Source organism: Pseudoliparis swirei, chromosome 8 (genome assembly GCF_029220125.1).
Source record: "Pseudoliparis swirei isolate HS2019 ecotype Mariana Trench chromosome 8, NWPU_hadal_v1, whole genome shotgun sequence".
In the NCBI taxonomy this organism is placed as follows: Eukaryota; Metazoa; Chordata; class Actinopteri; order Perciformes; family Liparidae; genus Pseudoliparis; species Pseudoliparis swirei.
Window position 1 is genome coordinate 22605507 of NC_079395.1, and position 72089 is coordinate 22677595.

A 72089-nucleotide genomic window follows, 5' to 3' on the forward strand; every position below is an offset into this window, starting at 1 on the left:
CCCTTGATGCATCAGAGAAACAATAATGCATAATTATCATGATTCTGACTGGCCACGTTGTCATTTTGACACAAAAATGCATTTATAGGTCTCTAAATATTATAATGGATAACCAAGCAAAATCTGGTGAGCTCCTGAGATCGATGGAAGATATTGTAATTATTATCCGTGGAATATGTGCATAGTGTAAAGTATTGAAAGTGGGACTTGCTATCAACTGTCACAAAACGGCATCCTGGGTAAAGGACCGGAGGGAGCACAGTGACGAGTGTGGTTGTTTGGAGGGGGCAATAGAAAGTCCCTGAGGTCAGGGGGTTTCTGTGGATAATGTTTCCAATTTGTAAGCTAATGCGAAAGTATCGCAGTCCTTATCTGTCCTCTCCTTATCTGCAAAGGGAAATGTTTACCTTTTCATTTCATTCACGGGGGAAATGTCAGGGAAGTCGTTGGGGCAACACACAAAACCGTGAATAAATACTGACGGGATGAGCAGTAAATAGCTATTTCGATTGTAATTCAATGGCTTTCGTCTCCTCCCTGGAAAATCAATGCACAGATAAGAAGCAGGGAAACCCCTGTTGGGTAGGTCGGTTTCGCAGAGCAGAGACGCAGTGGGACTGCCTTGCCCTCATGGAACAACATATGTGTTTGGGGCATGCATGATGCACTTTACACAGTATCTTATGCAGATTAATTACATACTGCTGTATATTTATGTCATGTTGTGTGAAACACATACATACAGACTTCCTGGGTACTCCTGGTTTAAACAATTTCAAAAACATGTATTCATTCATGACCAACTCATACATGGTATAATAATATGCAGCTGCCACACTGAAGCGTACGATATCGCCATGTACTTTCTGATGGTCCTGCTAGAACCATCATTAAATCATTACTTTGAGGTTATTTTAAGCTATTGACAACATTCACAGTATTGATCCATTTATTGTGTTTTTCACAAATTGCTTCGGAAATAAAGAAAATGTAGACACCATTTCTAATCTGTTGAATATGAAGCTACAGCAAGTTCACGTGCACTTTATAAAGACAGAAAGACAGGTGAATCCTGGAAAATGGCAAACTGACATTTTTAAAGATATGTTATAATTGGTGAGCTTCAGAGTTACTGGGAGGTGGGATTTTAAAATCAGAGCCAGGCCCGCTGTTTCCCCATTTCCAGTCATTGCGTTAGCTTGAGCTAAAGGGAGTTGTGTGGATCTGCTCAACTAATGCTCGGCATGGAGAATAAGCATGCTTCTTAAAACAGGTTGAACCTTTAACCCATATTTTATAATGCGTATGGAAAAACGATGCCCTCTTAAACTTAACTTGAGTCATTGTCATTACTCCTGCATCACTGTCATATGTATATTTTTTTATTATAATACTGTATATTTAAATGTGCAACTTTGTGGCTTTCAGGATGACCTAAAATAAAGATCCTGCTGGTCATTTCTCCTGCTGTGGCCCGCAGTGGGCGGGTATTTAGATTTACATATTGGACAAAAAAAGAAAAGAAATGATCAGGGTCAGATGCAAAGAAAATGTCACCTCCTAATTCTGATGAGGGGGAATTTAGCAATTTATTTGACGTTTCCCAAACTTGTTATGGCAATTCACTCTGATCCCTCCCGTTGAATTGGGACTCTACAAGTACAGAGCGCTCAGTCACTTTGGTTGCCCTTTGCCCATCAATTAGTGTCTGCTGACTCAGCGGAAGCAGCTTTGTTATGATGTAAATGACCTGAGCAGATAGCGCATGCTCTTCATGCGCGGGATTTATGAAGATATGAGAAGTTTGAATGTGGCTGGCCTCATCTACGGATTGATGTAACCTGGCCAAATGTTAAACTGTAACTGGTGCTAAAGTATATGTGTACAACACCGTGCAGTATACCGTGAGTACACTAACACAGGGATATTGTATAGAGGCCTTTTTTAAAAACCTTATTATTATACATCCTACTCTGGAAGTCTTTGGAGTGAAGAGTATTTTTTGGAGTCTCAAATTCTTTCGTGGACTCTGAAGGGTTTCATTCTCATGAAGATCAGAATCAGCGGCTTGGACACGCCTTTAAAGTGCGTTTTGAGTTCAAATATAACAATGACCTGTTGAACCCGTTGGGCCGGTTTCATCCTCCTGGGAACCAGAACCTCCTGTAACCTTTCACTATCACTGCTCCGTATGACAACATGCTTTGTCTGCTTGTTCTCTCATCGAAATGTTCTTTCATTTTGTGTGGATTTGATTTAAAGTGTGCATAAAGTGCTGAAATACATCAGGATATTGTTATGGGGATGACATGTATATGCTACTAGTATCCTATTGATAAACTAATACACATACAAATAGATTTTTTAAAACACACACAAAAGCCAGACTGTTACACTATAGTTAAGCTGTTTTAAATAACTAGGCAGATTTAATTTCCCTTGGGATTGTATTCTCTTCCTCCCCACCTTATAGAGCAATATGCCTCTCCCTACTTCACTCTTTTAGTTTGGGTAGTTTTGGGTGAGCCACGCTCGCCTAGATGTCGGGCCAGGAGAGTTCTGAGCATACTGAATATATCCAGTCATATAATTTGGACAGAGACCGTACAGAATCACGAAAACCATGTGAAGTTTCACCTGCCTTGAAAGTGTGTTCAGGGTTCAAATAAAACAATGACCGGTTTAACCGGTTTCATCATTCTGGTTCCTCTTCTCATCTTTGCAACAAAAAAAAGTGAGATCACAGTTTTTTTTAAATTACGACAACTAGCGGGCATCTGAGTTTGAACTAAGTTTGTGTGGTCGGGAAGTCGATACAGAGCACTGATCAGGACTGGTCTGCTGCGCATAAGGAACACATTCCATCAATCCAAACCCTTCAAGGTGTCATTTACATTGTGACGCCTGGTCTTGCCCATTTCAAACAGTTCCAGGATGCGGGGCGGGCGCATGCGGTTGGTGTTGGTGTTGGCCAGGCGCTCCTCTGTCGACTGCAGCATCTCCTTCATGTATGCAGACGGGGTGACCTGCAACACACAGCAGCTCAGGCTGTGAGCTGAACTTCACTGCCTGTTTCCTATTTCCTAATTCAGCAGCGGTGAGGCACATCAAACGAGACTTCATATCGAGACTGAGAGAGAAAATGGAGAACATTTAAAAAAAAGATAATTAGCATAGGAACTGCTGATTTCCAACATGAAAGCTGTCAGCGATGACACATGTGAGGCCTGTAGTTAATATCCCCTCCACAGTCCTGTGGCACAGGTTCACCATCGGCCCTGAAGCAACGAAACATCGAACTGCACTGAGCCTATATTTCAAGGTTGGATCAGAATGACGTCTGCTCAAAATCCAAATGAATATTGTCGTGCAGTGGCTTATTGTACATGCATTATTAGATAGCTGCCAGTTAGATGTGTATTCATATTAGACCAAGAGAAAACAAAGTTGCCTGAGTAAACACGACTCTTTAAAATGATGAGTTGTGGCTTCTCTTTAGACGGGGATTTCATAAGTTTGTGTCCACCTGGAGGAATGCCGAGAATAATAGCCGACAGAACTTTGAATACAATGCCGTTTCCAAAGGTTGCGCTGCTGTATTGGCAAATGTTACATATCATTGTCATATTATATTTATATTGTTTATTACCAATGTAATGTTGTATTATGCTTCTCTTTAGACACAGAACTACTGACATAAATATTTAAGTCGGATATTGATTGTTGTTCCCATGGAAGAAGCCAAGGTAATTATGAGGCCGATCTGTCATTTGAAGCAGCGTCTTTAAAATAATGGGAAGATGTCCAAAACGGAGGTCATGTGGGAACACCTCCTCCCCCCAGGGAACACACAGTTTCAAGATCTGATTAATTTGAGCTGGGTACTTCTTATTCTGTGTGTAGTTACAAGCAGGCGTGGTCAGATCCTCACCCTTCTTGGCTTGAGAGCCACTTCGGTCTGTCCCTCTCCACTTCTTGAGGGAAGCAGATTGGCTGTCATCTTTTACGTTCTGAGCCTGGAGCATAAAAGAGAGACATTGTCATGGAAGGAAGGGGAAAGGATGAGAGGAGATGTATCATTGGGTACAACATTGTGCTAATTAAGTGCCCATTTTATACTTCACATATATAAAATATTATACTTGTAGCCCTGATAATATATTTGAATAAAATAGATAATATATAATAATATAATATAAACAATAATGTCGCCCGGACTACAAATTAGGATTTAAACCTCAGGAGGTAGCCAGTTTTCTAATTTGTTTTGGTGTATACTAAAAGACAGCGGTTTACCCTGGTGGGGTGTTAACTTAGCTTCGCTAACTAGATGATAATAACTAGTAACTTCCTCCCTCTCTTGCCTGGCTTCTTTAAATCCTTTCCTTTCATCCTTTCTTCTTTTCCTTTCCTTCCTCTGTGTGTATCAGTGGACACAGACACACCCACATTTCTCAAGAAGAAGAAGAAGGATGCCACACTCCACGACCCACACACACACACACACACACAGAGAGACACAGAGAGAGAGACACACACACACACACAGAGAGAGAGAGAGACACAGAGAGAGAGACACACACACACACACAAGTTTAGACACATGCATAGTCACAAGAGCAGTGTGTCAGCCAAGCCAATCAGATCAAAGTACTGTTGACCACCACCTACCTTCCGCACCTGTAACCGCAGCCATCAGTAGTCGTCCTCCTCCTCCCCCCCCTCCCCCCTCCCTTTGCTGACTGGCCTCCTGTGGAGGATGCACTCTTTGAAATGTGGAACAAAAGGAGAAAGAGGAGATGTGTTAAAAGATTAGATCTCACACACATCACACTTTGTAGACACACACACAACAGGCTAATTTTACCCTTGATTGGGCCCTCTTGTCTCTGGCCCGGGCGTTCCTCGTGTCCATCTCCTGGCGCCTCCTCTTGCTGCTGGTGACCCCCCCCTCTTCTCTGTGAGCCACTGCTCCACTGTTCTGCCTTGTGGGTCTGACTTCTGGCAGAACGTCTCCCTGTTCAGTCTGGAGTGTCCAGTGGCTCTGGTCCTCCTCTCCCCACATTTGGGACAGGTCCGGGACTTAGGGGGGGGGAGCGTGCCACTCAGCATCTGTTGCCTTTTTTTTTTAAGGCGCCAAATGGTGGTCCTGGGCACCCCCCTGTCCTTCAGCCAGTCCTCCAGAGTCCCCCCATGCTCACCTGTGACCTCACAATAAACATCATGTTTAAATGCAAAGTGTTCAGGGGTGAGCACAGATGAGCCACAGTGAGGACAGGAGGAGGGCGGCCGATGCAGCACAGGCTGCTCCATGAAGTCCTCCATCTGAGGAGGGGAACAGGTGCTGCCCTGGCTGGACGTCCCGGGCTGGACAGAGTCAGACAAAGTCTGGAGAGGAAGGTCCAAGGAGGAGGGCCGATGCAGCACAGGCTCCACCAAGTCCTCCACCAAGTCCTCCACCTGAGGAGGAGAGCAGGCGCTGCCCTGGCTGGACGTCCCGGGCTGGACAGTCAAAGCTGAGAGTGAGAGGAAGGTCCCTCTCAGAAGCCTGAAATTCCCTGGAAGCAATAAGAAGAAAAAGTGGGACTCAAATATTTTAGTAAAAAGGACCATCTGCTCCTCAAGTCTCTTGTAGTCGATCTACATGGAGTTAAAGAGGAGTGCTTCACCTTTCGTTCTCTTGCTGCTGCTGCTCCATCGTGCTCTTTGACCGACTGACTGAGGCCAACCCTCCTCACTTTACACCCAAAGAGCCCGCCCCCCCTCCCCCCAGCCTTCTGAATCTGTTCAATCTGAAGTGATCTTACCAACTGAAGAGAAGAGTTTGATATTTAAGAAGAAATATTTTATTTCTCACACATTTACAAATTAAATGACACACACACACACAGCTCAGCTACACCTCTCCGCCTCCTCCCTCTTCTTCTCCTGCAGCCAGTCCTCCACACTCCACGACCCACACACACACACACAGTGAATCTTGTTCTTCTTCTGCGGCCCAAAGCTGTGTGAGAGTTGAACTGTTTCTGTCGTTCACAGCTAATCTTCACCAAATGATCACGCAGCATCAGCCGTGTTGTTGTGGCGTATTTACGTCGTCAACACTCAAACACACACACACACACACACACACCTTGTCTCTGTTGACGAGCCGCAGAGGTAACACGTAGGTCCGTGCAGGAGTGAACTTCTGGAAGACCAGCTCAGATGGGTGAGGCTGGAAGAGCGGCTGATCCAAATCCACGGAATTAAACTAAAACAACAACAACAGAACACAACAACAACATTACTCAATACCACCCCTGTCACTGTGTACCAGTGAAGATCACTTATTGGTTGAAGTCTCACACACACACACACACACACACAATGCCTCAGACTTCCTGGGTACTCCTGGTTTAAACAATTTCAAAAACATGTCTTCATTCATTACCAACTCATACATGGTATAATAATATGCAGCCGCCACACTGAAGCGTACGATATTGCCGTTTGGAAATCACAGTGTAAAAAAAACTACGACAACGAGCAGGCATATGAGGAGGGGAAGAGAGGAGGAGAATAGGAGAGGAGGAGAAGAGGAGGAGAATAGGAGAGGAGGAGAAGAGGAGAGGATGAGAGGAGGAGAAGAGAAGGAGGAGGAGAGTATGAGAGAAGGAGAAGAGGAGGAAAGGGGGAGTGGAGGAGAGTAAGAGAGGAGGAGAATATGAGAGGAGGAGAAGAGGATGAGAGGATGAGAGGAGGAGAAGAGGAGAGAAGGAGAGGATGAGAGGAGAGGAGGAGAAGAGGAGAGGATGAGAATATGAGAGTAGGAGGGGAGGAGAATAGGAGAGGAGGAGAGTAGGAGAGGAGGAGAAGAGGAGAGTAAGAGAGGATGAGGAGGAGAGGAGGAGAGGAGGAGAAGAGAAGGAGGAGGAGAGTATGAGAGAAGGAGAAGAGGAGGAAAGGGGGAGTGGAGGAGAAGAGAAGAGAAGGAGGAGAGGATGAGAGGAGGAGTGGAGGAGAGTAAGAGAGGAGGAGAAGAGGAGGAGAATAGGAGAGGAGGAGATGATGAGAGGAGGGGAGGAGAGGAGGAGAATAGGAGAGGATGGGAAGAGAATAGAAGGAGGAGAGGATGAGAGGAGGAGAATAGGAGAGGAGGAGAGGATGAGAGGAGAAGGAGGAGAGGAGGAAGAGAGGAGGAGAATAGGAGAGGAGGAGAGGAGAGGAGGAGGAGGAGAAGAGGAGGAGGATGAGAGGATGAGAAGAGGAGAGGAGGAGGAGGGGAGGAGAGGAGGAGAGGAGGAGAGGATGAGAGGAGGAGAAGAGGAGAGGAGGAGGAGGAGAGGAGAGGAGGAGAGGAGAGGATGAGAGGAGGAGAGAGGAGGAGAATAGGAGGAGGAGAGAGAGGAGGAGAGGAGAGAGGAGGAGAAGAGGAGAGGAGGAGAGAGGAGAGGAGGAGGAGAGCAGTGGAGAGGAGAGAGGAGGAGGAGAGAAGAGGAGGAGAAGAGGAGGAGGAGGAGGAGAGGAGGAGAAGAGGATAGGAGGAGAATAGGAGAGGAGGAGAGGAGGAGGAGGAGGAGGAGAGAGAGGAGGAGAGGAGGAGAGGAGGAGATAGGAGAGGAGAGAGAAGGAGGAGAGGAGGAGGAGAAGGAGAGGAGGAGAAGAGAGAGAGGAGGAGGAGGAGAATAGGAGAGGAGGAGGAGGAGGGGGAGGGAGGAGGAGGAGAGAGAGGAGGAGAGAGGAGGAGGAGGAGAGGAGGAGAGGAGAGAGGAGGAGAGGAGAGGAGGAGAGGAGGAGAGGATGAGAGAGGAGTGGAGGAGTGGAGGAGAGGATGAGAGGAGGAGAGAGGAGAGGAGGAGAGAGGATGAGAGGATGAGAGAGGAGAGGAGGGAGGAGGAGGAGAGAGAGGAGGAGAGAGGGAGAGAGGAGGAGAATAGGAGGAGAGGAGGAGAGGATGAGAAGAGGAAGAGTGGAGGAGAAGAGGAGAATAGGAGGAGAGGAGGGAGAGAGAGAGAGAGAGGAGAGAGAGGAGAGAGAGGAGAGGAGGAGAGGAGGAGATAGGAGAGGAGAGAGATGGAGGAGAGAGGAGAGAAGGAGGAGGAGAGAGAGGAGGAGGAGGATGAGAGGAGGAGAGGAGAGAGAGGAGAGAGGAGAGGAGAAGAGGAGAGGAGGAGAATAGGAGTGGAGGAGAGGGAGGAGAGAGAGGAGAGGTAGGAGAGAGAGGAGAGGAGAGAGCGGAGTAGAGAGAGGAGAGGAGGAGAGTAGGAGAGAGAGGAGAGGAGAGAGCGGAGTAGAGAGAGGAGGAGAGGAGGAGGAGAGGGAGGAGAGAGAGAGGATAGAGAGGAGAGTAGGAGAGAGAGGAGAGGAGGAGGAGGAGGAGGAGGAGAGGATGAGAGAGAGGAGAGAGGAGAGGAGGAGAGGAGGAGGAGGAGACGATGAGAGGAGGAGAGGAGGAGAGGAGAGAGGGAGGAGGAGGAGAGGGGAGGGGAGGAGGAGAGGAGGAGAGGCGGAGAAGAGGGGAGAGAGGAGAGGACGAGAGGAGGAGGAGAGGAGGAGAAGAGGAGAGGAGGGGAGGAGAGGAGGGGAGGAGAGGAGGAGAGGAGAGGATGAGAGGATGAGAGAGGAGTGGAGGAGTGGAGGAGAGAGGAGGAGAGAGAGAGGAGGAGGAGAAGAGAGGAGGAGGAGGAGGAGAATAGGAGAAGAGGAGGAGAGGAGAGAAGAGAGGAGGAGAGGAGAAGAGGAGAAGAGGAGATGAGAGGAGAGGAGGAGGAGAGGAGGAGAGGAGGAGAGGAGAGAAGGAGGAGAGGAGAGGAGGAGAGGAGGAGAGGAGAGGAGGAGAGAGGAGGAGAAGAGAGGAGGAGAGGAGAAGAGAGGAGGAGAAGAGGAGGAGAGAGGAGGAGGAGAAGAGGAGGAGAGAGGAGAGGAGGAGAGAGAGAGGGAGAGAGACAGAGAGAGAGAGGAGAAGAGAAGAGGAGGAGAGGAGAGGAGGAGAATAGGAGAGGAGGAGAGGAGGAGAGGAGAGGAGGAGGAGGAGAGGAGGAGAATAGGAGAGGAGGAGAGAATAGGAGAGGAGGAGAATAGGAGAGGAGGAGATGAGAGGAGGAGAGGAGGAGAATAGGAGAGGAGGAGATGAGAGGAGGAGAGGAGGAGTGGAGGAGAGGAGGAGGGGAGGAGAGGAGATGAGGAGGAGGAGAAGAGAAGAGGAGGAGAATAGGAGAGGAGGAGAGGAGGAGAATAGGAGAGGAGGAGAGGATGAGAGGAGAATAGGAGTGGAGGAGAGGAGGAGAAGAGGAGAAGAGAGGATGATAGGATGAGAGGAGGAGGAGAGAAGGAGAGGAGAAGAATAGGAGAGGAGGAGAATAGGAGAGGAGGAGAAGAGGAGAGGAGGAGAAGAGGAGAGGAGGAGAGGAGGAGAGGAGGAGAGGAGGAGAGGAGGAGGAGGACGAGAGGAGGAGAGGAGGAGGAGGAGAATAGGAGAGGAGGAGAAGAGGAGAGGAGGAGAGGAGGAGAGAGGAGAGGAGGAGAGGATGAGAGGAGGAGGGGAGGAGAGGAGGAGAATAGGAGAGGAGGAGAGGATGAGAGGAGGAGAATAGGAGAGGAGGAGAGGAGGAGAGGATGAGAGGAGGAGGAGAGGATGAGAGGGGCAGAGGAGGAGAAGAGAAGGAGGAGAGGATGAGAGAAGGAGAAGAGGAGGAGAGGGGGAGTGGAGGAGAAGAGAAGCGGATGAGAGGAGGAGAGGAGGAGAAGAGGAGAGGATGAGAGGATGAGAGGAGGAGGAGAGGAGGAGAAGAGGAGAGGATGAGAGAAGGAGAAGAGGAGGAGAGGGGGAGTGGAGGAGAAGAGAAGCGGATTAGAGGAGGAGAGGAGGAGAAGAGGAGAGGATGAGAGGATGAGAGGAGGAGGAGAGGAGGAGAAGAGGAGAGGATGAGAGAAGGAGAAGAGGAGGAGAGGGGGAGTGGAGGAGAAGAGAAGCGGATGAGAGGAGGAGAGGAGGAGAAGAGGAGAGGATGAGAGGAGGAGAGGAGGAGAATAGGAGTCTTAACCCACCTGCCACTAATGAACCTATAACACGAGCGTTAGCTAAACATTACCTCAGCTAACATATGTAAAGTAAGCTAATGTTAGCTCGTTCAACACAGAAACCGACAACCTACGTTACATCGACGATGTTAAAGAAACGTGAAAACACTTAACCATCAGACAGCTAAGTTAACTTACTCTTGACGCCCAAGGCGACACAGAACTGCAGAACACCATGCCTCGAATTCAAAAGTAGCTACCCGCTAGCTCACACGAGGCTAGCTCAACTCCTCACCAGAGAGCCGAGTAGAAACCTCAGTGTCACTAACGTTGCCCGTTCAATACAACGTTACTCTCTGAAATTAAATTAAGTTGGCATTCTTACCTCAAGAAGAGCTGCCATGTCAGGAGGCTGTCGTTCCCTCTGTGGTGTTTCCTGAGTCACTGAAGCCGGAGAGCAGCGCGCCGCTCAAACTGCGGAGAAGAGGCGCGAAACCGGGTTCACCAGTTCAATCTGCTTTGTTTGTGTTGATTGCTGTGATCAGCCTGATCACTGACACCTGGCCTCTCCTTTGAACTCTCTCTCTCTCTCTCTCTGTTGGACGGGCTGTCTGTCTCCGTCTGTGCTGTTTTCTTCTCTAGTAACTAGATTCTTAGAATAATACAATAAAATAGTAGGACAGGATATATTACATTTAAGAAGTTAAATAATAAAGGAAATAAAAAATAATAAAAAAATGAAAGTAAATACAGTGTATCTGAAAGCTACCCTGAACCGGAGCAGGTTTGCCGTTCAGAGTAAGTTACCGGTAACCTAGTTTGCTAAGAATAAATCCAGCTTTATGTACCGGAAAGTAAGGTGTGGCGCAAATTCCTTGGGCGGAAGTGTACGGCGTTTAAAACTGAAGAGATTTATTAATTTTTCGACATTGTTGACTTTACTCATAAAATATGATTAAATTCTACTCAATGATTTTGAGCTGATATTATTCAAACAAAAATGAGTAAAATGCAATTGATAAATAATTCAAATTGTATTAAATCAACATAATAATATGCCAAACTCCACAAACACATATTTTTTATGTAAAGATTACTAGTATTTATTGAGTAAATATTAATTGAGCTCAGTCCCACTTTTTTGAGTGTGGAAGGAAGGGGAAAGGAGGAGAGGAGATGTATCATTGGGTACAACATTGTGCTAATTAAGTGCCCATTTTATACTAAACATATATAAAATATTATACTTGTAGCCCTGATAATATATTTGAATAAAATAGATAATATATAATAATATAATATAAACAATAATGTCGCCCGGACTACAAATTAGGATTTAAACCTCAGGAGGTAGCCAGTTTTCTAATTTGTTTTGGTGTATACTAAAAGACAGCGGTTTACCCTGGTGGGGTGTTAACTTAGCTTCGCTAACTAGATGATAATAACTAGTAACTTCCTCCCTCTCTTGCCTGGCTTCTTTAAATCCTTTCCTTCCATCCTTTCGGCCTTTCTTCTTTTCCTTTCCTTCCTTTCCTCTGTGGACACAGAGACACACCCACACAGCAGAAGAAGAAGAAGAAGAATAATAATAATAATGGCCGGGCGAATCTTTTCCAGACTCAAATGAACACCCGGTCAGGCCGCACGTTATGATTAGAGAAGAAGAAGAAGCAGCCCGCAGGGCAATAGACAGTGCGCTTGCAGTTAACTTAACTCCAGTTACTAGCTAACTGGTTAACGTTATCTAACTTGCTATAGCTAGTTAGTAACCTAACACGGTTAACTGGTTAACGGTAGACTTTACAATATACTAGTTACCTTACTTCAGAAACTTAATTCGTTGTCTAACTGTTAAATATAGTGCAAATAACCGAAAGTAACATTTAGCTTGAAGCACTCCTGCTTCACGTTTAACGGTTCACGGTTAGCTAACCTAACTCTTTAGGTTTCGTATCTGAATACATTTATTACGTTAGCGGGTCAACTTAACAGTTACACCTGTTGTCTTATTGCACTGACACAAAATAACAAGTCATAAACTAAACCAAACTCAGCACTAACCTACCACTCGAGGAATATATAATGCTAAACATACCGTGTTACCGTTGCGTTACGAGCCGTCAGTTGAATACGAAGCCGGTGCGCACTTTTGTGTGTTACCCCTGGCAACTGCTTCCTGATTGGCTGCGACAAACGTGCTCTACACTCACAAAAACGATTCAAGCCCTTCTTCGAGGTGACACATTTAAATATTGTTTGATACATTTAAATAAATCAATTACAAAAATAGATATTTATATTTAATGGGTGTAACACAAAATGTATGAATACTTTCATTTATTAGATCTATTTAGGTTAGATGGTGTGCATATCAACTCAAAATAAATGTGTTTCATTGAGGACTAGCCTTTGCGCATGCGCCAGCTGAAAATCAGTTGTTTACATGAGGTGAACACACTTTCAGGGCTGTACGGCGGTGTAGTGGCGAGCACTGTCGCCTCACAGCCAGAGGCCAGCCGCGTAAACCAGGAGGAGACTTTTCATGCTGGAGAGCCGAGAGGCGCTTCAATTCCCACCTTCACTCATTTAATAAGAGCGTTTTTTATTTTAAAATTATCCAAAATGTGAGAAGACACCTACATTTAATCTCAATCATAAACTTTCTTTATTTGTTTAGCATGCATCACTTACTTAAAATGAAAGAATCGAAATAGAATCATTTATAGCCCTAAAGTAATCATGCAAATAATATTAATCTTTAAATATAATGCTTCAGATGTACTTTTATTAGGGCACAACATGTTTATTTTACACATGTTTATTTTACACATTTATTGTATACATGGTTAAGTGTACAGCTGATCATATCTAAATATTTTATTATTTATTTTTCCATGTATTATTTCCACTAAAGTGAAGACAGTCAAAGGGATGATTTTAATATATTTTATTGAAAATACACAGCTGAATTCTAAAATGAACAAAATTAAAATCCTCTCAAAGAATTAATGTAAAACAAATGAAATGAATAAAAAAGTATAACTAGAACTATATATACAGTGCATCCGGAAAGTATTCAAAGCGCTTCACTTTTTCCACATTTAGTTATGTTACAGCCTTATTCCAAAATGGATTAAATTCATTATTTTCCTCAACATTCTACACGCAACAACCCATAATGACAAAGTGAAAACTGTTTTTTGCACATTTATTAAAAATAAAGAACGAAAACATAACATGTACATAAGTATTCACAGCCTTTGCTCAATACTTTGTTGAAGCACCTTTGGCAGCAATTACAGCCTCAAGTCTTCTTGGGTCTGATTCCACCAGCGTGGCACACCTATTTCTGGGCAGTTTCTCCCATTCTTCTTTGCAGAACCTCTCAAGTTCCATCAGGTTGCATGGGGAGCAGAGATGTTCAATGGGGTTCAAGTCAGGGCTCTGGCTGGGCCACTCCAGGACCTTCACAGAGTCGTCCCGAAGCCACTCCTTTGTTCTCTTGGCTGTGTGCTTCGGGTCGTTGTCCTGTTGGAAGATGAACCGTCGCCCCAGTCTGAGGTCCAGAGCGCTTTGGAGCATGTTTTCATTGAGGATGTCTCTGTACATTGCTGCATTCATCTTTCCCTCAACCCTGACTAGTCTCCCAGTTCCTCCCGCTGAAAAACATCCCCACAGCCATGACTCATTGGATGAACTCAATTAAATTGTTGGCAGGTTTTCCATCCAATAATTATATGCAACTCCAACTCAAATTTAGCACATCAGTGCAATAAAATGTAATTAAGTTAGTCCAACTCATTTGTATCAAATACATCTAAAATAAAATAACGATATTCATTAAATTAAATTAATTTATGTTTGTCCAACTCAAAATATAAACTAACTAACTAACAAAATATGCAAACTCCACACAGAAGGAACGCCCCGACTGGGAATTGAACACGACCCTCTGGCTGTGAGGCGACAGTGCTCGCCACTACACCATCGTACAGCCTTGAAAGTGTGTTCACCTCATGCAAACAACTGATTTTCAGAAGGCGCATGTGCAGTAGTCTTCAATGAAACACATTTATTTTGAGTTGATACGCACACCATCTAACCTAAATAAATCTAATAAATGAAAGTATTCATACATTTTGTGTTACACCCATTAAATATAAATATCTATTTTTGTAATTGATTTATTTAAATGTATCAAACAATATTTAAATTGTTATGATTTGGAGTGTTTCCTCTTTTGTTTTGAAGTCCCTGTCTTGTTTCCTGTTTCCCTGCGCTTCCTTCCCTGTGCTTGTCTGTTTCGTTCCTGATTGTCCCGGCCACGCCCTGATTGTTTCCACCTGTGTCTCCACCTGTGTCTCGTTTCCCCAGTGTATTTAGCCTGTGTCCTTCTGCTTGTTCTGTGTCTGTTCGTTTTTGTTCCTGTCCGGTTCTTGTGCCTGTTCCTGTTTGTTTCTCTCCTGTTGCCAGACTGTGGTTCTGCTCAGGGAACAATTAAAAGAAACCTTTTTATTTTGAAGAAAAAGACTCCTTGTGCTGCTTTTGGGTTCCTGCCTTGCTCACCCCTAACATAAATGTGTCACCTCGAAGAAGGGCTTGAATCGTTTTTGTGAGTGTAAACTAAATAAATCTAATTAATGAAAGTATTCCTACATTTTGTGTTACACCCATTCAATATAAAAATCTTCGTTTTGTAATTTATTTATTTAAATGTGTCACCTCTAAAATGTTCATTGAAGACTGTCAAAAAATACAATTTAGTGTAAAGTATGTTAATTACACGGTTGCTTTCTGCTAATCTAACACGCCTGGATAATCCATGGAGACAGTGGGGAATTAATGTCTAAGATATTACGTCCAATATTATTTGTTCATCAAATAAACATGCCCAACACACACACACACACACCAACAGGCAAGAGGGTCATTATCGGGACAAGTGTGCCCAACAAAGAGATTCGAAAAGCCAGCATGCTGACACCGCAGGAATTTCTAATTGACAACTTTACAAATCCGAGTGTGTATCCCTCTTGGCCGGTGTGGTCATAACACACACTTGGACTGCTATTTTACAGAGGTTACTAATCTGTAACTGTCTTTACCACGAATAAATACCTTTCCCACAGGCACCAATCTGGAATTATTATAATGTCAGTTAAAACGAAAAAGGTGAAATTATAGTTGTACTTCCATATTTACTACAGTTGTGGTTATAATAGGCTACATATTTAAATATTTAATTCGATATGTCATTATAGCATATTGGTTTATAATTTACTTGACTTATATGCTCACAGTCGTATATGACAGATGATGGCACTCAGCTTTTGTGCTTTGTCTGCTATCACTTTCATTCTTTCCTTCTAACCCATGAGTCAGCACTTCGAATTGTTGCGTAGCCAGTGTGCGTGTGTGTGCGTCTGTTTTTGTGAGCGTGTTTTTGTGTGTGTGCTTTTGTGTGTGTCTGTGAGAGAGAAGAATGATCGTTTAGAGGTGTTTAACCAAACCCAGTGACATTTGTATGCAGGTATTTGGTTCCCTAATTTAGTTCGTCTGTTGTTCTTTATTTTGTATTCATATTTTCTCTGTAGAGCACTTTGTAAACCCTGTTTTTAAAGGTGCTATATAAATAAAGTTGTTATATTATTATGTGTTGCTGATTTTATATCATTTCCCTCATCTTTATTTTGTCTTTCCCTCTCTTGCCCCCTCACTGTTTCCCCCTCTGTTCCCAGCCCTGTTGATGTCAGTGAACGCATCAGTGAGCTGCTCAGCCTGGTAGAACATTCAATGGAGTTTTCTTCAAAGGGACCGGTACTTCGGCGTAGGCCCCGCCCCCTTCTCTAGCGCGCAGCACGCTCTCCGCCACTCCGTGCGTCCGCCGCCGAGTCTCCATCCGCCGCTCCAGCTCCAGCTCCACCGCCCGTGAACTCAGCGCGGACAGCGTCCAACAACAACGCCACACCGACAGCGCGCTGTCTCCGGGTTGGTCCCGCTGCCGTCGTCCGATATGGAAGCGGCCGCCTCATCCACCTCCAGCCGGTGCCGGTAAGACAGCTCGGGCTGGATGTCGGTGGACCGGAGACTAATGAGCGTTCGGGTTGTTAAGGCGACCCTGTAGCCTAACTATGTCCACAGGATTATTCTTTATTCCGAGGATTAGACGCCTCTCACTTGGGCGTGTCGTCGTGTGTTACACGCGTCCTCCACATCATATGAACCGGGTTGACACGTCCTCTGGCGCTCACTCCACAGGCCGGGCTCGTGTTTCTCGCTCACTGCCAGTTCCGGAGCTGGGGGACATGTGCTGTGTGCCAGCTCGCCCCGCTCCCTGAATATTTAAACTCGGTTCCTGGTAGCACCACGGACAGCTCCGCGCGCAGCAGGCCGGTCCGCGAGTGCACGAGCACGAGCACGAGCTCGCTTCCTCCTCTGCTGTGACGTAATGCAAAGGCTACAGTGCCCTGGCGAGATCATTAAACCTCATCACTAGATATACCAGCACAAAGAAAGATTATGTTGGAGGTTTACAAGTTGTTCAAACACCTTTTTAGGTTGTTAGCTGTTGGTTTAGCCAGTTTTGTTTGCGATTAGTAAATAATAAACAACATCATGTGTTCAGTTGTCGGCGTACACAACCTGCAGTCGTTCTGTGTATGAATCACACAGAACGGCAGAGGTGTGAAGGTTGTGTGTAAAGCGGCCGCTGACACTTTGAAGAATGATGTGAAGGGCGACCTCTGCAACCGACAGGTCAACAATTGTTTCACAGTCAAATCCATCGGTGATGTGTCTTGATAATTCTTCCACATATTTTAATAGAGAAATAAATTTCCTCTTTGTTTTTTAATTGGAGCATGAGTCACCTTCATCGCTTTGACTTCACCCCGTTTCTGGTGCCAACATACCTACTGATGTGAAATGTTTCCACGCTTCTTTTGGAGCTGAATGTTTTTTGAACTCAGAGTAACAAGGGGTGAATGTGTAAAGATTGAACATCTGTCTCTCTTGGTTCACTGTGTTGTAAGAACAAAGCTCGAGCTGCAGAGGGATGATTGACAACGTTATCGCTTTACAGAAGCAGAATTACAGACCGTTTGAGACTTTGTGTCATGTAGTACCTCAAGGCTTTTTCAATGGAATCAGCATCCCTGATAACTAATTTGGGAGATGCATGGCAAAGTAAAAACCCCATAGTGTGTTGCTCAATGTTGTATTTGTTCTCGTTTTACACAATGTTCCTTTCCGAGCACGTTTACTCCGGTACTTCCAAGTGTCTTCAGGACAATGTGCAGGAGCTCGGTGCGAGCTTGTGGATTTGTCTCCATAAGAAATCCTGCAGTGGATTATTCCAAAAAGAGAACGTGGGATGTTCCACCTTCTGTGACATTCAAAGAATGTCGAAAAGGTTTCACTTGTGAACTGGAAGTGAGACAAAGCCACCAGTAGAACCTGTTATTCATATTTCAAGACAGCCCAGTCTATTGTTTTACGCCTTGTTCTTTTGTATTTCTTCCACGTACAATACATTGTATATTTATGTGCTGCAAATGTCATATCCTCCTGCTGTTCTACCCCCCCCCCCCACACACACACACAATACATTGTAATGGACACTATGTCACTCTTGGAAGAGACAGCGCTGTTTGTGGCCCTTAAAGGGTACCTGTAGTGCAAAACAACAACGTGCTACATCCATTCGGCGCATCAAATAAATCATATTTACCCCGCCGCTATTGTCAACAAGTCACGCATAGCCCGAGGCTTTACATTTCTTTGTCAACATTCCGAGTCCGTGGGCGCTGCCATTTTGCTAGTTATTTACTCCAGCTCAAAGCTAACTATGACGTAGAGTCGTTGAAAGGAATTCAGCCCATCCGGAGCCACTTCTACACGCGTTGCTTCTTGGGATAGATCGGTGGCCTCAAGAATTACACAATCTATATCAGGGGTGCTCAATACGTCGATCGCGGCGACCTGCCAGTCGATCGCGGCGTAGTATTGGTAGATCGCATGACATTAAAAAAAATTGGGCCGCCCCCCTGTCACTTTCTCTATAGCGCCACATTACAGCAGAAGCACGTCATTTCTGTCTCTCGTGTTGCGTTGACAGTCCTCTGCCCGCCGTCTCGTGTGCATGGAGCTCCGACACGGTTTGCGCGCGCATCGGGACGGACGAGCAAAGAAAAGTCACTAGCACCCCGGAACATGTCGGCCGATCATTGCATCAATGAAAGACATCTCCAGCGCTGGCTTATGCGCGATGTAGCTATCAAGCTCACGCTTTTGTGTGAAGCAGATGAGGTCTAATGACACTATATCATCGGACATAAGTTCGTGCTCTTTACAACAAATGCACTCTATGTCTGTTTTCTGTGGCACACATTTCCAACTGCACCAAACGTCCGCCGACTTGCGTGCACGGTCCATACGGTGAAGCATCTGGACCGGCGGTCCTTGACATCAACTTCATCTGAATCATCGCTATCATCGCTGTCACAATTCACTAAATGGGGATAGTCTGCTTTTAAAGGTTCAAACAAGTATCCAGTTGCTGAATCAGACAATCTTTCATCGTCCATATTATCAATCTCTCAGCATTTGTTTGCGAGCGCTCGACGTTGTTTACATTGGTTTCTGAACACATCCGCTGTGGCTGGCTGTCGATCTCTCAACGATCTGACGTCACACCACCCGCGACATATTCAAGCTCCAGTGCAATGTCGCATGTCGGAGTTGAGGACTTTGAACAGCCTAAACTACGTATTGTTATTGAATACTGGACCGTCAGTGCATGAATAACCTTTAGAAACACATTATCTTTTGATCTGGCTACATATTGTTTTGCACTACAGGTACCCTTTAAATGAGCTGTAAGTCAGTTCATGCTCCCTGGAGACAGTGACTTCATTCTAAATTCTAAAACGAGTCTGATGTTAAATTACATTTATTTGATTTATGGTTTGCTGCTATTTAACATGAATCAATGTCCTTCCCATTGTTTCCAGAGACAGTTATGAAGAGTATAAGGTGACTGCAGACTGGCTGTTGGCCCAGACGGAGCAGCGTCCTAAAGTAGCCGTCATCTGCGGCTCGGGCATGCGTCTGTCTGCATGCAAGGCCGATTCCACGTCGACGAGCGCTACGACGTCAACGCGGTACGCCACGGTACATTCGGCCTTTGGTACTTTTTCGGGGGGTTCGGCTAGCAGTGTTATCGCTAAAGGTGAGCTGTAAACAAGCAGAATGCACTGGTTACAACAAGTTTAGGCGCCGCAGTCAGCATGCTCACAGGGGAAATGCTAACACGCTGAGTCATTTAGCATGTTAGCATGGTTTCACAGGTTTCAGGCTTGCCTGTCTTCAGTTAGCATGTTAGCATGCTAACAACATTTAATTAGCCGTACTACAGCTGAGGCCGAAGGGAATGTCGTTCGTGTTGTCGGCTTTTAGTCCAACATTGAAAACATTAAAACAACAACATTGAGAATTTCAACCGACGATGACGCCGGAGGAACATTCCCGGTGTCATCAAATCTTCAGGCAGTCCTTTAAAAGTCGCCGTGATGGACCCAGACGTCTCCATTTGTTACCCTCTAAGTTGCCTTCGAGCACCTTTCTCTCTCAGTTTCTGCCACAAGCCATTTTGGAAACTCAATGATGTCTATGATATTCTAAGATGGCAGTTTGAAGAAACTGATGGCAGTTTGAAGAACTGATGGCAGTTTGAAGATGGCAGTTTGAAGATGGCAGTTTGAAGATGGCAGTTTGAAGAAACTGGTGTCCATATTGGACAACCCGGACCACCCTCTCCACCACCTCCTACAGGGACAGAGGAGTACTTTCTCCAGACGTCTCCTCACGCTCCGCTGCCACAAGGAGAGATACAGGAGAACATTCCTGCCGACGGCTATGAGGCTCTACAACAGTTCATCTCTTGCCAGATCACCCTAACCCTTCTTATATTTTGTGTTTGTTTTTTTTATTCTTGTGTGTTGCTGCTACTGACTCGACAAATTTCCCCTTGGGGATTAATAAAGTATATATCTATCTATCTATCTATCTATCTCAGACTTAGTCAATCATTTTGAGAAAAACCTCCACAGCTTTCGTTCGGTGTCTGATTAAACCACAGATATGGGCAAACACTAACTTTATTGTTTGTGTCGAGAGGCTCTTTAGAAGACACAACATTCATTTTGTGCACCAAGAGTTCTTTGGTTTGAGTTTAGAACATTGACACAGTGATAATTAAAGATACAGGATTTGTAATTGTTACAAGACTTTCTTTAACGATACCCTTTCTAAGAAAACTATTCTCTCAGAGACATTACATCTTGTATCTCATCCTCAATCAGGATTTCGTAATTGTATGATATAAAGTTGTGTAATCTTGATATTATATCTCACAACTGGCTAAAAGTGACTCTGTGTTGAGTGATCAGCTGCAGAATCATGATGACGTGTCACAGTGTGGACACGGGACTGGACTTCTGCCCCGGAGACATCATATCCTGGTTCCATTTCTTATTACCAACTTTGATTTTCCCAGCTGCTCCTGAACGCATCATCTCACTCTTCCGGTAAGCTTTGGTTGCCAGCTCAACAGCGAGCATGACTTCTTCTTCTCTCCCTCCCGCTCCCTCTTGCTCAGTGTGTCTCATGTATAGTTATCCCCCTGCCTCCCTTAATGATAACGATACATGCAACAAGTGTAGTTTATTTGCTAGGTTGGAGGCAGGTCTAAGTGGGTTAGATGCACGGCTCCGCTATCGAGCTCAGACAGCTATGCTAGTTAGCCCGCCCTCTCCCGTAGTCGGGCGGAGCTACAGTCAGCTGTTAGCTGTGCCCGCGGTAACCGTGCAGCCGGATGGTTGGGTAACTGTTCGCAGGAGTCGTAAGTCTACACAGAAGCCGCTGTGCACCAACCACTTCACGTTTGAACCAGTTTTCCTGCTCAGCGACACACCCGCTGAGGAACACACCCTGGTTATCGGGAGCTCTATAGTCAGGAACGTGAAAATAGCGAAGCCACGGACCAGAGTCGTGTGCCTCCCGGGGCCAGAGCGGGCGACGTGGAGTCTTGTTTGAAGCTGCTGGCTAAGGATAAGCGGAGATACAGTCAGATTGTAATACACGCCGGTGGTAATGGCGCGAGCCGCCGCTCGGAACTCACTAAAATTAATGTGGAATCGGCGTGTGCTTATGCCAAGGCGTTGTCGGACACCGTAATTTTCTCTGGCCCTCTCCCAAACTTGCAGACAGACGAATTGTATGGCGAATGTCGTCTTTCAACCGCTGGCTGTCGAGGTGGTGCCCAGCGAATAATGTGGGCTCGTAGACAACTGGAAGACTTTCTGGGAAAACCTGATCTGATGAGGAGAGACGGCATTCATCCCACGTTGGACGGAGCGTCTCATTTCTGCGAATATGACCAAGTTGATCACGGACTTAATCTATGACAACCCAGGGTTCAGATCAGGAACCGGGAGCAGAGTTGTAGTTTAACACCCTTCTCTGCTCTTCCATTCAAGCAGTTACCCACCCTTGACTTTAGAGTAGAGACTGTGTCTGTCCACGGCCACTTCAATTAAATAAATCAAAAGTAAGCAGAAGAGGAGTCGTACACAATAACCTTATACAAGTTAACACAATTATTTCAGCAGTGCAACAAAATAGGTCTATTAAATGTGGTCTCCTAAATATTCGATCTCTGTCATCTAAAGCTGTGTTACTGAATGATTTAATATCAGATAATCACATTGATTTATGTTGCCTAACTGAAACCTGGCTGAGCCATGAAGAATATGTCTGCCTGAATGAATCGACTCCTCCAAGTCATATTAATACTCACATTCCTCGAGGCACCGGTCGAGGAGGTGGAGTAGCAGCCATCTTTGAATCGAGCCTATTAATTAATCCTCAACCAAAATTACACTACACCTCATTTGAAAGCCTTGTTCTTAGTCTTTCACATCCAACCTGGAAAACACTACAGCCAATTCGATTTGTGATTCTGTACCGACCACCAGGTCCATATTCAGAGTTTATATCTGAATTCTCAGAATTTATATCAAGTTTGGTTCTTAAAACCGATAAAGTTATTATTGTTGGAGATTTTAATATCCATGTGGATGTTGATAATGATTGCCTTAGTGCTGCATTCATCTCCTTGTTGGACTCGATTGGCTTCTGTCAGAGAGTACAGAAACCCACTCACAGCTTTGGCCACACGCTTGATCTTGTTCTTACTTATGGCGTTGACATTGAGCATTTGAGCGTCTTCCCACAGAATCCTCTTCTGTCAGACCACAACCTCATAACTTTTGAATTTATACTACCGAGTGTACTCCGTTAGTCAAAAGTTTCTACACTAGATGTCTAACTGATAGTGCTGTATCTAAATTTAAATCTGCGATTCCTTCTGTATTTGATTCGATACCACGTCTCAATATAACAGAGGACTCCTGGTCTAACTTTAGTCCATCCCAGATTGATCATCTTGTTGACAGTGCCATAGGCTCTCTGAGAATGACACTGGACTCGATAGCCCCTCTGAAGAAGAAGACAGTGAGGAAGAGGAGGTTTGCTGCCTGGTATAAGCCTCAGACCCGCAAACTGAAGCAAGCGTCACGAAGCTTGAACGCATATGGCGTTCAACTAATCTCGAAGAATCCCGCTTAGTTTGGCGAGATAGTCTTAAAACATATAAGAAGGCCCTCCGTAATGCCAGAGCAGCCTATTACTCATCAATAATAGAAAAAATAAAACAACCCCAGGTTTCTCTTCAGCACTGTAGCCAGGCTGACAGAGAGTCACAGCTCTGTGGAGCCGAGCATTCCTATAAACCTTAGTGGTAATGACTTTATGAACTTCTTTAATGAAAAGATTTTAACTATTAGGGACAAGATTAATAATCTCTTGCCCATAACCAGTGCCAATCTGTTCTCAAGTGGAATGGCCTTGGAAACCGCTGTATGCCCTGGTGTATATTTGGAGGATTTTCTCCTATCAACCGTGACCAATTATTTTCAACGGTTTCTACTTGAACACGTCTACCTGTCTCTTGGACCCCATCCCGCGAGGCTGCTTAAAGACGTTTTGCCTTTAATTGGCGGCTCTCTATTAGATATTATCAATGTGTCTCTGCTAACAGGCCACGTACCACACTCCTTCAAGGTGGCTGTTATTAAACCTCTCCTGAAGAAGCCCACTCTGGATCCAGAGGTATTGGCTAACTACAGACCGATCTCTAACCTCCCTTCCTCTCCAAGATCCTTGAGAAAGTGGTCGCAAATCAGTTGTCGACTTTCTACATCATAATAGTTTATTTGGGGAATTTCAATCAGGATTTAGAAAACACCACAGCACCGAGGCGGCACTGGTGAAAATTACAAATGACCTCTTAATGGCAGCAGATAAAGGACTCCTCTCTGTCCTGGTCTTGTTAGACCTTAGTGCTGCATTCGACACCATTGACCATGACATCCTGTTACAGAGACTGGAGCAGTCGATTGGCATTTCAGGCACGGCACTAATTTGGTTTAAATCCTATTTATCAGATCGATCTCAGTTTGTATTTGTTAACGATGACGCCTCGATAACCACCAACGTTAATCACGGAGTTCCACAAGGTTCTGTGCTTGGACCAATTTTATTTACCTTATACATGCTTCCTTTGGGCAATATTATCAGGAAACACTCCATAAACTTTCATTGTTATGCAGATGACACTCAACTATATTTATCGATAAAACCAGAGGAGAGCAACCAACTCTGTAAAATTCAAGCATGTCTTAAAGACATAAAAACATGGATGACCTGCAACTTCTTGATGTTAAACTCAGACAAAACCGAAGTAATTTTAATCGGCCCTGAGCACCTCAGAGATCAATTATCTGGTGATGTGGATTCTGTAGACGGCATTGCCCTGGCATCCAACACCACTGTAAAGAATCTTGGCGTTATCTTTGATCGGGACTTGTCCTTTAACTCCCACGTAAAGCAAATCTCAAGGACTGCATTCTTTCATCTACGTAATATTTCAAAATCAGGCACATCTTGTCTCAAAAGATGCAGAAAAATTGGTTCACGCGTTCGTTACTTGAGACTGGATTACTGCAACTCCTTATTAGCAGGCTGCTCTAATAAATCTCTTAGGTCCCTCAGTTGATCCAGAATGCTGCAGCTCGTGTTCTCACTAAAACTAAGAAAGAGATCACATCACTCCTGCACTAGCTGCTCTGCACTGGCTCCCAGTAAAATCAAGAATCACTTTTAAAATTCTTCTCTTAACCTACAAAGCCTTGATTGGTGATGCTCCATCATATCTTAAGGAGCTTGTCGTACCATATTGCCCCACTAGAGAGCTACGCTCACTAAATGCGGGACTACTTGTAGTTCCTAGAGTCTTAAAAAGTAGAATGGGAGCCAGAGCCTTTGGTTATCAAGCTCCTCTTTTATGGAACCAGCTTCCAATTTCAGTCCGGGAGGCAGACACAGTCACCTCGTTTAAGAGTAGACTTAAGACCTTCCTCTTTGACAGAGCTTATAGTTAGGGCTGAATCAGGTTTGCCCTGGTCCAGCCCCTTGATATGCTGCTATAGGCTTATAGCTGCCGGGGACGTTTAGGATGCACTGAGTACCTATCTCCTCTTTTTCTCTCCTTAAGGATGAATTTTCATCTCTCAATCACACGTTACTAACTCTGCTTTCTCCCGGAAGTCCTTTTGACTTTCGTCTCATGGGGTCATCGGACCCTATGAGACGGCATAGATCCTATCTGCCTGATGGATCGTCTGGGTCGTGGAATTCCTGCTCATGACTACGCCACTGTCCTGTTGAGACTCCGCCCTCCTCCTCCCCACCGCCATCTGCCTGATGGATCGTGGAGGTCTCCATCGTGGAATATGCCTACTATGAACTATTCATACACTCTGTCATATTCATTGAATGTATTTTAACTCTAAATCTGTCCTTCTGTACACATTACATCTATTGCATCTGTCCATCCTAGGAGAGGGATGCTCCTCTGTTGCTCTCCTCCAGGTTTCTTCCCTTTTTTTCCCCTGAAGGGTTATTTGGGAGTTTTTCCTGGTCCGATGTGAGGTTTTGGGGCAGGGATGTCTATGTGTACAGATTGTAAAGCACTCCGAGACAAATTTGTAATTTGTGAAATTGGGCTATACAAATAAACTGAATTGAATTGAATTGAATTGATGTGTGTATACAATTATCCATATAACCCCACAGAATCATAAAATCCAGTTCCATGAATACAGTAATAGAAAGCAGGATGCATTATGACCCTCCTGCATCCTGTTGGGACTTTAGTCAGCGGCATAAGGGACGACAATTCTCGAGTTGAATCACCACGTGAGTTGAATTTGTAAAGATTTGTTTCTCACCAGATGATATTACCAATAAACTTTTTTGGCGAGCAAGCAACATCTTAAAGTGAAGAGAAGATCAGATGAGAATAAGTTTTACTCGCAGTGATGTACGATGGTATCACACTTATTATTTCTCTTTTTACAAAACAAACTATAAATAAAGATCTTGGTTAGATAATAATGATATTACATATGAAACAAAGTTTAAACCATACCCTCCAAAGTACAAATAAATCTGGTTTGAAGTGCAATCGAACACCATAATTAAAGCTTGTTTACAAGATATGAAGTTAATGCTGATATAGAGAAAACCACAGAGAGCACTTTCAGACAAACAGGAACAACAACACTGAATGGAAAAGCTATTGACTCTTTCATTCAATGAATAATTCATGACCAGTTACTGATTGGTTTGGGTTACAATTACAATATGTACACCACCGACTGGAGCAACACAACAGGAAGCATAATAACACAAAACAACTAAAAAGACATGAAATAATACTTAAAACACACATCAACACACGTGGCAGGTTTAGCATCGTATTGCAGCTTTTTTTTAAGCGTTAAAACAATTATACTGTTCTGTTTTAAATTCATCACAAACTTCACTTGATGGTGAAACAACCCGCAAAACTAACGACGACCCCATCAGCCTCTCCACTTTGTGATTGTAGCAGCTCTCGCACCGTTAGCCGTGGGTTTCCCCCAAAAGCAAAGTGGGTTTCCCCCAAAAGCAACGTGGGTTTCCCCCAAAAGCAAAGTGGGTTTCCCCCAAAAGCAAAGTGGGTTTCCTCCAAAAGCAAAGTGGGTTTCACCCGGCTGCTGACTGATTGCCAATAACCAGCAGCCGAGGCCAAATTGGAGACAGCTGCCACGGTGATTAGTGCTAATTAGCATATGCTAGCATGCTAACACACTAAACAGGTTGTGGTGAACATTACACCGACATTTAAATGGAGGATTCAAAAGCTCAACATGATGTCATTGTCGGTACTTTGGCATGTTGGCGCTATAGCATGAAGTATGTCACTTCCCAGGGTCCTATGTCCCCCGACTCCATCTCCTCTGACCATTTTCAAAGGGTTTTATGTTTTCAGAAATATTTTTCAAATGTTAAATGTAAGTTTCTCTGGGTCAGTTCTGTTAAGAATGGCCCACCTACAGCTAAAAGCCGACTGACGTCTGACCAACAGTCCAAGAAAGCTACGCCCTCCACATTTTCCACAGTGTCTGAGTAGATTATTACGATTTAAACTACATCTCCCTTCGATCATTTGCAATTTAAACTACGAAGACAGCTCTCCTCCCTAACGAGGACCCACAGGAAGGGGCCTCCGACGATCACCTCCCTGAGTCGTGGCTTAATCGTGTTCTCTTTAAAGTTCTGTTTGATTCTGTGTGACTTTTCTTTTTTCTTTTTTTCTCGTCAGAATCATCAAACCCGTTGACTGAAAATGAGATCACATGGACACATATGTGCATTGCCACTCAAAAGCCTTTATCTGCAGCTTCCTGTTACAATATGCAACAAAGGCAAAACAAAACAGGCCAACAATCCAAAATGACAGCGCTGACCTTATCGAGGAACCCGGGCTACTTGGAAATATATTTGCATTTGTTATAGCAAATCACTTTCAGAGGCAATTCGTGCGGCGGACAAACGTGAAATAGAAACAGCAATTTCAAAATGTGAGCGCGATGAGAAGCGGCGTGAGGAGTTATTAACGGGCCATCAGCTGCTGCCCCGATGGAGCTCAGAACAGAACCACCATTGTTTCAGTCACGCACAGTTCAACAATAATAATAGTCTACGCTCGACTGACATCATGCAGAAGGCGTCCCTTTTAAATTATGGGCTTTCTCTGATGCATTTTCCGAATCACGTCAAAGTAATAAGCGAGCAACAGCAAATGAAGCTCAGAGCGTTTGTGCCTCCAGGTGACGTAGCCGCTCGAGTCTTCTTCCTGCTGGGCGTGGAAACCTAGATCGTGACGAACGCAGCGGGGGGGCTCAACGGCAGCTACGCCGTGGGCGACATCATGATCATCAAGGACCACATCGGGGACGAACCCGCTCTGCGGCCACAATGACCACAGGTACGGCGGAAAAAACACATTATTATTTTACTATATCAACTGTTGCTGTTATTTTTTGTAGTTCATCAAGCCCACCCTCTCAATGTCGCAACGTCATGTACAGGAGGGCAAAGGGCAAATCTGCCCCGAAGAAATATAATGTTGCCTCTGATGTCACGAGGAGAGGGGCACAAAATGCCCCATAATTCTGATCATTTAATAGTGTTTTGCTTTTGTTCTTTGTCTTGTTTGTCCTCTTTTTGCCTGTACTAGGTACACACACAAACATCTACAAATATAATTTTGAATTATAAAAAAACAAAGAAAGAAGTTATAATTGTTAATGGTTGTTTAAACATTTTTATAACAATAAATAAGCATGAAGAAATAAGAATAAAATGTAATATAATTGTCTGATTTATGTTTTCTGTTTGTTTTCTGTTCAACAAATCTAAGAAAACCATTTAAATCTGTAGACTACTGCCTAATAGTCTTATTATTGCCATTTATATGACAATTGCTCATATACTGTAAGCCTAAAGGTTCAATGTTATTTCACAAGTTTAAAAAAGTTACCCCAATTTCTTTTTAAATGCCCCTGGATTTTAGTCAGTGAGGGCAACAATATGTGAATGTGCTCCCCTGACACATGACCTCCAACCGCTCATTTATGATGTCTCCAGGTTCGGGGTGCGCTTCGGCGCCAGATGTGCACCGGCGTGGGACACATGAGCTGAGGGCTCTGGTCATGCAGGTGGCATGAGCAGGCTGCGCGCTTCCTGCAGGAAGGGGTTTACTGCATGGTGGCATGACTTGGGACTTCTGTTTTCGCCACTGGGCTCATGGGCGACCTCTGGTGGCCGAAAGACATTATTTCAGTCTTTCTGTTCCACACCTGTTTTCATTTGGTAATGTTCAATTAACTTTGTTTGACCAGGGTATAAATACCTGGCAGTATGCTAGATACGTCATCGCGACGTTTGTTTAGACTTAGTGATCCTCGTTACCCTCTCGTAACGTTTACTATTCTTCTGTGCTTTGGATTTACCTCTTTGTTTGGATTATACCCTTTTTGGATTTAACGCTTTCGTTTGGATTATACCCTTTTTGGATCTACCTCTTGTGTTTGCGTTATTGCTGCTTCACAGACACTTTTGCATTTTTTTGAAACTCCGTTTTGACGGAGAGAAAATAACGAAAATAAAAAAAATCGATTTGACTTTACTCTCTACATCTGGGTCCTCAATTGCCCACTGGGTAAATCGTAGGTTACCACTCAGCGACCCGACTTTTTTTTTCGTGGGTTACCACTCCAGCGACCAGGGTTCTTCCCCCGACTGTCCTGACACATGGTGGCTGGACCGTCATACGAGACCATCGCAGAGTGCAAACTCCTGCTGACGCCGTGGGTCAGTCCAGCTCTCTGGTCACGTAAAGGCACACTGATGCGTCTCGGGTATTTAAATGAAGATGAATTCATAGTCTGGATGGGAACAGATACAAACAGCATTTTAACTTTGCAGTCCTAACCCCTTCTGGAATAGGAAACATCGGCAACAAGTTTATTTTTTGTTTTTACAATATGACCCAATGAATTATTTGTGCCTCTCATTTAATAGAAGAATCATTCGGTATGGCCCAAAAACAAGCCTGACTTGTATTATCCAACTGTATATAAACTCTTGAAATTAAGTATATAACACTCTTACAAGTCTCAAAGTGCAATACTAACTCACATCGATGATTATCGTATTATTATTCGTATGCCCATGATTACGTAACAGACTCCTCCCCTCTGTCTCGGTATGAGCACGGTGCCGGAGGTGTTGGTGGCTCGTCACTGTGGCCTGCGTGTGCTGGGTCCTCGTCACCAACAAGGTGGTGGTGGACTACGACAGCGGCGAGAAGGCCAACCACGAGGAGGTTCTGAAGACCACCCAGCGCAGAACCGAGGACCTCCAGAGGCTCGTCAGCAACCTCGTCTCCAAGATCTCGTCCCTTCATTTGAAAACTGCAGACAGAAAACATATCCAACCTTATAATGGAGTCGTTGGCGTGGAGCTTTTAACAAAGGGTAACAACAAAAAAAGGTGCAAATGGTGAACTAGTCGGGTGTCTCCTAAATCTCTAGGTGAAAAATGTGTTGGGACGATATTGACATGGTAGTTCTGATTACTGGCTAGCATCCTGTTCTTGTAGATGGAGACTCGGCAACAGTTGTTTTATTTTGCCTCGTCGCCAGATACTTCTCCATAATTAAGGCCCGTAGGATGATAACTCCATTATTTAGCATTACATTTGTTATATGGGTACATGCTGTATGTCTTATTTGCCTTAAGCCAAGTATTCCACTCCCACCTATGTAAGCATCGCTGAAAGCTTAAAGTGAATGCCCCATGTGCACCGTGACATGTGGGTGCCTGGATAGAGAACAAAAACAACCTGTTAGTAGCTTGAATCCTCGTAACAACGGTTGCTAATTAGAAAGAGAATAATTGAGTAATTATTGTGATCAAACAGGATCATTGGGACAAGCTGCAAACTTGCTGCTTGTTATTAACAATGTGTAATATATATATATATATACAATTTTATTAATTTAGCTATAATTTATAGCGAGTTTTTTCACAGATCAAATCAGAGTTGCTTCTTTTGGAAGAAGATAACTCACGTATTTTAAATATGTAATGCATTTATATTCATAGTGTTGACATAGCATGGCAATGCCAATCTTTAAAGGATCTCCATTTAAAAAAAAGGAAATGGAGTTTTAGCTGAAAAGCACGGCGGCTCTGGTCGAGCAGTCTTGGTGTATGAAGGTTGTACTGGGCGGATTGCATTGGGATCCTTTTATTTGTACAACACCACAGCAGTGTAATATCAGGGAGGGCTGTCCTACCTGAATACCTGCGCCTGCAGTGTTCAATCTCCTCCTCCACGATCCGGACCCTCCTGCCAGCTCCCCTCGGCCGACTCATTCATGAGAGCTGCAGCGGCCAGGAGAAACCCTCCAGTCGGAAAGGGGAATTCCAACCAGAGTGAATGTAAAATCAGAATTGCTCCATATACACAATAAACATGATCTTGTTATTTGCACACAATGTTATTCTTTTTAAGATGCACTTTCCACGCTCACTATTTCCCTGCATGGGCACAACTCCACATTTAATTTCCTTGTGAGTTGTTTGTGAAGTCTTCCAGTCACTAGACTACATGTCATTTGTGAATCATATTTACTGTATAGGTCTCAGGTTAGACTCTAATTCACTAACAAACATATGACGATATATATTTTTTAAAGCTTTATTTTAATACCTAATGTTGCTGCTGTCAAATAAAAATGTGCAGATATCATTTGGTGACTGCTAGTATTTTCTGTCATGGGTGAGTGCGAGTGACCGAGTGTGTACCAGGTAAAGTCACCTGGCTGCTTTCAAGGAGAAACCGAGTTCCTTCCAACCATCATGATGACCAGTGCACGGAGCCTCCTCTATATGCTCAGCCTCCTTCCTCCCAATCCTTCACTTCAAACACACCTCGGACCGACCGAGAGGAACCGGAAACGTCTGTTCCGCGCCCGTGTTTCCTTTTTCTGTCCCATAATTCACCTCGCGGAGGTGCGTCTCACCGTGGAGATGAAGTATTCATACGAATGAACGAGGCGGCGCGAACGCAACGCCTTCCGTTGGGGGTGGATTGCACATGCGCACGTTCACACAACTCCAGACGCAAATTCAGCGGGCTGCTTTGAATGGGAAGTGCGTCGACCAGACACACACTGACAAGACGGGGATAAGAGAGGGCAATGGCGCGGGTTTGACTCGCCTGTCATATGTAACGTTGATCCACCTGTTGCTGTTGCAACCATGGGCAGGGGCGTTTGTAGGGTTTAACGGAAAGAGGGGGCTAAGCCCCAACGGGGAGTGGAAACGTTTTTGCACGTCCAATTTCTTTTGTGGCTGTGGGGTTTTCACCTTAAAGATAAAGCCCCGCTAGTTAAATTACCAGACCAACTCCAATGACCACAGATGACAGACTCGGGCGCGTAGTTTTACTTGTCCAAGGAGAATGTCCTGAGCTGTGCCTCCTGCACTCACCCAAAACACTCTGGCTCAGTTCTCCTCCGACAGTCCTTTTATTGAATCAAGTCATTTACACAACACAGCTGGGGTCTCTTCCGTCTGAGCTTTACGACCCGACATTCCTGTGTGAGGTGTCGATGGGTATTGGGTGAGAATTGAAACAAACCTTTGTTCCTGTGTCTGCTCATTAACCCGATGTGACCTGAGAACCTTTTGCTCTCAGTGACCGATATAGAATAAACATCACAGCAATAATATGATTGTAATTATTAATCTTCTTCGAATAATTACAACCCTGTGGAGTAAACAATAATTCATAGGGCTTACATTCTTGAATACAAATTGAAAACACATGATCCAAAACCTAACAGTGGCCCCTGATATCCATTGTTTCATATCAATTGTTTCCGACAGTTCATCAGAAAGTGAGGTTGCTCTGTAGTTTTACTTCATTCAGTATCTGATAACACAAGAGACAGAATTTCAGGGTCATAGTGATATGTTACGCTCATTTGGACTCTGTCACTGAGAAAAATCCTAAGAATGTATATGAATGCAAAGAATAGAGGGATGACAAAAGTTATTTATTGTATTTCAAATTCACTCTTTCACACGCTCGCTCACTGGAGCTAGCTAGCTTCATGATAGTCTCTTGGAGTTATGATTATAGTGTCCATGTGAGAAACAATAGTTTAATTTAATGATTTCATAAAAACATTCAAAATTAAAGCTGCAAGCAGCGTTGTCCGGGTCCTCGTTCCTGCTTCGCACGTCGGGGGTGCTGACCGGACGCCGGCTTTAGCGACCCGAGAACGTCTGCGACCGTCGGAGCGTCTCTGAGTTCCACGTTTTTTCCTGCATGGAGCGATGCTGGAAATCATACTTTGCAAACAGTGCATCACTTGCTGTGTATGGCACGAGACAACATGCATCAACATCATACCGTTGAAGTGATCTGATGAATTCACTTCAGCAGGAGTTCAGTAACGTATGGTGGCGGCTGACAGGTTATACAAGTACTACCTTAGTTTACACGCAATAAACAGATGCAATCAGCTTATAATGTGAAAGGTCATTTATTTCTTATATTGTACGTTTCCAACACAAACCAGAGGATAAGTTTCCTTACAAACCCATTTGTCTGAATGAAAGATATCAAAACATTCATTGTGACACATTGTCCGTTCTCACACGATCACAAAGTGTCTGCTCCTGCCAGTCTAGTGACCTCTGGCCATCGTGCTCTTGGCGTCTGGTCTAATTGACAGAGCCCCTAGTGGTGGGAAACAAACTAAATGGCTCTCACAACTCCAATTAAATATTTATTTATTGTTCACTATAATGATTCATATTAATAACATATGTATATATTAGCTATGTCAATGAAATGGATTATTATTATTATAGTGCACGGTCACCCAAACGCAACACAAATATCTCTAAACAATATAATAATTAATATAATAAAAACTAGAACGGGCACTCGGTAGAGCGCATACCTTCGCATATCACAAGATTGGGCATTGAATTATGAACATTTTGGCATTAGTTGCATGCCAATTGGACAAAAATGTATCGTGCTATGGTAAAAAAAAGATGGTGACCTTTCCATGACCTTGACCTTTGACCCGATTGATCCCAAAATCTAATCAAATGGTCCCTGGATAATAACCAATCATCCCACCAAATTCCATGTGATTCAAGAAGATTTGACCTGTTCATGACCTTTGACCTTGACCTTTGACCCGATCGATCCCAAAATCTAATCAACTGGTCCCCGGATAATAACCAATCATCCCACCAAATTTCATGCGATTCGGTTCAATACTTTTTGAGTTTTGCGAATAACACGCATACAAATAAATAAATAAATAAATACACGGCGATCAAAACATAACCTTCCGGCATTTTCAATGCGAAGGTAATGAGAAGATTTATACATACATACATTTGACATATTGTGAGATCTGATGTTCTGAAGTTCTGTGCAGCATGCAGCATCGCCCCGGTTCAGCTTGAGCCCGTCCTTCAACCCACGGTGAGCAGGTTGTCAACAGCTGCTTCATGGCGTCCAACACAAACACTCTCCCTCATGTCTTCACAGGTCCAGTCGGTTAGGACAGCAGGGGCAGAGACGGCTGACCTGTTTCTATAAAAAGACAGAGTACAATAAGTTATTCTGAACTACAGAAAGGGAAAGCCTTATTTCAATTCAATTCAATTCAATTCAGTTTATTTGTATAGCCCAATTTCACAAATTACAAATTTGTCTCGGAGTGCTTTACAATCTGTACACATAGACATCCCTGCCCCAAAACCTCACATCGGACCAGGAAAAACTCCCAAATAACCCTTCAGGGGGAAAAAAAGGGAAGAAACCTGGAGGAGAGCAACAGAGGAGGATCCCTCTCCTAGGATGGACAGATGCAATAGATGTAATGTGTACAGAAGGACAGATTTAGAGTTAAAATACATTCAATGAATATGACAGAGTGTATGAATAGTTCATAGTAGGCATATTCCACGATGGAGACCTCCACGATCCATCAGGCAGATGGCGGTGGGGAGGAGGAGTGGGCGGAGTCTCAACAGGACAGTGGCGTAGTCATGAGCAGGAATTCCACGACCCAGACGATCCATCAGGCAGATAGGATCTATGCCATCTCATAGGGTCCGATGACCCCATGAGACGTAAAGTCAAAAGGACTTCCGGGGAGAAAGCAGAGTTAGTAACGTGTGATTGAGAGATGAAAATTCATCCTTAAGGAGAGAAAAAAGAGGAGATAGGTACTCACACACTTTCCATACCGAATCATGGCTAACTGGTATGTTTACAAAACCGTCACATTAAATACATATTACATATTGTCACATGGTATAAATAAAGAAACATGCAACACATCCATTACCCTCCTCATACAAATAAATATGATTGAAATTCAGTTTGTACCAAATAATGCTGGAGTGTCATCCACTACTGACCTGGATAGAATGTCCCAAATTGCTTCAGGACTTCAATTAGTGCGGGGACAGATTCTACGGGGTCCGAAATATAAACTAATAAGTAGGGATGCACCGATCTGATCGGCGCCGATCCATATCGGCCGATATTCCCATTATCGGTTTTGATCGGCGTTCTCAAAACGGCCGATCAAAATGGCCGATCAGATGCCGTAACATCTGCGAGAAAAACTATCAGAGACGTTTCAATCGCCGCGCACCGCAACGGAGACGATGCGCCCGGCGAGGTCAGAGGGGATCCTGACAGAGATATAAAGTTATGTTATGTTATTGCTTACCATATCTTAAACTAAACAATCAGAGGAGCTTCCCGAACTCCGCGTTCCCACCCGAAGGTGGTGTTATGTGTCTGGGGAGTCGGATAAGGAAGTGATAATAAACCAGACGGAAGGAATATGTCAACATGTCCTCAGTTCCACTTATCCATCTGGTGTTGTGTGTGTGTGTAAAGCTTTCAATAAAAGGCTGGACCAAAGGGGTGCTCGCGGAATGCTTTGGAGGTCGTCGTGCTCAAGCACGTCGTCTGAGCGTCCCTTTGATCAAAGCTTTCAAAGATACTCGTTGTCTGTGATTCATTTCTCACCTCCTTGTCCGTGAATATTTTACATGATATAGAGAGGAAAACCTATCATAACTTGGTGCCGTGACCCGGATCCCAACATACCCATCGGCTGGATTTTTCTTTTCCTGCGGAGCCACTGACACCTGTGCAAGGCCCCGACTGATCATCGGATTAAGAGACCGCTCAGCAGTGGATAATAATTTCTGCAGAGAGGAGATCCAGTCGTGGATTGACGGGATCCGCGGATCGGAAGACCGAGGAGACTGATCCAGACAAAGTACGATGGTTTTGCCCTTTTGCGAAAAAATAAAGGTTGATTACGATTACGCCGTAAAAATAAGGTTTTGCCCTTTTGCGAAATAAAGGTTGACTACGCGTCGTAAAAATAAGTGTGGTGAACTAATACATATTTGTGGGAGAACTATGTGTTTGTTTAGCGTTGTTTGTTTATATTTGTTTGTGAATGAATGCTGTGACTCTATTTGAATCAGCGTCGCCCGACCTGTTCAATTAGACAACCACAGATTGGCAAGTTTGGGTAAAGAAACGAGGAAATGTACTAATACTATACGATCACACCATAAACAATGGGTAATTCTCACGGAAAGCCTGAAGGCGAATTTTCAGGCGCATTGTTTATGTTCAAACAGGACTCAGATAGTGTGAAATATCTGAGAAAATGGAAAAACAAATACGGCTTTTCCCGGGCAACTAAATGTTTTGAGATAGAAACAATCTGTAAGACTCTAAAACCATCGCCATAGAAAACAAAAACCCAGACTCAGCGAATCAAAACATCACGAACTAAAACAAGCAGAACAGTGGTTCCGAGCAGCAAAGAGAGGCACAAGCCCACGAAAAGAAAAATTAAGACCCGTAGAAATCACGCGAGGAAAGAGAGTTCACAAGCCCTGTACACAAAAACCGAGTTGGACGAGACCAACGTAAAAGCAGTTCACCAGCACCCGTAGCAACAGCGTCCAGCTCCGGAGAGGAGCCACAGAGCGAGCCGGATGACGAGGAGGACGTATCACCTCCAGCATACGACCGTCACCACACGTTATATCCAAAATTAAAGAGCTCCAGGACCCAAAGCCCCACCGATTTCCACACCCTCGTAACTCCCACCAACATACCAAGAACGCAAACGCATTTCCAATGTTACAAGTCTCTAATCCACATGATGCGGACACACCCAGTATGTGTTCCGGCCATGGATGGAGGCCGAATGTACCAATGCATGTGAAGGAGTTACTCCACCACAGAAAAACTTTGATCAGTTCGTAGTAGATTTGTTCATGCTGGCGAATCCTACAAATTGAGCGGCAAGGAGATGGAGAAAGTTATGCAGAAAATGTTCGTTACGATGGGTGAAATGCAGGGGGGATTATACAGGAATAGTGGACGAAGGAGCACCCTTTGTCCACCCATTGAACGGTCCAATGGTCGGGCGTTACAGAGACCAGGTAGAGGCCGTTATGACAAGAGCTCGCCCACTGTTCCAACAATCAGCATCCCACAGCAGATTAGCTGCATGTAAACAGGGACCCGGAGAGTCAGTCTCCGAGTTCCAATTCCGTTACGAAGAGGAACACAGGGCAAGCAGTGGGATCCCCTACGAGGAAGGGGGAGGAACACCCTACCAACAATCATTGAAACACGGCATCCTCCGTGGTATCCAGAAACCTATAGAGGACTGGATTAGAAAACACTGACACAATTATGTCAAATGCACGTCACGCAGAAAACCTCATTAAACTGAAAATGAACAAAGGACCAGAGGTCTACGTTCGAGAGGGGGGGGATTTTGGACTGACTGCATACCAGGGGAGGGAAACCACAAGGGGAGGGTACAGGGGAGGCCGAGGAAGAGGCCGTGGACAGACTCGAGGGAGGGGTAGAGGGCGAAATGAGGAAGAATGTTGGGCCTGCGGAGAGGTTGGACATTGGTCACGTGAATGCCCCAACCCTAAGTGGGGGTGGAAACGTCCCCAATGACAACCACAGAGCAGCCCCAGCACCCTCGTAGAGAACGAGACTGACTACGAGGAGACTAACAAACAGAAAGATGAAGTAATGTTAGACATTTGTGGTGCTTGGGGTATGTTAAACGCATTAACAATGAAACCGTACAGAAAGATTGAGTGTAACGGGAAAACAGTGGAGTTTTTATGTGACACTGGAGCATGTAAAACGGTACTGACCCAAGTGCCCCCGGACACTACATTTACCGAAGAGACCATTATGATAAAATGTGCCAATGGTAAACTAGCTCGTCACAAGGTGACAAAAAACATAAGTATGACAGACCCCGAGACCGGACGAAACTGTAAAATTCCTGTCATAGTCGATCCTCAATGTCCAGTACCACTATTAGGAAGAGACGCCATGTTGTCCCTAAAAATATACGTGACCCGGCGAGGAGGAATGGTCGCAAAAGCATTGTCAGACGAAGACTCCGAGGGAGTGTACAATGTCCAGATGAGTGAGACCATATACTTCTCCTACGAGGTAAACAAAGACGTAGAAACATGGCTTAAAAACCGATTCGGAGAAACAAACAGCCCTTATACTGATCACAGACAGAAATTGCATTTAACTATGAGGGTGGGGGGAGACAATGATCTACAGTACGTACAGGCGTTTTTGGCCCATGACCTTGTAAGGATTATGGCCTCCTATCTACTGAAGGACATTCCGGGAAATGTGTGGCTACAATGTGAATTGGAAAACCAAGACAGACCATTGTTCCAGGTCCAAAACAGCGTTCCTCATGTTTCCATTAAAAAAGCCAAAAACTCCGAATGGAAAGATATGGGGCCCCGAGCTAAACGCGCAACCATGGTAACCGATTGGCATCCCACTCCGTCATCTGATGACATGCAATGGGAAACCAGCGGTTCCACTGGGTTTCGGCGAGTACACCTCAAAATCACTGTACGGGCTGAACCAAAGATAAGAGAACAAAAAATAGACGACACATGAGATAATGTAATGACACTGGAGGAATCAATGCCAAAATTCCTCCAGAACATGCCATCCACTTTGTGGACTAAAGGACCAGCCGATGTGGGTTTAATAACAACAGCCGAGCCAGTTGTGTTGACACCAAAAAGTGATTTCAGACCATGTGTTAGACAGTATCAATTAAAACCCGATGCAAAAAAGGGCATCGCTCCCGTAATCCAGGAATTACTAACAGCAGGAGTTTTGAAAGAATGTCCAAGCTCTCCCTGTAATACAGCTATCTTTCCAGTGAAAAAGGCGAATGGTAAAGACTGGCGAATGATACAGGATCTCAGACCTGTGAATGCTGCTGTAATCATCAGAGCTCCAGTGGTCCCTGATCCACATACCATTCTAAACCAGATAGAAGCATGTGAACAGGACACGAGAGCGCTACTTCTCCATTTAGGAAAGTACGGGTGCAAGGTCAACAAGGACAAGTTACAGGCAGCAAAAGCAGAAGTAACTTATTTAGGCCATGCAATCAGTGGAGAAGGAAAACGCGTTACTAATGACAGAAAGAAAGCAATATTAAATGCCCCGAAACCAGAAACAAAGAAACAAATGTTGTCTTTTCTTGGGCTGTGTAATTATTGCCGTGCGTTCATACCAGAGTATGCTAAAGAAACTGCGCCCCTGTTAGCATTAGTGTATGACAAGCCACTCGCTCTAAAACGACAGACTAACATGGACCTGTGAAGCTAATGAAGCTTTTGACAAAACAAAACAACTACTTTACGGTAGCACAGTTCTAGCTCACCCTAACTATAAAAGGAGTTCACTTTGGCAGTGGACTGCAAAGAGGGGTTTATGACATCAGTTTTGCTGCAACCAGCTGGTGATAAAATGAGACCTGTAGCGTTTCATTGGTGACGCTTGGATACAGTTGCTCAAGCCATGCCCGAATGTGTCCAATCCATTGCAGCAGCTGCAATGGCCGTGGAACAAACGGCAGATATCATTTTGTTTCATCCCACCATATTGATGGTTACTCATGCAGTAAGTGCCTTATTGCTACAAGCAAAACTAACATTCCTGTCACCAGCGAGACAATTGCATTACACAGCGGTGTTACTAGGCCAAGGTCACATAACCATCCAAAGATGTATCACCATTAATCCAGCATCGTTTGTTCCCACAACAACAGATGGCACACCACATGACTGTGTAGAGATTGCTGATACTATCACGTTGCCGAGAGTTGACCTGAAGGATATCGCACTACCGAAGAGGTGTGGTATGTGGATGGGTCAGGCCAGAAGGGTGCATGGAAAAAACCAAGTTGGGTATGCGGTAGTGAGTCAGGGAGGGGAAGTAATAAGTGCAGGCCCACTTCCTCCCACATACTCCGCCCAAGCAGCAGAATTAGTTGCGCTGACTGAAGCATGCAAAGCAGGGTCAGGCCTAAAACTGACTATTTACACCGACAGCCAATATGCACACTCAACATTGTTCATATTTGCTAAAATGTGGGAAAAAAGGGAATGGTGACATCTACTGGGCGTCCAGTGGTTCATGCACTTTTGTTAACGGGTTTACTAGCAGCTATAACTTTACCTAAAGAATTAGCTGTAGTAAAATGCCGAGCACATCAGACAGGCATAGATGAAATAACAAAAGGCAATGCTAAAGCTGATTAAGAAGCAAAACGAGCTAAAACACCACAGGTACACGCAGTACGAACAACACCGTCAAGTCCAATAGACATTGAGATCCTACGAGAGGCACAAGCGAATGCAACAACACAAGAAAAAGCCACATGGGAAACAAGGGGGGCCACGGAGGAAAACAAGATGCTTTGTATAGAAGGAGAACTGATCCTACCAAGAAGTCTATTTAAGGCCGTGGCTATTTTGAGTCATGGGCGATGCCATGTCTCAACAGGAGGGATGGTATCTATGATAGAACAATACTTCTATACAATAAATATACAAAACTACTTAAAACTTTTTGTAAAGCATGTGTAACATGCATCAAGCACAACCCTCAAGGAAACCTTCCGAGCGAGGCAGGTTCCCGCTCCTGAATACCATTCCAGGTAATGCACATGGATTTCATCGAACTCACGCCATGCGGTCATTACAAATACTGTTTAGTAATGGTGGATGCATTTTCCAAATGGGTAGAAATTGCACCAACAACGAAAGCAGATGCTGAAGCAGTGGTGAAAGCCATATGCAAATACATTCTGCCCACTCATGGCATTCCAAGACGCATTTACAGTGACAATGGCTCACACTTTGTAAACGAGGTAGTAACAAAACTAAGCGTCATTATGGACATTGAACTAAAAAATCATTGTGCATACCACCCACAGAGTGCCGGATTGGTAGAGCGAACCAACGGCACCATAAAAAGCAAACTGAAGAAATGCATGACTGAAACAGGAAAACCTTGGCTGGAGTGCATAGACATTGTGAAAACATACATGCATATCGTTCCGACCCAAACGGGCCTTACACCATTTGAAATCATTCATAGACGACCCTACCGCCTACCACTAACTCACCCAGATTTAGAGCAAGTGGGTGAGAAAGAAACAATAGTGGAGTACATGAAGAAGACCATGATGGGGAGAGGAGTCAGGGAAGCAAATGTCTTGCCAGATTCACCTGTCTCCCCCATTATGTCTGTACAGGTCGGCGACTGGGTCTTCATCCGCGTCATCAAGAAAAAGGCGGGGCGACGCCGCTGGGAGGACCATTCCAAGTCCTTCTGACGACTGCAACCGCTGTAAAGATAGCCGAGAGGACCACTTGGATACATCTTTCCCATTGCAAACTGTTCCACAGAAATCCCGGACCAGTGCCTGATCCCGAGACGACCACGAGCAGAGGGAAGACTGACTTCAAAGGGGCTGTCCGCTTAAAAGACAGCCATCTCAACGTCAGTGAAGAAACCAACGATCCCTGCTCTTAGGAGTCGGCTCGGGTGATGGAGCGAGAGGTCGAGGAACTCAAGCGAGAGGAGCAAGGGAGAAGGAGCGGAAAGAAGACCCTCCAGACTCAGAGTTAAGTGCAGAGAAATGTGGACCCTGCATTATCGGAGTCTTGGCGGCCATGGCCATGGCGATAGGCGCGTTCTGGTTGTGTTTTCTGTTACAGGACGCCGCAAAGAGGGTTTCCAGAGGTCCCGAGGAAGAAGGGCGCAGCTGGTACCAACCCGCTGCTGTCACAAGAGAAAGAATGGACACACATGCAACACAGTCCATGGGATGGAAAGAAGAAGAAGAGAAATACCCAAGGATGAAGAATAAGTGGTACAAGTATGTACATGTTCTAGCATAAGCTACAACAAAACTAATTGTTACGTGTGTTCCAAACTACCCTTTGCTTCCAATCAGGTCACCTTGTACGCCCGCAGAATGAGTGAGGCACAAGCAGGGTGTTTCGAGCATGGCTAGGAGTGGACATCATGAAGACAGTTTAATGCTAGAGGGACCCCATGGTACACCGACGCCAGGAGTTGATAAGGGATATTGCGCCAAAACCTTCTGGGTCGTTTGGTATTACACGGTGAAGGGATACGCAATTCCTCAGTCAGTGGTGATGGAAGACGAGAAAAACCACCCAATATGTCACCGTCAAAAACTTGGTAAAACAGCCATGGGAACTACTACCAACTGCGATCAAATAAAAATCGACGGAAAGGGGGCCCCATTGAACGTACATGCTCCATCCAATGGTACATTTATGATACAGGGAGGGTGGTGGCTATGCGGAAACAATGCCTATATCACTCTCCCGTTCGGATGGAAAGGAACATGCGCCCCGATTTTTGTAACAGATCACACAGTATTTATTACTGAGGAAGAAGTCCGAACACGTAAAAAACGAGAAGCACCATTCTTCGTAGCCCACGATTCAGTGTGGGGGTCCGACGTACCCCCAAGAGTACAAACACTGGACAACGGGCCAAAGGTGCTCCTCGCCTGTTCCCGTGGGTAGGAACGTCGAAAAATATGTTGCGATTGAGACAGTAGATTATCGGCTCGGACTGTTCATTAACAGCTCCCTGATAATCGAAGAGGCCCAAAACAGAGAGATAGACGCCATCCGTACCATGGTGATGCAGAATCGAATGGCCCTTGATTTACTTACGCAGCCACAGGAGGAACATGTGTCCTTCTGAACACATCCTGCTGTCGTATATTACTGATGATGTCCACTCCCAGAACATGACCGACGCACTCGCCGCCTATATCAGTTGCAGCGAGCAATGGCGGCCGACCACAAAGCCAGGCCATATGAAAGCTGGTATGATTGGCTGTTTAACGGCTCATGGAGGCAAGTCCTTATAAAACGGGCGATGTTAGGTGGGATTGTTGACCGTCATCTGTGTCCTGAGTTGTGTGATCCCGTCTATTCGTGTGATAACAATCAGAGCAATCAATACCCTAACATCGGTGTCTGGACTCACCTCACGGATGGAGCCCATTGAAACGACGCGTATATTCATATGTATGATGACATGGGAAGACCTGTCAATGCTCCCGTTTTAAGAAAATATAATGTAAACTTTTGGTTTATGCTTGGATGACATAATTGTGTAAAACTCCTCACAAGGAACGGACAATTATTGATGTGAAGCTGCTGACTAAAAAGTTTAATTCCCAAAGAGATTGGAGTGGTGTTACTAACAAATTATGTGTAAGAAAAAAGAATAATCATGATTCTGCTTGGACTGCTTAACCCAAATACGTAAATCACATGCTGCTTAGAAATTAGACAAATCAAATGAGTGCCCTTATTGACCAAGTTTAAATAATAAGCAATAGCATAAACAGGAGGGAACTGACAGAGATATAAAGTTATGTTATGTTATTGCTTACCATATCTTAAACTAAACAATCAGAGGAGCTTCCGAACTCCGTTCCCACCCGAAGGTGGTGTTATGTGTCTGGGGAGTCGGATAAGGAAGTGATAATAAACCAGACGGAAGGAATATGTCAACATGTCCTCAGTTCCACTTATCCATCTGGTGTTGTGTGTGTGTGTGTAAAGCTTTCAATAAAAGGCTGGACCAAAGGGGTGCTCGGCGGAATGCTTTGGAGGTCGTCGTGCTCGAAGCACGTGCGTCTGAGCGTCCCCTTTGATCAAAGCTTTCAAAGATACTACGTTGTCTGTGATTCATTTCTCACCTCCTTGACCGTGAATATTTTACATGATATAGAGAGGAAAAAACCTATCAGATCCTCACGCACCGAGCGGCATCCCCGTCCCCCGAGTTGAATCTCTGGGTCGACTCAGCCGACTCTCACATGTCTGCCCCTACAGACTGATGATCACGGTAAACGCATTCCATCGGGAGCAAAGAGGGTTTTGATAAAGTTAGCGGAAGGATTTAAGTGACAACATCCGGTTTTGCAAAGTTAGCGGAAAGAACCACGTGAAACAACATCCGTTTATCAAAATAAGATGTCGACAAATCATACACAAGTAAACAATGAACTGATTTTGTATCTTTATAGATCGTTTCTGAGATTTAGCTTAAATTATGCTAACATTAAAACATTTTTACTGTACCAAGAAAGAGTTTATAAAAATAAGTCAGACTTTTGTATGTTAAAAAAAGTCCTGTAAATAGATTTCCCCAAGAGTTCCAGGAAATGAATAATGCAGATGTGTTCCATACATATCTGAAATCCCCTACAATAGCAATCAAACTATTTTAATGTATCAATTAGGACATTTTTCAAAGTAAAAGTCCTAAATGTTTGAAGAAATCGGTAATTTCTTTAATGTTTGAGTTGCTTTATATATGTATTTCCTCATAGTCCTAGGCAATAATGCTACACAATAAATAGAATGCTTCAATCAACACCGTGATCGGTGATCGGTATTATCAGATCGGTAGATACTGATTTCAGTGATCGGTGATCGGCACCAAAAACCTGATCGGTGCATCTCTAGTGTTTTCGTTAACATTTCAGTAACAATTTGAGATATGCAACTAATTCTCTTACTCTCACCAACTTTTGATGTGGGTGTCTCGTGGCAGCTCCCATTGCTTTGTGGCCTTCGCAGGGTCCATGAACTGGATGTTTTCTGAGGAACCTGGACAGCTTAAATGGAAAGATGAAACTTTAAACTATTGTTTTATTTTCGTGACCACTGCAACTTGAGTGAGTCCTCTATCTGCTATGAGTAGGCTACAACTTAACTCCAAAAGCTTGAGCTTAAGCTGTTTTTACAAGAATTGTCATACACAACTAATCCTAAATTTTTGTAGCACATCATTTCGTAAAATTACAGGCAGAATTTGAATTGTGTTTCAATATATTAGTCAATTTGCAGGTACCTGCAAGTGAATCCTTGTGACTCACAACTGCTGCACTGTCTTGTGGCCTTTGCAGGGGCCTTTGAGTTTCAGGCTTTTGAGGCTCCTGAAAAGCTTTAGTTCACATGACAAACATATTGAGGATTTTATCAAACATCAAATAATGTCATTAGGATAAGAATAACCATTTTTTATTTTATTTTAAAAAGTATTGAATTTTATCGATGGAAAACTAAATAATCGTGAGCTAACCGGTGTCTCAAACGACAGTCAGTTCCTGGCAGACGATCACATTTTGGCATGAAACGGCAGGTTTTAATGAGGGACGGAGTTTGACGTTAAAAAGATATGAATATCAGCTTTTAAAATGAGAGCTTTCCTCTATGAAAAACGTACAGCCCCCCTTTATATTTATATTTCAATGAGAAATACTCTGAAACTCTGACTCAGTGGAAACCTGACTGAACTAACGTTAGCTACCAAGAGTATAGCTGCCGCTAATACAAATTCAGCTGAGAAAGAATAGGCATCGAAACTGTTAAACACAGTGCGCACTACGAACAGACAACCTTTTGATTGTGGGGACTCAAATATATATTTTTAACAAATATGCTTGTACTAGTGTTGTTACGAGATGTGCCGACGCTTCGAAGCGTGTGTCGAGTAATGGAGGGGGCGTTTCCTCGAAGCGCGTATCGAGGCTTGCTTCATTTAGGGGAGGAGCCAAAGATGATGACGTCCGAAGCCTCGCTGCCCGGCTGTACCACGTGACTGCTTCGGGAAGTGCTTCAGATTTTGCCGGGAGGTTTGACAGCAATATAAACCCCTCAGGCTCCATTCAACATGTGGGTTGTTGGTTGAGAGTTTGGAGAGTTAGGAGAGAGAGATAGTTTGGAGAGTTAGGAGAGTGAGGAGAGAAGGATAGGTGATAAGATGGAACTGTTGAGAAACTGTTATTTCTGAATAAAAATGAATAGAATGTCCCCTGTCCTGTACATCACTGTCCAAGTTACACACGCATATTCAGTCCCCTCTTCCTGGTTCCACGAGCACGTTCACTGTCCTCTGCCTGCTTCAGCCCATGCCATTTTCCTAAAGTGACATAATAACATTATTACACAACCTGACATATCATATTATACTACAATTTTGGGAACATTTACACACACAGAATACATTTTAAAAATATTTTATTATGCACATATGTGATAATTTATGTACAGAAATGATTTGGTCATACATTTTTGTAATTCATAGTCATTCCCAACAGCCATAACAGACACAAAAATTCAATACATCACATTATGTGGTTCAGATACAGCTGCCTGTGATTATACACTTGGCCAGTAGGGGGTTTCGTGAGCACATGAAGCTTCGAGAAATGAACCCTTTCTCGAACCAATTGGCTGAAGTGGTTCGATGCCTCATGAGGCTTCATCTCACCATCACTAGTTTGTACTTACCGATAGTGGACTGACGCCGATGAAATTCACTGCGCACTGAAGGCAGACAGTTGTTTCCCAACCACGTCGAGGTTTTGAGGAGCGCTTCATCAGGGTCTCCCACTGGTGTTCCCCCGGGATTTCACACGATCAGCTTTACTTTCTCAGGGTGTCTACAGGAATAAACAAGTGAAATTTAAGACTTTTTAAGACCACGTTCAAATAAAATTTAAGACCTAACTTGTGATGGAAATACAAATCAAAAGTGGAAATATACATTAATCTAAACACACTGATGTTTGTTCAAAATGAACAGTATGGTGTAATGCGAAAGGATAACACAAAAATGTCATTGCTGTTGTAAATTATATTTATTAATACAACATTTTCAGAACATTTAGGTCCCATGAACAAATGCTTATAACATCAAGTAAATATATTAAAAAAAATACGGGCAACATAGTTCCTTTTGAACAAAAAAAATCTATAAAATAACTAGGGCTGTCAATCGATTAAAAAAAATTAACTAATTAATCGCACATTTTTAAATTCATTCATCGCAATTAAAAGTTTTTCTTTCTTCTTTTTAAAGACAAAACTTCACACAGAGCTGTGTTTTCAAAGAGGCTCCTACATATAAAGTGCCACCGAGGTATTTAATATCGTGGATGATAAATTGTTTCTTCAGTGAAACATCCAGATGAGTAAAAAAAAAGAAGTATATTGAGACCCCATTGGTCCTGTCATCTTTAACACTGAACAGCAGAACCAGTGGCCTTGGGAACTGACTGACATTCACATATGTCACGTGACCCTCTGGAGGCTGGGCTCATTTTATACATTTTACAAAAAAATGTAAATTCACCTTTTAAAGGCTTTTGCATATGACACATACCCACGTGTTATACATCAAACATTCCAGAACAATCTCAGCTCTCTATATATTGAGGCACATTTGTCCTCACGCCGTGTTCTCTGGTTCTCTGACTGACAGGTTGCTAATGAGCCTCACCTGTGAGGTGGGAGGTCCTTTGTGATTTACTGAGTGTTCATTGGTTGTTTTTTTCGCAAAATGTTGACAGACAAACTGATTGACAAATCACGGTGAAGGTTTCGTGTGACGAGTTCTTTCCGCGCTGCGTCACCCGACACGTCGTTCCTCTGTGTATCAGAGGCAGTGTTGCCAGGTCTGCGGTTTTCCCGCGGAATTGGGCTACTTTTGAAGTGTTGCCGCGGGTTGAATTTTTTGTCCGCTGGTTCGGGTAGACCTATTTTGCATGCAAATTACATGAATATCTTTAAATAAAAATCCATATTCAAAATGAAATAAATTTATTTATACCCAAATCCTACCAAACTGACTCCAGATCAGCACGTACATGCCGACACATCCGCGCACACAGTTGAGCACACTCCCTGTCGATCTCCAAAATAAAATGAAACTAAAATCAGAAACACATTGTTCCTCGTTCTCGAACATTTTCTGAAGTGTCTTCTGAAACGTTTTCTTCCTGACTGGAAGATCGACGTCAGAAAAGATCTCCACCTGATTTTAATGAACGCCTGAAAGCGGGTTCTCTGACAGCCGTGTTGTCAGCTGTGCTCCCCGAAAGAGGGGAGCGTACCACAAGTGAGGCGCAGGGGAAATGCAGAAAGACCTTTATTCATAACTTTACATATTACACAAGTTCAAAGTACAAGGACATACAACTACGTCATCAATAAATAAATGTTGTAATGCCTGTACCTTAGTGTAAATGTTTACGTTACCATTTACAGGTTACGCCTGCGCATGCGCAACTGCCGAGATTATTGGCGACTTGCCAGGCTTTTCTGCTTTTGTCCTTCAAAACAAAAGCTCAACATTGAGCTTTTTTTCTTGTCTGATGGAGCAATCTGGTTTACTTGAAAGTGATTGCAATTATATTTATTCTATTATTTGAAAAAGCACAGATGCAGGAGTCACAAATGGTGATTCTCATATTTATTATTATTATAATTATTTAAATCTGAGGATGTCTTTAGAGCTGATGTGAATGTATTCACCAACGGGCTGACTTCAGAACCAGTCCCAGATGATAAAACTTTCATGAATACCACATTTGCCCCGAAAAACTCGTCAGTGAAGTTGAGAAAATCACCAAATCAAAGACCAGGAGCTGGATTACTGACAGCAGCTCACAGACGGCCTCAGACTGTCTGTCTGTGCTTATGAACTAACTACAAGCTCACAGACAGAGTTCAGTCACAGCCATCACACTGACTGGAGTCACATGGCTTGATGGCATTATGATGAGAGCTGAACTTACATGAGTTGCACTGACTGATCATGTTGTCAGTGTCGTGTTGTAATGTAAATAAATACAACATTTATATTGGTAGTTCATCCAGCTGCTCATTGAAATGTGTTTTTTCTTGTTCATATTGTGTGTGGTGAACAAATATCTTACTTTTTATATTGCACTTAAATTCTGTGTTCCTGGTCTCATCAATTTGAAAGCTGGACCAATGTGTTTTGATTTCATTCAATTAGAATTAGGCCAAATAAAAAGCCTCAAGTCATAAGTCCAGTCTGGACCGTCGTTTTCTCTCAACGCCTCAATAGGTAGATCTTGCCGGTCATGAAGGTGGAGGTCAGTGATCTTGGGCTCAAAAAGGTTGGTGACCACTGTCCTAAAGGCTCACAGTGCCCTGACTAAAGCATGTTTTGATGGCTTTATTTCTCCCTGCCTTGTCGTCCTCTTGGTGATGTGTCCTTGTTTTGTCTCCTGTCTTACAATAAATACATTTTAAAACAATTTTAAAAAGCAATGGCTCACACAGAAGAGGGGAGAGGGGGGGGGGGATGAGTGTTGGATGAGTACCCTCGTAGTAGTAGAAGAGTCAGAGGTTTTTGTTTTTTTATTGAAATACTGCTGCTTGTGTTCCCAATGTGTTCATATGAACTCCTGATTTAATAAAATTCAATTCAATTCATGTTTGTTGTGCAGAGAACTTTGAATGAAAAAGCAAAACAAATATCAAATTGTTAGATTTCTTAATGTAATTGTAGAAAGTGAATAATTCAAACTCCCGTAACTCCTCCAGCCTGTGGGGTTTCCTTTGTAAATAATATTAGGATTATTGTTTCATAAAATTTAAAAAGTGTTCATGTTTATTTACAATTGTTTATGAAGAGAAACCCGATGAACGTTACAATACGTTTATTTACTTTATTTTTACACCGTTTTAAGCATTTATAACATTTAATAATGACAAATACTAAATGACTTTAGAGTAGAGACTGTGTCTGTCCCACGGCCACTTCAATTAAATAAATCAAAAGTAAGCAGAAGAGGAGTCGTACACAATAACCTTATACAAGTTAACACCATTATTTCAGCAGTGCAACAAAATAGGTCTATTAAATGTGGTCTCCTAAATATTCGATCTCTGTCATCTAAAGCTGTGTTACTAAATGATTTAATATCAGATAATCACATTGATTTATGTTGCCTAACTGAAACCTGGCTGAGCCATGAAGAATATGTCTGCCTGAATGAATCGACTCCTCCAAGTCATATTAATACTCACATTCCTCGAGGCACCGGTCGAGGAGGTGGAGTAGCAGCCATCTTTGAATCGAGCCTATTAATTAATCCTCAACCAAAATTACACTACACCTCATTTGAAAGCCTTGTTCTTAGTGTTGTGCACCGACAGATATGCTAGAGAGGTTCATGTCATTTACGTTCGCTTTCTCTCATTCCAGGCTTCCTGATTGTTTTCACCTGTCATCACACCTGTCTCCTATGCTCATCAGTGTCAGTCCCGCCCCTGATTGGTCCCACCTGTGTCTTGTTACCATGTGCTTAAATTCCCCTGTCTCCCAGTGTTCCTTGTCAGTTCGTCTTGTCTTTTGCCATGATCAGGTCGGGTTATGTTGTGCTCTTGAAAAGTTTTTTGATCCCTCACTACGTGAGCGTTTTCATTTTGTTCACTGCAGAACTGAAAAATAAAGTACTTACAAATACTTTATCTCTGTCTCCCGGGTCGTGCAATTGGGTCCTACTTCCTAAGTGTCTGAGTTCGTAACAGAACGAACTGACCACGATATGGACCCAGCCGACCCAAGAACGCTTCACGCCGCTCTGTCGGTACAGGGCGTGACGATTTTTCATCACGAGGAAAAGCTGGACAAGGTCAGCCAGGAAATACAAGAACTGAGAGGACGCCAGGCCGGGGTTCAGGAAGAATTATCTACACAGATGCACCAACTGGTTGCCCAAATGAATAATTTTTTCACTCATCAACAGACTGCTCCTCCGGTGACGTCATCCACAGCTGAGAGATTGCCTGTCAATACTCCAGCTGACGACCCAGGTCAGGCTGTTTCCTCCCCGTTACAGCTGGCTCTTCCGGAGAGATTTTCCGGAGACTCTTCGAATTGCAGAGCCTTTCTGGTACAGTGTGATCTGCATTTCCAACACCACCCAGGAGCCTTTTTATCTGAGCATGGTAAAGTGGCGTTTATTGTGTCTCATTTAACGGGAAGAGCTGCAGCCTGGGCTACTGCCGAATGGACTAGAGACACCGAACTATGTTACTCATTGGCCGATTTCATAGAGACTATGAGCCGCATTTTTGACCACTCATCGCCTGCTACGGAGGCCAGCAGAAGACTGTTTCAAATACGTCAGCTCAACCGTCAGGTGGTTGATTATGCCATCGAGTTTCGTACAGCAGCAGCGGACAGCGGATGGAATGTTCCGGCTCTTCGTGACGCCTTCATGACAGGACTTTCGAACCGATAAAAGACCAGCTGGCTCCACTGGAGACACCCGGATCTGGAATCCCTCATCGCTGTGGCCATCCGGGTCGATAACCGTCTTCGGAAAAGAGAGGGCGTCGACGCAACCGAGATGTTATTCCCAGCTTCCAGAATTGCCTCGGAGGGTCGCGCCAGCTGAGGATTTCCAGCTCATGTTACCGGACCATCAGAGGACTACACTTCGAATGACTCCGGTGAACCCATGCAGCTTGGAAGAACCAGGCTTTCTCTGGAGGAGAGGCAGCGCCGTCTCGGAGGGTTGCTGTTTCTACTGGCCAGCGGGTCATCAACTCGCTTCATGCCCGGGAAAGATCGTGCTCACCAGTCAAAAGGAGGGCTGGTGAGCAAGTTTCCCAGACTTCCCTCCTCGACCTGTTACTCAGGTAGACATTTGTATTAACAATCAGACCATTGACCAGGGTGTGTTAATAGACTCAGGGGCTGACGAAAGCCTTATGGACTGGGGCCTAGTCAAACAGCTAAAATAAAAACTGTCCGCTATCTCATCCTGTTAGTGCCAGTGCCTTAGGCGGCGCGTGTTGTTCACAGTTACCCATTGCACTGAGCCCATACGGATTACTATAAATAAGGACCATACCGAGAGCATGCAATTTCATATTTTTGAGTCGACTCAGCACCCGATTATTTTGGGGTTTCCTTGGCTGAAGATCCACAATCCTCACATAGACTGGCCTTCAGGGAAAGTTAAGGAATGGGGAGAGGATTGTAAGGGCAGGTGTAAACTTTCGCAACCGGTTAATGCACCAACAGACTCTAGTAGGATCATTATAGATCACCCTGACTATCCTGATCTACAGAAAGTACCTTCCTGTTACCATGATTTAAAGGAAGCTTTTAACAAGTCTAAAGCCTTGTCGCTACCTCCTCACCGAGATTTTGACTGTCCCATTGATCTCTTACGAGCCCCATTCCCAAGGGGAGACTTTACTCGATTTCGAGACCTGAGAGAACAGCAATGGATGAATACATCTCCTCTTCACTCAAATCAGGGATTATCCGTCCTTCATCGTCTCCAGCTGGAGCGGGATTCTTTTTTGTGGGAAAGAAAGACGGGTCTCTGAGACCTTGCATAGACTACAGTCCACTAAATGACATTACGGTGAAGAACCGCTATCCTCTGCCACTCATGTCATCTGCTTTTGAACTGCTTCAAACGGCCAAGATATTCACCAAGTTGGATTTAAGAAATGCATATCACTTGGTCAGAATAAGAAAAGGGGATGAGTGGAAGACTGGATTCAACACTCAGAATGGTCACTATGAGTACTTGGTAATGCCTTTTGGACTGTGCAATGCACCGCTGTTTTTCAAGCTTTTGTGAATGAGGTGTTGCGGGAATTCTTGAATATTTCAGTGTTTGTGTATCTGGATGACATACTGATTTTCTCCCCAGACGCTAAATCTCATGTTAACCATGTCCACCAGGTTTTGCAGAAACTACTGGAGAATCAGCTATATGTCAAGGCAGAGAAGTGTGAGTTCCACACAGAAGAGGTGTCTTTCTTAGGATACATAGTCTCACCTAATCATATCCAAATGGATCCTGCGAAAATCAGTGCAGTATCCCAGTGGCCCACACCAGACTCCAGGAAAAGGGTTCAGCAGTTCCTAGGATTTGCTAACTTCTATAGGAAGTTTATTAGGAATTTCAGGTCTGTTGCTGCCCCTCTGCATGTTCTGACTTCTCCTAAGGTTCCCTTCAAGTGGACCCCCCAGGCGGATCTCGCTTTCCAACTTCTCAGAGATAGATTCACATCAGCTCCCATACTCACCATTCCAGATCCCCAGCACCAGTTTATGGTCGAGGTGGATGCTTCCAATGAGGGAATTGGAGGAGTACTGTCTCAACGTTCTGCAGAAGACAACAAAATGCATCCATGTGCTTACCTGTCGCGGAAGTTGACAACGGCAGAGCGGAATTATGACGTGGGAAACAAGGAACTGTTAGCTGTAAAAGCTGCCCTCGAGGAATGGAGACACTGGCTAGAGGGTGCAGAGCAACCGTTTTTAGTCTGGACAGATCATAAGAATCTAGAATATATAAGAAAGGCTAAGCGTCTCAACTCCCGTCAGGCCAGGTGGACACTTTTCTTTAGTAGATTCAACTTCACACTCTCTTTTCGTCCCGGGTCTCAGAATCAAAAACCCGATGCTTTGTCTCGTCTTTACGATCCCGAACCACTTGCGGTAGAGCCCAAGACCATCCTTCCACTTAACCGTGTGATCGGAGCCTTTTCCTGGCAAGTGGAGTCAGACGTTAAAGAGGCAAATGTCATGAATCCAGCGCCTAGCGAGTGTCCCAACAATCTGCTGTTTGTTCCTGAGGCTCTTCACTCCAAGGTCATCCACTGGGCTCACTCATCTGTGCTTTGGTGCCATCCGGGAGTAGCAAGAACAATGTTCAGGATTCAACAACGTTTCTGGTGGCCATCCATGAAGAAAAATGTGGCAGAGTATGTAGCGGCTTGTCCGGTGTGTGCGTGTAATAAGACCTCATCTCAAGTTAAGATGGGCTTGCTCCAGCCGCTGCCGATTCCCCATCGTCCTTGGTCACACATTTCGATGGATTTTGTGACAGGATTTCCCTCATCCAGAGGCAAGACTACGGTTCTAACAGTGGTTGATCGATTTTCAAAGATGGCTCACTTCATCCCATTGACCAAGCTTCCCTCTGCCAAAGTCACCGCAGAGGTCATGATGAATCACGATTCAGGATCCATGGATTCCCTAATGACATTGTTTCCGACAGGGGTCCACAATTCATTTCCGCTTTCTGGAAAGAGTTTTGTCGACTCATAGGTGACACCGTCAGCCTGTCATCAGGATATCACCCTCAGTCAAATGGACAGTCGGAGCGTCTGAACCAGAACTAGAGACTACGCTACGTTGTCTCGTCTCCCGGAACCAGACCACCTGGAGTGACCACCTCACATGGGTCGAGGTGGCCCACAATACCCTTCCTCTGGCGGCCACAGGTCTCTCTCCATTCCATTGTGTCAATGGTTTCCAGCCTCCACTTTTCCTAACAACGAGGAAGAGGTGATGGTTCCATCGGCACATGCCATGATCAGACGTTGTCGCAGAGTTTGGGCTGGTGCTCGCCAGTCTCTTCTCCAGTTCAGCTCGGATGAAGGCTGTTGGACGTTCATCGCAGGGTCGCTCCCTCCTACAGTCCAGGCCAAAGGTTTGGCTCTCTACAAGGACTTACCACTCCATGTCGCCTCAAAGAAACTGGCTCCGAGATTTGTGGGTCCGTTTCCAGTGTCCAGAGTCATCAACCCGGCCGGCACGCTTGCAACCCCAGGACCTTGAGAGTGCCCAACGTTTCACGTTAGTAAAATCAAGCGGTGTGTGAGAGCACACTTGTTCCGCCTCCAAGCCCCTCCACCGCCCCAGTTCTTTGAAGGGGTGATGTTTACAAGGTCCGAAGCTACTGGAGGTCCGTAATAGGGGGAGGGGCAAGCAATTCCTGGTAGACTGGAAGGGTTACGGTCCTGAGGCTAGAAGCTGGATAGCTGCTTCATTTATCGTAGACAAGACTCTTATCCACGACTTTTACAATCAGCCTGGGCCATCAGGAGTTGGCCCTAGAGGGGGGGTACTGTTGTGCACCGACAGATATGCTAGAGAGGTTCATGTCATTTACGTTCGCTTTCTCTCATTCCAAGCTTCCTGATTGTTTTCACCTGTCATCACACCTGTCTCCTATGCTCATCAGTGTCAGTCCCGCCCCTGATTGGTCCCACCTGTGTCTTGTTACCATGTGCTTAAATTCTCCTGTCTCCCAGTGTTCCTTGTCAGTTCGTCTTGTCTTTTGCCATGATCAGGTCGGGTTATGTTGTGCTCTTGAAAAGTTTTTTGATCCCTCACTACGTGAGCGTTTTCATTTTGTTCACTGCAGAACTGAAAAATAAAGTACCTACAAATACTTTATCTCTGTCTCCCGGGTCGTGCAATTGGGTCCTACTTCCTAAGTGTCTGAGTTCGTAACACTTAGTCTTTCACATCCAACCTGGAAAACACTACAGCCAATTCGATTTGTGATTCTGTACCGGCCACCAGGTCCATATTCAGAGTTTATATCTGAATTCTCAGAATTTATATCAAGTTTGGTTCATAAAACCGATAAAGTTATTATTGTTGGAGATTTTAATATCCATGTGGATGTTGATAATGATTGCCTTAGTGCTGCATTCATCTCCTTGTTGGACTCGATTGGCTTCTGTCAGAGTACAGAAACCCACTCACAGCTTTGGCCACACGCTTGATCTTGTTCTTACTTATGGCGTTGACATTGAGCATTTGAACGTCTTCCCACAGAATCCTCTTCTGTCAGACCACAACCTCATAACTTTTGAATTTATACTACCGCACTGTAATCCGTTCGTCAAAGTTTCTACACCAGATGTCTAACTGACAGTGCTGTAGCTAAATTTAAAGCGATTCCTTCTGTATTTGATTCGATACCGTCTCAATATAACAGAGGACTCCTGGTCTAACTTTAGTCCGTCCCAGATTGATCATCTTGTTGACAGTGCCACAGGCTCTCTGAGAATGACACTGGACTCGATAGCCCCTCTGAAGAAGAGGACAGTGAGGAAGAGGAGGTTTGCTCCTGGTATAACCCTCAGACCCGCAAATTAAAGCAAACGTCACGAAAGCTTGAACGCATATGGCGTTCAACTAATCTCGAAGAATCCCGCTTAGTTTGGCGAGATAGTCTTAAAACATATAAGAAGGCCCTCCGTAATGCCAGAGCCTATTACTCATCAGTAATAGAAAAAAATAAAAACAACCCCAGGTTTCTCTTCAGTACTGTAGCCAGGCTGACAGAGTCACAGCTCTGTGGAGCCGAGCATTCCTATAAACCTTAGTGGTAATGACTTGATGAACTTCTTTAATGAAAGGATTTTAACTATTAGGGACAAGATTAATATTCTCTTGCCCTTAACCAGTGCCAATCTGTCCTCAAGTGGAATGGCCTTGGAAACCGCTGTATGCCCTGGTGTATATTTGGAGGGATTTTCTCCTATCAACCGTGACCAATTATCTTCAACGGTTTCTACTTCGAACACGTCTACCTGTCTCTTGGACCCCATCCCGACGAGGCTGCTTAAAGACGTTTTGCCTTTAATTGGCGGCTCTCTATTAGATATTATCAATGTGTCTCTGCTAACAGGCCACGTACCACACTCCTTCAAGGTGGCTGTTATTAAACCTCTCCTGAAGAAGCCCACTCTGGATCCAGAGGTGTTGGCTAACACAGACCGATCTCTAACCTCCCTTCCTCTCCAAGATCCTTGAGAAAGTGGTCGCAAATCAGTTGTCGACTTTCTACATCATAATAGTTTATTTGAGAAATTTCAATCAGGATTTAGAAAACACCACAGCACCGAGACAGCACTGGTGAAAATTACAAATGACCTCTTAATGGCAGCAGATAAAGGACTCCTCTCTGTCCTGGTCTTGTTAGACCTTAGTGCTGCATTCGACACCATTGACCATGACATCCTGTTACAGAGACTGGAGCAGTCGATTGGCATTTCAGGCACGGCACTACTTTGGTTTAAATCCTATTTATCAGATCGATCTCAATTTGTATTTGTAAACGATAACCACCAACGTTAATCACGGAGTTCCACAAGGTTCTGTGCTTGGACCAATTTTATTTACCTTATACATGCTTCCTTTGGGCAATATTATCAGGAAACACTCCATAAACTTTCATTGTTATGCAGATGACACTCAACTATATTTATCGATAAAACCAGAGGAGAGCAACCAACTCGGTAAAATTCAAGCATGTCTTAAAGACATAAAAACATGGATGACCTGCAACTTCTTGATGTTAAACTCAGACAAAACCGAAGTAATTTTAATCGGCCCTGAGCACCTCAGAGATCAATTATCTGGTGATGTGGATTCTGTAGACGGCATTGCCCTGGCATCCAACACCACTGTAAAGAATCTTGGCGTTATCTTTGATCGACTTGTCCTCTAACTCCCACGTAAAGATCATCTCAAGGACTGCATGCTTCCATCTACGTAATATTTCAAAATCAGGCACATCTTGTCTCAAAAAGATGCAGAAAAATTGGTTCACGCGTTCGTTACTTCGAGACTGGATTACTGCAACTCCTTATTATCAGGCTGCTCTAATAAGTCTCTTAGGTCCCTCCAGTTGATCCAGAATGCTGCAGCTCGTGTTCTCACTAAAACTAAGAAAAGAGATCACATCACTCCTGCACTAGCTGCTCTGCACTGGCTCCCAGTAAAATCAAGAATCACTTTTAAAATTCTTCTCTTAACCTACAAAGCCTTGATTGGTGATGCTCCATCATATCTTAAGGAGCTTGTCGTACCATATTGCCCCACTAGAGAGCTACGCTCACTAAATGCGGGACTACTTGTAGTTCCTAGAGTCTTAAAAGTAGAATGGGAGCCAGAGCCTTTAGTTATCAAGCTCCTCTTTTATGGAACCAGCTTCCAATTTCAGTCCGGGAGGCAGACACAGTCACCTCGTTTAAGAGTAGACTTAAGACCTTCCTCTTTGACAGAGCTTATAGTTAGGGCTGAATCAGGTTTGCCCTGGTCCAGCCCCTTGATATGCTGCTATAGGCTTATAGCTGCCGGGGGACGTTTTAGGATGCACTGAGCACCTATCTCCTCTTTTTTCTCTCCTTAAGGATGAATTTTCATCTCTCACACACCTTACTAACTCTGCTTTCTCCCCGGAGTCCTTTTGACTTCACGTCTCATGGGTTTCGTCGGACCCTATGAGACGGCATAGATCCTATCTGCCTGATGGATCGTCTGGGTCGTGGAATTCCTGCTCCTGACTACGCCACTGTCCTGTTGAGACTCCGCCCACTGTTGAGACTCCGCCCACTCCTCCTCCCCACCGCCATCTGCCTGATGGATCGTGGAGGTCTCCATCGTGGAATATGCCTACTATGAACTATTCATACACTCTGTCACATTCATTGAATGTATTTTAACTCTAAATCTGTCCTTCTGTACACATTACATCTATTGCATCTGTCCATCCTGGAGAGGGATCCTCCTCTGTTGCTCTCCTCCAGGTTTCTTCCCTTTTTTTCCCCCTGAAGGGTTATTTGGGAGTTTTTCCTGGTCCGATGTGAGGTTTTGGGGCAGGGATGTCTATGTGTACAGTTTGTAAAGCACTCCGAGACAAATTTGTAATTTGTGAAATTGGGCTATACAAATAAACTGAATTGAATTGAATTAAAGAGCAAAATAATTTACACAGAGGACATTTTCATTTAGTTTCCCTCGTTCCGCAGCGCCTCTCTCTCCACATAGTGGTCATAGTGCGCCACCTGCTGGTGGGTTTGTGAAACTGTACCAATGAAAACAGGAAGTAGTAAAGCAGGAAGAACCCACATAATGTTAAGAGAGAATAGAAACAGTCCTGATTGCTAAAAACACACTTCTGTCGTTGTGGATCCTCAACCTCTCTCTCTCTCGCTCTCTCCTCCTCCCGTCTCAGGAATGTGGGCGGAGCTGTGAGAGATCCTTCTGTCCTCTCGTCGGCCGCTCACCAATCCTGACCCAGTGACGTAGACGACCTCTCCGCATAGATTTCCCAGCAGCTTCTTGGGTTCCTCAGCAGGGCGGGCAGAACCTGAAGTGGGTCAGACCGCGTAAGACCAGGTTCTGGACCCGAGTGCAGTTCAGGGCAGCTCCCAGACCTGTGTTTCCTGCCCAGAGAGAGGGGCGTTTAAACCCGGTTGTCGGTTCCCTCACGTGGTCCCGGCTCCAGCACCCTGATAGAGGCCCTCTGCGGGTAGAAGGCCTCACATACCCCTCAGGAACTTAGTATAGTTGTCTTATTTCCATAGCACATATACTAAAATTGGAACGATACAGAGAAGATTAGCATGACCCGCAAAAAGAGTGACGCAATGCTCAGGCGGACCCTGCTGGCCAAGCACCTGTCAAAAGCAGGGGTCCAACTAAAAAGCAAGACCTGCAGCGCCATGGAGGACCCTTGACTGACAGGTAGAGCAAGTGGAGCAGGGGAGCTGTCAGCAGAGGGCGTCAGAGCCCCTGAATGTTCTTGACCTCCCCTGCTGGTGGAGGACATTGCCTGCTGCCGCCAACCTCACCACCTCCCAATGCAAATTCATTTACCCAGCATTCATATATTCTGAATATGTTCAATATGATGCATGAAGCACACGTGTTTATTTAAATAAAAAATATCTTTATTTCACACATAATTTATATTTAGAAAATAAATTTAAAGACAAATTACACACACATTAAATCACACACGCACACAATTACAAATTAAATCCCACACAATCACAATTTACAGGAGTTGCAGGTCCTTCCTCTGCCTCCAGCACCTGTCAGGCTGCCCGAACGAATCTATATACATACACACACACACACACACACACACACACACAGAGAGAGACACAGAGAGAGACACACACACAAGTTTAGACACATGCATAGTCACAAGAGCAGTGTGTCAGCCAAGCCAATCAGATCAAAGTACTGTTGACCACCACCTACCTTTCGCACCTGTAACCGCAGCCATCAGTAGTCGTCCTCCTCCTCCCCCCCCCCCCTCCCTTTGCTGACTGGCCCCTGTGGAGGACGCTCTCTTTGAAATGTGGAACAGAAGGAGGAAGATGAGATTTTGTGTTAAAAGATTTGATCACACACATCACACGTTGTAGACACACACACAACAGGCTAATTTTACCCTTGATTGGGCCCTCTTGTCTCTGGCCCGGGCGTTCCTCGTGTCCATCTCCTGGCGCCTCCTCTTGCTGCTGGTGACCCCCCCCTCTTCTCTGTGAGCCACTGCTCCACTCTTCTGCCTTGTGGGTCTGACTTCTGGCAGAACGTCTCCCTGTTCAGGATGGAGTGTCCAGTGGCTCTGGTCCTCCTCTCCCCACACTTGGGACAGGTCCGGGACTTAGGGGGGGGGGGGAGCGTGCCACTCAGCATCTGTTGCCTTTTTTTTTTACGGCGCCAAATGGTGGTCCTGGGCACCCCCCTGTCCTTCAGCCAGTCCTCCAGAGTCCCCCCACGCTCACCTGTGACCTCACAATAAACATCATGTTTAAATGCAAAGTGTCCAGGGTGAGCACAGATGAGCCACAGTGAGGACAGGAGGAGGCTGCCCGATGCAGCACAGGCTGCTCCATGAAGTCCTCCATCTGAGGAGGGAACAGGTGCTGCCCTGGCTGGACGTCCCGGGCTGGACAGAGTCAGACAAAGTCTGGAGAGGAAGGTCCAAGGAGGAGGGCCGATGCAGCACAGGCTCCACCAAGTCCTCCACCAAGTCCTCCACCTGAGGAGGAGAGCAGGCGCTGCCCTGGCTGGACGTCCCGGGCTGGACAGTCAAAGCTGAGTGTGAGAGGAAGGTCCCTCTCAGAAGCCTGAAATTCCCTGGAAGCAATAAGAAGAAAAAGTGGGACTCAAATATTTTAGTAAAAAGGACCATCTGCTCCTCAACAGTCTCTTGTAGTCGATCTACATGGAGTTAAAGAGGAGTGCTTCACCTTTCGTTCTCTTGCTGCTGCTCCATCGTGCTCTTTGACCGACTGACTGAGGCCAACCCTCCTCACTTTACACCCAAAGAGCCCGCCCCCCCTCCCCCCAGCCTTCTGAATCTGTTCAATCTGAAGTGATCTTACCAACTGAAGAGAAGAGTTTGATATTTAAGAAGAAATATTTTATTTCTCACACATTTACAAATTAAATGACTCACACACACACAGCTCAGCTACACCTCTCCGCCTCCTCCCTCTTCTTCTCCTGCAGCCAGTCCTCCACACTCCACGACCCACACACACACACACAGTGAATCTTGTTCTTCTTCTGCGGCCCAAAGCTGTGTGAGAGTTGAACTGTTTCTGTCGTTCACAGCTAATCTTCACCAAATGATCACGCAGCATCAGCCGTGTTGTTGTGGCGATTTACGTCGTCAACACTCAAACACACACACACACACACACACACCTTGTCTCTGTTGACGAGCCGCAGAGGTAACACGTAGGTCCGTGCAGGAGTGAACTTCTGGAAGACCAGCTCAGATGGGTGAGGCTGGAAGAGCGGCTGATCCAAATCCACGGAAGAAAACTAAAACAACAACAACAGAACACAACAACAACATTACTCAATACCACCCGTCACTGTGTACCAGTGAAGATCACTTATTGGTTGAAGTCTCACACACACACACACACACACACAATGCCTCAGACTTCCTGGGTACTCCTGGTTTAAACAATTTCAAAAACATGTCTTCATTCATTACCAACTCATACATGGTATAATAATATGCAGCCGCCACACTGAAGCGTACGATATTGCCGTTTGGAAATCACAGTGTAAAAAAAATTACGACAACGAGCAGGCATATGAGGAGGGGAAGAGAGGAGGAGAATAGGAGAGGAGGAGAAAGAGGAGGAGAATAGGAGAGGAGGAGATGAGGAGGAGGAGAGGATGAGAGGAGGAGAGGAGGAGAAGAGGAGAGGATGAGAGGAGGAGAAGAGAAGGAGGAGGAGAGTATGAGAGAAGGAGAAGAGGAGGAAAGGGGGAGTGGAGGAGAGTAAGAGAGAAGGAGAATATGAGAGGAGGAGAAGAGGATGAGAGGAGAATAGGAGAGGAGGAGAGGATGAGAGGAGGAGAAGAGGAGAGAAGGAGAGGATGAGAGGAGAGGAGGAGAAGAGGAGAGGATGAGAATATGAGAGTAGGAGGGGAGGAGAGTAGGAGAGGAGGAGAGGAGGAGAGGAGGAGAGAAGGAGAGGAGAGTAAGAGAGGAGGAGAGGATGAGGAGGAGAGGAGGAGAGGAGGAGAAGAGAAGGAGGAGGAGAGTATGAGAGAAGGAGAAGAGGAGGAAAGGGGGAGTGGAGGAGAAGAGAAGAGAAGGAGGAGAGGATGAGAGGAGGAGTGGAGGAGAGTAAGAGAGGAGGAGAAGAGGAGAGGAGGAGAATAGGAGAGGAGGAGAGGATGAGAGGAGGAGAAGAGAAGGAGGAGAGGAGGAGGAGAGAAGAAGGAGAGAGAGAGGAGAAGAGAAGGAGGAGGGAAGAGGAGGAGAAGAGGAGTGGAGGAGAAGAGAGGAGAGGAGGGAGGAGGAGGAAGAGAAGAGAGAGGAGGAGGGGGAGGGGAGGAGGAGAGGAGGAGAGAGGAGGAGAGAGGAGAAGAGAGGATGAGAAGAGAGGAGGAGAAGAGGAGAAGAGAGGGAGGAGAGAGGAGAGAGGAGGGAGGAGGGGAGGAGAGGAGAAGAGGAGAGGAGGTGAGGAGGGAGGAGAAGAGGAGAAGAGGAGAGGAGAAGAGGAGAGAGAGAGGATGAGAATAGGAGAGGAGGAGAGGAGGAGAGGATGAGGAGGAGGAGAAGGGAGGGGAGGAGAGGAGGAGAATAGAGGGGAGGAGGATGAGGAGAGGAGGAGGAGAGAATAGGAGGAGGAGGAGGAGAGAGGAGGAGGAGGAGAGAGGAGGAGAGGGGGGGAGGAGAATAGGAGAGGAGGGAAGAGAGGAGAGGAGAAGAGAGAGGAGAGAAGGAGGAGAGGAGGAGGAGGAGAGGAGGAGAAGAGGAGAGGAGAGGAGGAGGAGAGGAGGAGGAGGAGAGGAGGAGAGGAGCAGAGGAGGAGAGAGAGGAGAGAGGAGGAGAGGAGGAGAGAGGAGGAGGAGGAGGAGGAGAGGAGGAGAGGAGGGAGGAATAGGAGGAGGAGAAGAGAAGGGAGGAGGAGGATGAGAGAAGGAGAAGGAGAGGAGGAGAGGGGAGGGAGGAGAAGAGGAGAAGGAGGAGAGGATAGAGGAGAGGAGGGGGAAGAGGAGGGAGAGGAAAGAGGAGGAGAAGGAGAAGAGGGGGAGGAGAAGAGAGGAGACGAGAGGAGAGAAGGAGAGGAGGAGGAGATGAGAGGAGGAGAGACGAGAGGAGGAGGAGAATGAGAGGAGAGAGGAGAGGAGAGAGAGGAGAGAAGAGGAGGAGGAGGAGGGGAGGAGGAGAGGAGGAGGAGAAGAGGAGAGGAGGAGGAGGAGGAGAGGAGGAGATAAGGGAGAGGAGGAGAAGGAGGGAGGGAGAGAGGAGGAGAATAGGGAGGAGGAGGAGAAGAGAAGAGGAGGAGGAGGGTAGAAGAGAAGGAGAGGAGGAGGAGGGGAGCAGAGGAGGAGGAGGAGGGCACAAGAGGAGAGGAGAATAGGAGGGGGAGAGGAGAGGAGGAGACGAGGAGGAGGAGAGGAGAGAGGAGGAGGAGGAGGAGAATAGGAGGAGGAGAGGAGGAGATGGGAGGAGGAGAAGAGCGGAGGAGAGGAGGAGGAGAGGAGAACACGGAGAGGAGGAGGAAGAGAGGAGAGAGGAGGAGGAGGAGAGGGGAGGATAGGAGAGGAGGAGAAGAGAGGAGGAGAGGAGGAGATGGGAGGAGAGGAGAGGAGGAGAAGAGAGGAGGAGAGGAGAAGAGAGGAGGAGAAGAGAGGAGGAGAGGGGAGAGGAGAGAGGAGAGAGGAGGAGGAGGAGAAGAGGAGAGAGGAGGAGAGAGGAGAAGAGATGAGGGGAGGAGAGAGGAGAAGAGAAGAGAGGAGGAGGAGGAGGAGAGAAGAGGAGAGGAGAGAGGAGGAGAGAGGAGGGGAGGAGGAGAGAGGAGAGAGGAGAGGAGAGAGGAGAGAGGAGGAGGAGGAGAGGAGAGGAGAGATAGGAGAGGAGAGAGGAAGGAGAGGAGGGAGGAAGGGGAGAGGAGAGAGGAGGAGGAGAGAGGGGAGGAGGAGGAGAGAGGAGAATAGGAGAAGAGGATGAGAGGAGGAGGGAGAAGGAGGAGAATAGAGGGAGGAGAGGAGAAGAGGAGGAGAGGAGGAGGACGAGGAGAGGGGAGGAGAGGAGAGGAGGAGGAGGAGAAGAGGAGGAGGAGAGAAGGAGAGGAGGAGAGGAGGAGAGGAGAGAGGAGAAGAAGAAAGGAGAAGAGAGGAGGAGAAGGAGGAGAGGATGAGAGGAGGAGGAGGAGAGATGAGGAGGAGGAGAATAGAGAGGAGGAGAGAGGAGGATGAGAGGAGGAGAAGAGGAGAGGATGAGAGGATGAGAGGAGAATAGGAGAGGAGGAGAGGAGGAGGAAGAGAGAGGGAGGAGGAGAGAAGAGGATGAGAGGAGGAGAGGAGAATAGGAGAGGAGGAGAGGAGGAGAATAGGAGAGGAGGAGAAGAGGAGAGGAGGAGAGGAGGGGAGGAGAGGAGGAGAAGAGAAGGAGGAGAGGAGGAGAAGAGAAGAGGAGGAGAGGAGGAGAATAGGAGAGGAGGAGAAGAGGAGAATAGGAGAGGAGGAGAGGGAGAGAGGAGGAGAAGAGAGGAGAAGAGAGGAGAGAGGAGGAGGAGAGCAGGAGGATAGAGGAGGAGAGGAGGAGGAGGAGGGAGAAGAGGAAAGGAGAGGGGGAGAGGGGGAGAATAGGAGAGGAGAAGAGGAGAGGAGGAGGGGAGGAGAAGCGAGAGGAGGAGAAGAGGAGAGGAGGAGAGGAGGAGAAGAGGAGGGGAGAGGAGAGGAGGGGAGAGGAGGAGAAGAGGAGAGGATGAGGAGGAGAGAGGAGAATAGAGGAGGAGAGGATGAGGAGAGGAGGAGGATGAGAGGAGGAGAGGATGAGAGGAGATGAGGAGAATATGAGAATAGGAGAGGAGAGTAGGAGAGGATGAGAGGATGAGAAGAGGAGAGGATGAGAGAGGAGAATAGAGGAGGAGAGAGGAGGAGGAGGGAGAGGAGGAGAAGAGGAGGATGAGAGGAGGAGGGGAGAGGAGGAGAGGAGGAGAAGGAGGAGGAGAGATGACAGGAGGAGAGGAGGAGAGGAGGAGAAGAGAAGGAGAAGGAGGAGAGGAGAGAGGAGAGAGGAGGAGGAGGGAGGAGAGGAGGAGGAGGAGGAGAGGAGGAGAGGAGGAGGAGGAAGAGGAGGAGAGAAGGAGAAGAGAAGAGAAGGAGGAGAGGAGGAGGAGGAGAGGAGGAGAGGAGGAGAATATGAGGAGAGGATGAGAGGATGAGGGGAGGAGAATAGAAGGAGGAGAGGATGAGAGGAGGAGAAGAGGAGAAGAGGATAGGAGGAGAGAGGGAGAGGAGGAGGGGAGGAGAGGATGAGAGGAGGAGAATAGGAGAGGAGGAGGAGGAGGAGAATAGGAGGAGAGGATGAGGGGACGAGAGGAGGAGGATGAGGAGAGAGGAGATAGGAGGAGGAGAGGAGGAGGAGGAGAAGAGGCGGTGATGAGGAGGAGAGGTAGAGGAGAGAGGAGGTGATGAGGAGGAGGAGGAGAGGAGGAGAAGAGGAGAGGAGGAGGAGGAGAAGAGAAGAGGAGGAGATGAGAGGAGGAGAGGAGGAGAGGAGAGAGGAGGAGAGGAGAGAGGAGCGAGGAGGAGAGGAGAGAGGAGGAGAGGAGGAGAGGATGAGAATAGGAGAAGAGAAGAGAAGGAGGAGAGGAGGAGAGGATGAGAATAGGAGAGGAGGAGAATATGAGAGGAGGAGAGGATGAGAATAGAAGGAGAGGATGAGAGGAGGAGAAGAGGAGAAGAGGATAGGAGGAGAATAGGAGAGGAGGAGAGGATGAGAGGAGGAGAGGAGGAGAATAGGAGAGGATGAGAGGAGGAGAGAAGAGAGGAGAGGAGGAGAGGAGGAGGAGAGAGGAGGAGGAAGGGGAGGAGAGAAGGAGGAGGAGAAAGGAGAGGAGGGAGAGGAAAGAGGAGGAGAAGGAGAAGAGGGGGAGGAGAAGAGAGGAGGAGAGGGGAGGATAGGAGAGGAGGAGAAGAGAGAGAGGAGGAGGAGGAGAGAGGGAGGAGAGGAGGAGAAGAGAAGAGAAGGAGAGGAGGAGATGAGGAGAGGAGGAGAATAGGAGAGGAGGAGAATATGAGAATAGGAGAGGAGAGGATGAGAGGAGGAGAAGAGGAGAGGATGAGAATAGGAGAGGAGAAGAGAATGAGGAGAGGAGAGGATGAGAGGAGGAGAGGAGGAGGAGGAGAAGAGGAGAAGAGCAGGAGGAGGGAAGAGGAGAAGGAGGAGAGGATGAGAGTAAGAGAGGATGAGAGGAGATGAGGAGAATATGAGAATAGGAGAGGAGAGTAGGAGAGGATGAGAGGAGGAGAATAGGAGAGGAGAGGAGGAGGAGAGAAGAGGAGGAGAATGAGAGAGAGAGAGAGAGGAGAGGAGGAGAATATGAGAATAGGAGAAGGAGAAGGAGGAGAGGATGAGAGGAGGAGAAGAGGAGGAGAGGAGAATAGGAGAGGAGGATGGAGGAGAGAGAGGAGAGGAGAGGGAGGGAGGAGGAGGAGAGGATGAGAGGAGGAGAATAGGAGAGAGGAGGAGAGGAGGAGGAGGAGAGGAGGAGAGATGAGAAGGAGGAGAGGAGGAGAAGAAGAGAGGAGGAGGAGAGAGGAGAGGAGACGAGGAGGAGGAGAGAGGAGGAGAGGAGAGAGGAGAGGATGAGAGGAGGAGAGAGGAGGAGAGGAGAGAGGAGAGGAGAAGAGAAGAGAATAGGAGGAGGAGGAGGAGAGGAGAGAGAAGAGGAGAGAGGAGGAGAGGAGAGAGGAGGAGAAGAGGAGGGAGAGGAAAGAGGAGAGGAGGAGGAGGAGAGGAGGAGAGGAGGAGGGGAGGAGAGGAGGAGGAGAGGAGAGGAGGAGATGAGGAGAGGAGGAGAATAGGAGAGGAGGAGAGGATGAGAGGAGGAGAGGAGGAGAGGAGATGAGGAGGAGGAGGAGGAGGAGGAGAGAGGAGGAGAGATGAGGAGAGGAGGAGAGGAGGAGAATAGGAGAGGAGGAGAAGAGGAGATGAGGAGGAGAGAATAGGAGAGGAGGAGGAGGAGGAGGGGAGGAGGAGGGAGGAGAAGAGGAGGAGCCGAGAGGAGGAGGGGAGGAGAGGATGAGAGGAGGAGGAGGAGAGGAGGAGAATAGGAGAATAGGAGAGGAGGAGAGGAGGAGAATAGGAGAGGATGAGAGGAGGAGGGGAAGAGAGGAGGAGAAAAGGAGGGGAGGAGAAGAGAATAGGAGAGGAGGAGAATAGGAGAGGAGGAGATGAGAGGAGGAGAGGAGGAGAATAGGAGAGGAGGAGATGAGAGGAGGAGAGGATGAGAAGAGGAGTGGAGGAGAGGAGGAGGAGAAGAGAAGAGGAGGAGAATAGGAGTGGAGGAGAGGATGAGAGGAGAATAGGAGAGGAGGAGAGAAGGAGAGGAGGAGAAGAGGAGAAGAGAGGATGATAGGATGAGAGGAGGAGGAGAGGAGGAGAGAAGGAGAGGAGAAGAATAGGAGAGGAGGAGAATAGGAGAGGAGGTGGGGAGGAGAATAGGAGAGGAGGGGAGGAGGAGAAGAGGAGAGGAGGAGAGAAGGAGAGGAGGAGAATAGGAGAGGATGAGAGGAGGAGGGGAGGAGAGGAGGAGAATAGGAGAGGAGGAGAGGATGAGAGGAGGAGAATAGGAGAAGAGGAGAGGAGGAGAGGATGAGAGGAGGAGGAGAGGATGAGAGGGGCAGAGGAGGAGAAGTGAAGGAGGAGAGGATGAGAGAAGGAGAAGAGGAGGAGAGGAGGGGAGGAGGAGAAGAGAAGAGGATGAGAGGAGGGGAGGAGAGGAGGAGAAGAGAAGGAGGAGAGGATGCGAGAAGGAGGAGAGGAGGAGAAGAGGAGAGGAGGGAAGGAGGAGAGGAGGAGAAGGAGTCTTAACCACCTGCCACTAATGAACCTATAACACGCGTTAGCTAAACATTACCTCAGCTAACATATGTAAAGTAAGCTAATGTTAGCTCGTTCAACACAGAAACCGACAACCTACGTTACATCGACGATGTTAAAGAAACGTGAAAACACTTAACCATCAGACAGCTAAGTTAACTTACTCTGGACGCCCAAGGCGACACAGAACTGCAGAACACCATGCCTCGAATTCAAAAGTAGCTACCCGCTAGCTCACACGAGGCTAGCTCAACTCCTCACCAGAGAGCCGAGTAGAAACCTCAGTGTCACTAACGTTGCCCGTTCAATACAACGTTTCTCTGAAATTAAATTGTTGGCATTCTTACCTCAAGAAGAGCTGCCATGTCAGGAGGCTGTCGTTCCTCTGTGGTGTTTCCTGAGTCACTGAAAGCAGGAGAGCGCGCCGCTCAAACTGCGGAGAAGAGGCGCGAAACCGGGTTCACCAGTTCAATCTGCTTTGTTTGTGTTGATTGCTGTGATCAGCCTGATCACTGACACCTGGCCTCTCCTTTGAACTCTCTCTCTCTCTCTCTCTCTCTGTTGGACGGGCTGTCTGTCTCCGTCTGTGCTGTTTTCTTCTCTAGTAACTAGATTCTTAGAATAATACAATAAAATAGTAGGACAGGATATATTACATTTAAGAAGTTAAATAATAAAGGAAATAAAAAATAATAAGAAAATGAAAGTAAATACAGTGTATCTAAGTGTATATAAAGTGAAAGTGGTGCAATGTTCATTGATGTTGTTCAAGTTGAGGAGGATCTGGCCAGAGGTGATTTATTGTAAAGTCTAATAGTTGCCAGGAAGGTTCTCCTGTATCTGGAAGTTTCTCCTCTATCAAGAATGTTTTCCTGTATCAGGAATGTTCTCCTGTTTGTCCTTGTGAAGCAGAGCTAAAGCAGTCTGTTGGAGAACGTGTTCCGCTGTCCCTGCAGTAGGTGGTGGAGAGGGTGGTCCGGTTCTCCAATATGGACAAACATTTCTTCATGTCCTCCTCTCCACCTGTTCCGGATAGTCCTCTTTGCCAATGATGGAGCCGGCCTTCCACACCAGTTTAGTGAGTCGGTTGGTTTCTCCAGTTACAATGCTGCTCCCCCAGCAGAGTACGGAGAAGTCCAGAGCACTGGTCCAACAGACTGGTAGAACATCATAACTGAGATTTGTCATATATTACAAACATTTGAGGACTTGTGAACCTTCAAAGGAGTGCATTTTTTGTCTTCTCGGTTTTTAAACCACTACCAAGCAGGGATACTAAGTGCTATATATTGCCAGCCGGTTGGGCCCCATTTGGGAGTAGTTACAACCTGGAAAAGAAAGGTAAGCTCTGACATGTTGAGAAAAAAAGAAGCTAAAATCAGCCCAAACTCTTAACAGGGTCTCAGATTTACAAAGCCACACACCTCTTCAAGTCCTGGATTTCAGACAGCCAATTAACTATTGTGGGTGTTTTGGGGGACATTTCACCCCATCACCTCATTGTAGGCCCTGTCTTGAGTGTTTGTGTTCAATCTTGGATATCCAGGACTAATATTAAGGAGATTATGACAATTTTTGCACTTGTCAAAAAATATGAGATTATAAGAGAATAAGGCCCAATTTGACCCTTTGGACCTTTTTGCCCTTAATTTGCAGCTATCAGTCCCAAACTTTAGGGTATTCATATTCAGATGTCCTCTTTAAATCTGAAGATGATCCACATATCTGAGTTGGTGGAAAATTAACTAAAAGACTGGTTTTAAGGATTTTCCTCGTCAAGATTTTGGGCGATTTCACCGCATGACCTCAATGTATTATATTTAGGTAAATATAATATGTAAGACAAATAGGAGGTTAAGGGTCAGTTGGCAGAGTAGTGTGTTTGTGTGTGTATGTGTGTATGCATGTGTGTGTTTAAAAGATGTTAGTGTTTCAGAATTTATTTTAATTCATTCATTATCAGTTCTGATTACAAATATTGGACACTGGACACAACAGCAAATACTCACGGTCGCCCTATAATGCTCCTCTAAAGAACAAGTATCAAAACTTATCATTATTTCTTCTACTTTGTACTCTTAAAAAACTGCAATATGTTTATTGTGATGAAAAAAGTCAATTTGTATGTCATTTAAGAAAACTGTAAACATGACTGTATTAATACTAGTCATTTTTCTTTACAAAATGGGCAACATTTTTAATTTTGTATTATTAGCATAATACTTAAATTAACAGTTGGGTTGTTAATTTACAGATAATGTCTGTAATTTCACCGAGTTTTGAATATAATTTTATTTAATCAATCCTGAAAGCTACCCTGAACCGGAGCAGGTTTGCCGTTCAGAGTAAGTTACCGCTAACCTAGTTTGCTAAGAATAAATCCAGCTTTATGTACCGGAAAGTCAGGTGTGGCGCAAATTCCTTGGGCGGAAGTGTCGGTTTAAAACTGAAGAGTTTCCATTGAGTAGAATTTATTAATTTTTCGACATTGTTGACTTTACTCATAAAATATAATTAAATTCTACTCAATGATTTTGAGCTGATATTATTCAAACAAAAATGAGTAAAATGCAATTGATAAATAATTCAAATTGTATTAAATCAACATAATAATATGCCAAACTCCACAAACACATATTTTTTATGTAAAGGTTACTAGTATTTATTGAGTAAATATTAATTGAGCTCAGTCCCACTTTTTTGAGTGTGGAAGGAAGGGGAAAGGAGGAGAGGAGATGTATCATTGGGTACAACATTGTGCTAATTAAGTGCCCATTTTATACTAAACATATATAAAATATTATACTTGTAGCCCTGATAATATATTTGAATAAAATAGATAATATATAATAATATAATATAAACAATAATGTCGCCCGGACTACAAATTAGGATTTAAACCTCAGGAGGTAGCCAGTTTTCTAATTTGTTTTGGTGTATACTAAAAGACAGCGGTTTACCCTGGTGGGGTGTTAACTTAGCTTCTAACTAGATGATAATAACTAGTAACTTCCTCCCTCTCTTGCCTGGCTTCTTTAAATCCTTTCCTTCCATCCTTTCGGCCTTTCTTCTTTTCCTTTCCTTCCTTTCCTCTGTGGACACAGAGACACACCCACACAGCAGAAGAAGAAGAAGAAGAATAATAATAATAATGGCCGGGCGAATCTTTTCCAGACTCAAATGAACACCCGGTCAGGCCGCACGTTATGATTAGAGAAGAAGAAGAAGCAGCCCGCAGGGCAATAGACAGTGCGCTTGCAGTTAACTTAACTCCAGTTACTAGCTAACTGGTTAACGTTATCTAACTTGCTATAGCTAGTTAGTAACCTAACACGGTTAACTGGTGAACGGTAGACTTTACAATATACTAGTTACCTTACTTCAGAAACTTAATTCGTTGTCTAACTGTTAAATATAGTGCAAATAACCGAAAGTAACATTTAGCTTGAAGCACTCCTGCTTCACGTTTAACGGTTCACGGTTAGCTAACCTAACTCTTTAGGTTTCGTATCTGAATACATTTATTACGTTAGCGGGTCAACTTAACAGTTACACCTGTTGTCTTATTGCACTGACACAAAATAACAAGTCATAAACTAAACCAAACTCAGCACTAACCTACCACTCGAGGAATATATAATGCTAAACATACCGTGTTCCCGTTGCGTTACGAGCCGTCAGTTGAATACGAAGCCGGTGCGCACTTTTGTGTGTTACCCCTGGCAACTGCTTCCTGATTGGCTGCGACAAACGTGCTCTACACTCAAAAAAACGATTCAAGCCCTTCTTAGAGGTGACACATTTAAATATTGTTTGATACATTTAAATAAATCAATTACAAAACGAAGATATTTATATTGAATGGGTGTAACACAAAATGTATGAATACTTTCATTTATTAGATTTATTTAGGTTACACTCACAAAAACGATTCAAGCCCTTCTTCGAGGTGACACATTTAAATATTGTTTGATACATTTAAATAAATCAATTACAAAAATAGATATTTATATTTAATGGGTGTAACACAAAATGTATGAATACTTTCATTTATTAGATCTATTTAGGTTAGATGGTGTGCATATCAACTCAAAATAAATGTGTTTCATTGAGGACTAGCCTTTGCGCATGCGCCAGCTGAAAATCAGTTGTTTACATGAGGTGAACACACTTTCAGGGCTGTACGGCGGTGTAGTGGCGAGCACTGTCGCCTCACAGCCAGAGGCCAGCCGTAAACCAGGAGGAGACTTTTCATGCTGGAGAGCCGAGAGGCGCTTCAATTCCCACCTTCACTCATTTAATAAGAGCGTTTTTATTTTAAAATTATCCAAAATGTGAGAAGACACCTACATTTAATCTCAATCATAAACTTTCTTTATTTGTTTAGCATGCATCACTTACTTAAAATGAAAGAATCGAAATAGAATCATTTATAGCCCTAAAGTAATCATGCAAATAATATTAATCTTTAAATATAATGCTTCAGATGTACTTTTATTAGGGCACAACATGTTTATTTTACACGTTTATTTTACACATATTTATTGTATACATGGTTAAGTGTACAGTTGATCATATCTAAATATTTTATTATTTATTTTTCCATGTATTATTTCCACTAAAGTGAAGACAGTCAAAGGGATGATTTTAATATATTTTATTGAAAATACACAGCTGAATTCTAAAATGAACAAAATTAAAATCCTCTCAAAGAATTAATGTAAAACAAAT

At 45.1% G+C, this 72089-nt stretch overlaps 1 long non-coding RNA gene and 2 pseudogenes across 1 annotated transcript; 2 read left to right on the top strand and 1 right to left on the bottom strand.

Annotated features, from left to right (window-relative positions):
- Positions 1 to 4937: 4937 nt before the first annotated feature.
- On the bottom strand, positions 4938 to 10562 carry LOC130197702 (uncharacterized). Its single transcript, XR_008832517.1, has 3 exons — positions 10388 to 10562; positions 6134 to 6253; positions 4938 to 5558 (listed from the first exon to the last, which is right to left on the bottom strand). It is a non-coding gene; the product is annotated as an uncharacterized LOC130197702 (long non-coding RNA).
- Positions 10563 to 19102: 8540 nt separating this feature from the next.
- LOC130197614 (purine nucleoside phosphorylase-like) lies at positions 19103 to 30764 on the top strand (annotated as a pseudogene).
- Positions 30765 to 58545: 27781 nt separating this feature from the next.
- LOC130198694 (U6 spliceosomal RNA) lies at positions 58546 to 58606 on the top strand (annotated as a pseudogene).
- Positions 58607 to 72089: the final 13483 nt, after the last annotated feature.